Source organism: Mytilus trossulus, chromosome 10 (genome assembly GCF_036588685.1).
Source record: "Mytilus trossulus isolate FHL-02 chromosome 10, PNRI_Mtr1.1.1.hap1, whole genome shotgun sequence".
Taxonomy (NCBI): domain Eukaryota; kingdom Metazoa; phylum Mollusca; class Bivalvia; order Mytilida; family Mytilidae; genus Mytilus; species Mytilus trossulus.
This window is the reverse complement of record NC_086382.1, coordinates 69,548,657-69,620,745: the sequence shown is the minus strand read 5'-3', so window position 1 is coordinate 69,620,745 and position 72,089 is coordinate 69,548,657. Positions and strand designations below refer to the sequence as shown.

General features: G+C 33.0%; 5 protein-coding genes across 11 annotated transcripts; 2 read left to right on the top strand and 3 right to left on the bottom strand.

Annotated features, from left to right (window-relative positions):
• The first annotated feature begins 881 nt into the window (after window positions 1–881).
• Window positions 882–6,643, top strand: LOC134688118 (multiple epidermal growth factor-like domains protein 10). The gene is made up of 4 exons (XM_063548590.1): window positions 882–891; window positions 2,487–2,718; window positions 3,416–4,110; window positions 6,095–6,643. Exons 1-4 carry the CDS (start codon window positions 882–884, stop codon window positions 6,571–6,573), a joined length of 1,416 nt encoding a protein of 471 aa, XP_063404660.1. The 3' UTR covers window positions 6,574–6,643.
• Window positions 6,644–16,310: 9,667 nt separating this feature from the next.
• Window positions 16,311–23,406, top strand: LOC134688435 (cell death abnormality protein 1-like). The gene is made up of 5 exons (XM_063549147.1): window positions 16,311–16,408; window positions 18,179–19,801; window positions 20,305–20,991; window positions 21,430–21,547; window positions 23,078–23,406. The coding sequence occupies exons 1-5, from the start codon at window positions 16,321–16,323 to the stop codon at window positions 23,121–23,123; spliced, it is 2,562 nt and encodes an 853-aa protein (XP_063405217.1). The 5' UTR covers window positions 16,311–16,320; the 3' UTR covers window positions 23,124–23,406.
• Window positions 23,407–30,138: 6,732 nt separating this feature from the next.
• Window positions 30,139–41,662, bottom strand: LOC134688434 (potassium channel subfamily K member 10-like). Of its 3 annotated transcripts, none has more exons than XM_063549146.1 (7): window positions 41,276–41,662; window positions 37,248–37,412; window positions 36,308–36,475; window positions 35,058–35,396; window positions 33,900–34,045; window positions 31,085–31,178; window positions 30,139–30,667 (listed from the first exon to the last, which is right to left on the bottom strand). In XM_063549146.1, the coding sequence occupies exons 2-6, from the start codon at window positions 37,387–37,389 to the stop codon at window positions 31,101–31,103; spliced, it is 873 nt and encodes a 290-aa protein (XP_063405216.1). In that variant the 5' UTR covers window positions 37,390–37,412; window positions 41,276–41,662; the 3' UTR covers window positions 30,139–30,667; window positions 31,085–31,100. The 3 variants fall into 3 exon arrangements, with proteins under 3 accessions (XP_063405216.1, XP_063405214.1, XP_063405215.1); XM_063549144.1 differs by having other exon boundaries at window positions 31,128–31,178; window positions 41,276–41,661; XM_063549145.1 differs by lacking the exon at window positions 41,276–41,662 and having other exon boundaries at window positions 31,128–31,178; window positions 37,248–37,499.
• Window positions 41,663–42,228: 566 nt separating this feature from the next.
• On the bottom strand, window positions 42,229–51,508 carry LOC134688433 (potassium channel subfamily K member 2-like). 4 transcript variants are annotated; one of them, XM_063549140.1, is made up of 7 exons: window positions 51,143–51,508; window positions 49,504–49,656; window positions 48,291–48,458; window positions 44,832–45,170; window positions 44,242–44,387; window positions 43,366–43,416; window positions 42,229–42,769 (listed from the first exon to the last, which is right to left on the bottom strand). In XM_063549140.1, the coding sequence occupies exons 2-7, from the start codon at window positions 49,643–49,645 to the stop codon at window positions 42,731–42,733; spliced, it is 885 nt and encodes a 294-aa protein (XP_063405210.1). In that variant the 5' UTR covers window positions 49,646–49,656; window positions 51,143–51,508; the 3' UTR covers window positions 42,229–42,730. The 4 variants fall into 4 exon arrangements, with proteins under 4 accessions (XP_063405210.1, XP_063405213.1, XP_063405212.1 ...); XM_063549143.1 differs by lacking the exon at window positions 44,832–45,170; XM_063549142.1 differs by lacking the exon at window positions 49,504–49,656.
• Window positions 51,509–56,641: 5,133 nt separating this feature from the next.
• Window positions 56,642–65,411, bottom strand: LOC134688431 (uncharacterized). 2 transcript variants are annotated; one of them, XM_063549137.1, is made up of 4 exons: window positions 65,356–65,411; window positions 61,986–62,155; window positions 58,634–58,909; window positions 56,642–57,050 (listed from the first exon to the last, which is right to left on the bottom strand). In XM_063549137.1, exons 2-4 carry the CDS (start codon window positions 62,122–62,124, stop codon window positions 56,824–56,826), a joined length of 642 nt encoding a protein of 213 aa, XP_063405207.1. In that variant the 5' UTR covers window positions 62,125–62,155; window positions 65,356–65,411; the 3' UTR covers window positions 56,642–56,823. The 2 variants fall into 2 exon arrangements, with proteins under 2 accessions (XP_063405207.1, XP_063405208.1); XM_063549138.1 differs by lacking the exon at window positions 65,356–65,411 and adding an exon at window positions 63,924–64,023.
• Window positions 65,412–72,089: the final 6,678 nt, after the last annotated feature.

Below are 72,089 nucleotides of genomic sequence, written 5' to 3'. Positions count from 1 at the left end.
ATGACAATACTAATACTAAAATAAGGCTTGCGCATAGTTATATTAGTACTTTAATTCAGTCACGAACCCGCGATATCACGGGTGTGTTCTAGTTTGATAATAAATTTTATTAGCTACACATTTTGTATTATGAGAAGTTGATTGGATTTGAGCCACCAATTCAAATCTTGATTAAGTATGATGATACATAAAAGTTGTAGTTACGTTTCTCTGTTGTATAAGAGAACCTTTCTTCGTTGAAAATCTTGAATGCTAAAGATTGGCATTAACTGATATTGCGCTGACTTGAATTGGCATCATGTTTTTTATATATGCATGCTCTTGCAATTATCTCAATGAAAATTTCAAATTTAAGTTGCAACTGATAATTTAAGATAAAATATAACATATTTACATTTCTTAAAGGGGCACTCGTTACAAGATATATCAATAATCTTAAAGATATTTTTTTTGGCACAATCTTTTATGAAACTGAATAGTGAAATAATTATTCGCTTCAAACAGCAATTATGGTTAAATTTTGTCAAAATGAGATAAGAAACATTGATGATGACATTAAGTATATTGTAGACTGACCTAGAAAAAAAAATTGCGCGAGTTCTCTTTCTATTTATATCTATATTTATGTTTATATCGCAATCGATCATCAGAGTTCCTTTGTGTCAAGACTAAAATACACACGAAACGTAGCTACATAGTATTGAGCAGATGCCCTGTAAATTGTTTATTTTAGACTTCTGATCATTTGAATAGATGTTTTTCATTGTTATATATCAAATATGACAATGTTAATCAAAATGGTGAACATGAATTTGAAAGATAGCGCCCCTTTAAATGAAATATACTATAATCATTGTTTTGTGTATTTTCTAGTTTTGACGATGACTTACGGTAAATATCTACAGCACAAACTAAAACCATAAAATAACGCAATTTTCCGGTTTTGAATAAATACTAATCGTTCGGCTCTTTGCACATGTTACTTTTTGTATTTTGCTTCAAGCCGTATTAAAAAACTTATCATTTTCTTTCGTAACTTTCAAAGCGACTTTTTGTTTCTATGATTAAATTAGATAAATTTTTGAAATGATGTGTGGTTAGAAAATTGCTTACTAAAACAAGTAACAACTATATATGAATTATATTGACATATGTTTTTTTTTCAATTACTGTCTTTTGCCAATCTAACACATTTAAAAAAAACGTTTACTCGATTTTATCACATCAATTTGTTGAGTTCTAAGGTTGTCAATGGGAGATAATTGAAGTTTAGAATTACAAAACATAAAACCACCACACCTTTCAAACACCACAGTCGTTTGAAGTTTAGTGGTGAATATATGTGAAAAGTAATTCGTGGTATGAATTTTAGTAATACATTATCATTTATACACCACTTTTTTTTTCATATTGTTTTTTTCATATATATATCACTTAAATTGAAGCGACTAATATTGAAATTTCGACAGAGGATAGTTATTAACGAAATAAGGATACAGTGATAAATATGTTTCTGTTAGGATAATTTTATGCAAACAGTCGGGATGAATTATTCTTATTAATTTTGTGGGACATCAGTAACAGCATACATTGCCAGTTTGTTTTCTGTATCTGTTCTATACAATGCCATCTACGTCGCTACTACAACCCCCTTCCCTTTCATAAATGTGACCTACCGAATTAGACTATTTACCGGATTTGTTATCGCATAAGCAACACGACGGGTGCCACATGTGGAGCAGGATCTGCATACCCTTCTGGAAAACCTGAGATCACCCCTTGTTTTTGGTGGGGTTCGTGTTGGTTATTCTTTAGTTTTCTATGTTGTCATGTGTCTGTTTGTCCTTTTCTGTTTTAGCCTTTGCGTTGTCAGTTTATTTTCGATTTATGAGTTTGACTGTCCCTATGGTATCTTTCGTCCCTCTTTCTACCATTCGCAGGGGCAATGCGTGTATTGCACTTTTTCAGATTCCGTAGAATTCAGATAAATAGAAAGTAAAAAGTAGCTTCAAAAGTAATACTGAAAATTAGTCACGATCCAGTTAAAGGTAAACTTTTTATCGTAGAACATGACTATCCTTATACAATAAATAGTTACTAAAAATCCAAAAATACCCGATACAAAACCGAATTGCATGTAGAGATTAACATGAAAGTCTTCAACAAAAGCATTTACATGTCGAAGTGTAAATCGTCCTTCAACCGACTTAGTGCGAACTTGTACAGATTCTTCAATTTGTTTTAAGAGTCTTTTGTGTTTCTTTTTCTTTATCGTATGTCACACATTTTACTTCCATTCATTGATATATTGATGCCATAATTTACTAATTGTTACAGATTTGTGCAATTTTCTACTTCATGTTATATACTGTAGCCTCAACAATGTATGGTTTCAAAGGAGATGATTTAATCGTATAATTTATGTATTATTATCAGATTTGTTTAATATTTTTCCTAAGATAAAGGGTGAAACTATATTGTTTCAGATTGTATGAATTGTTTCGATGGATGTAATCACGAGACTGGCTATTGTACCGGAAGTTGCACGTACGAGTTTTATGGATTCGATTGTAATTCGACCTGTCCACAAAACTGTGATATGACAGGATGTCACAGAGAAAGTGGCGAATGTAGAAATTGTATAAGTTCATATTATGGTGTTAACTGTACGGAAACCTGCACGGGACGATGTCACTCACGATGCAATCTAAATGGATTGTGTGTATCTTGCTGGCTACCTCATTATGGAGATCATTGTGAAAAGAATTGTCCCTCAAATTGCAAGAAGATTAAAAGATGTGATCGACAAACTGGTGAATGTATACATGGCTGCGAAAACGGGTTCTGGGGACATAATTGCGAAAAGAATTGTAGTGAAAGGTGTAAACCGCTTTTAAGTTGTCAACAACGTATCGGTAGCTGTAGGCAATGTAAACCTGGGTTCGGTGGTTCTTACTGTGAACTGAACTGTATAGCGCACTGTGACATTTGTTCAAGTAACGATACCTGTAAAAAATTGTTCGAAAGGTTGGTTTGGAGACAAATGTGAACATCAATGTCCAGTTAACTGTCGACTTTCGACTTGTTCAACCTTTGATGGGTCGTGTACCTGTTCAAAAGGCTGGTATGGAAAACAATGCAATCATTCATGTATTGAAGACTGTGATTCCTGTATTGATAATACTACGTGTAATGTGTGCTCAGAAGGATATTATGGTCAATATTGTGAGAACTCCTGTCATTCTAACTGTATAAAGTGTGAAAAAAGTGGTGACAAATGTATACAATGCAATTCAGGTTTTTTCGGTAATCAATGTAAATGCGAAGTAAACCAATGCTTGAAACGTGATTCAATGTATAACTGTGTCAAATGCAAAACTTCTGGATGGTACCAGAAACATAATGGGTGTTGTAGGTGCAGTGACAATTGTAAGGGCGGACATTCAAACTGTGATAGTACCACTGGAGTATGTTTAGACGGATGTAAGTCGGGATATTACGGGAAACATTGTGTTGATAAATGCAGCAGCTATTGTACCGGAAATGAATCTGTTTGTGATTCCGCAACAGGTGTATGTCCATATGGATGTGAACCTGATTGGTATTATTCCACATGCAAATATGGATGTTCACTTATAACGCCACACTGTTTGAAGTGTACCCAGTATAAGGATAAACGTAATTTAGAATTTGCCAATTGCAATACATGTGGATACGGGTTTTACAAACCCACACTTGAAGACTTGTGTGCACCTTGTGAAAATTGTTTGAATGACAACTGTAATGGTAGTACAGGAGATTGTCTTGAAGGTTGTACGCCAGGATGGTATAAACATCCTTACGGTTACGATATATGCGATCAAAAATGTGAAACTAGCTGTATTGATGGCTGTGACCCAACCAATGGAACATGTATACATGGATGCAAAGACGGTTTCTATGGTGACATTTGTATTTTTACCTGTTCAAGGAATTGTTTAAACAAAACTTGTGATCAGTTTTCTGGTAGCTGCATTACATGTAAACCTGGAAAGTATGGTTTTTATTGCTATAATTCTTGTGTCAACTGTCTTAGAGGACTATGCGATCGGACAACAGGCATATGTGAAGGTATATATATTAACAAATATATTATAGTCCAGATATAAATAATTGAACTTATTCGGCATTTTAATTTTTTTCAAAGCATTTTGATATATTGATGATACACTTTTTGGTAATTCTAACAAATGATTAAAACAGTATTACAACTGGATGATTATTGGCATAGTTTCCCATTGTTTTAGAAAAAAACGAGTGCACATGAATTCGTCAAAAAACTACCCATTTTGATTTTTTTATTATTAGATAGCAATTTTAACTTTTTATAATTTATGCTAAAAGATGTCATAAATGTATTTAGAATCAAATCCAAAATAATTACAATAGAACGATCTTATATAACGGAAATCACAAAAGCGTTGTTCTTGTGAATCACATTAAATCTTAAAAAAAATTAATCAATCGTTTATTAAAAAAAAACATAAAGGTTCTCACATTAGAGGGCATATTATCACTTCTGTATTGGAAACAATTAGCCATCTTCATTAAAAAATAAACAGATGTGGTATTATTCCCATTGCAACAATTAACTAACTACCCACCAGTGTTCAAATGAAGTTGATGTAAGCAATTATAGGCAACCGTTAAAAAAAATGCATTCGGCCCCGACAAAAAAAAATGAAACATTGAAAGAGGAAAACCAACTCTTTTATAAAAGCACAATTTACGAAAAACGAATAAGGTAGAACAGACAGGATTAGATTTGAACAAAAAGAAAAACTGACCTACAAACTCTTCAGTTAAGACTTTGAACCAGCAGATAAATAATCTGTCTTGGTTAAGCATGCTTGTGAGGGCATCCCTCTAAACTTGGACAAAACTGTAACAGAAACAGGTACGAAATGTAAAATATAGTATCATTTGACCAAACTAGCACGATTAATAAGAAGTACAAAAAGCTAGTTCTCAAAGTTATTGTAATCTATTGTATTGCAATTACAACTTGTGAATGATTGCTAATTAAACATTTCAAAACCGTTCAGCAAATAGAGCCAAATTTATACCTATCGTTCACTTTTCTTTTTTAAGGCCAAATCTTAATAAAATTCGTCAGGAATTTAGAATCTAGCTTTTTATTTTACAAAAAACTTACATCAATCCTAGAATATGCCTTATTACTTGTTATTCGGTATCTTCATCTTTTATATAAGCTTTGGATATCAAATATTTTGGCCACGAGCATCACTGAAGAGACCTGTATTGTCGAAATGCGCATCTGGTGCAAGAAAATTGGTACCGTTAATTTTATTACTACCACTGGGTCGATGCCTCTGCTGGTGGACTATTAGTCCCCGAGGGTATCACCAGCCCAGTAGCCAGTACTTCGGTACTGGCATAAAAATACGGATTTTTTTGTGTTATTAAAATTTGCTGTTACAAAATAATAAATTATAATAAATTAAGGAATGTATCTCCCTCATGCAAAGCTCTGATTCCTTTCACGGATTTGGGTATACTTTTTGAACCTTTTGGATTATAGCTCTTCATTTTTTATATAAGCTTTGGATTTCAAATATTTTGGCCACGGGCATCACTGAAGAGACATGTATTGTATAAATGCGCATCTGGTGCAAGAAAATTGGTACCGTTAATTTTATTATTATAGATTTGGCCTACTTCATGACTTATTTATCTGTAAAAAGTAAAAACACAAAAATACTGAACTTAGAGGACAATCTTATCGAAAGTCCATAACCACATTGCAAAATTAAATAACAAAACACATAAAAACGAATGGACAAGACCTGTCACATTCCTGACTTGGTACAGGCATTTTCAAATGTAGAAATGGTGGATTAAACCTTGTTTTAAGGCCATTAAATTAATATATATAAAACACAGACTGGAATACTAAATTTTGATTGCACTTTTAATTGTATTTAATCGTATATTTTTCAATATCAGGATACTATCAATGTGTTCAACGTTTTACATGCGACAATGATAATACTTATTTATTTTTCAATCACTTTATGTATACATTTCTTTTTAGATGGTTGCAATGATGGTTATTTTGGTGAAAAATGTTCTCAGTCTTGTAGTCAATGTTTGGGTGAAAATTGTAATAGTCAAGGTGTGTGTATGTCTGGTTGTGCGCCTGGAAAATACGGAAGTTACTGCAATGAATCCTGTGTTGATAGTTGTTTGATATGTCATCCCGTGACTGGCCAATGCCTTCATGTATCACCTGCATGTAATATCACACAATGCAACATGAATTTCATGAACTCTATTTGTCCGCCTTCAAGATTTGGGTTTAATTGCCATCAAACGTGTAGTACAACATGTACAAATAGTTCTTCGAGTGGATATATATGTGAAAAGTGTACCGGCTCTTGTATAGACACATGCGCATCTGGTCAATTTGGACAATTTTGTAATGAATCGTGTGGTAAATGTGCTTCAGAGGATAACACGTTGACGTCTTGTAATCCAAATGACGGACACTGTTTTAAGTGTATTAAAGGTTAATATGGGAAACAATGTAATCAGAAGTGCAGTGAATCGTGCTTAAAAGAAGAATGTAAAGGTAATGGTATGTGTTCACAGGGATGTAAACCGGAATGGAAAGGTGCATTCTGCGAAGGTAATTATGATGTCCAGCTCTATTTAGGCTTTTATTGTATTGTACATGGTTGAGAAAAAAGGGACTGACGCAGACATGGTAGGCGGAGAAAAAACAATAAAAGGTTCAGGGAGCCTATTACATATATGGTATCTGTGATTGCGGGTCAGTGTTGCTGTCTATTTGTTCCCTGTAGTCAGCACTGCGGTGTTGACATGCATATCAATTATATGGTTGTTTTATAAATTAACTGTTTGATAAAGTAAAAATTATTCGAAATACTAATTATTTTCTTATCCTAGGCATAGACTACCTTAGACGTATTTGGCACACCCTTTTTGGAATTTTGTGTCCTCAATGCTCCTCAACTGCATACTTGTTTTGCTTTTCTAACTATTTTTATCTGAGCGTCACTGATTTGTCTTATTTAGATGAAACGCATGTCTAACGTATCAAAATATAAGCCTGGTACATTTTATAACTAATAATACTGTCTTTCATCAAAAGTTTTAAAGATACAAGAAGAAACACTGCAAAATTCATACCAGGCAAAAGAGTTGTTTAAATGCCTCAAGGAGTCCTCAAAACGTCCTTTTTTTGACAAAAAATGTCAACTTACGTTTTAAGTCATGTTAGCTTGTCATTTGTTAGCCAGCTATACGGCCACTTCAAAGCGAAAAAATCATACTGTATAGTTGGCAATAAAAGTCTCAAAATAACTTCTATGAAAAAAGGTCAATTGAGAAAACTAGTATTTTATAAAAAAAAAAAAAAAAAAAAAAAAAAAAAAAAAAAAAAAAAAACGTTGTATTGCTCATTATGTTTTTGATTGTATTTCCCCCCCTATGTTTATAGTTTTCAAGTGTAAACAGGATGGACAATATTGCTTGATTTAAAAATGGAGGGTAATAATTTTTATTAAATGTCATTTAAATTTTGTTTTATATAATAGTAAGTTTTTGACATTCTGAACATTTAAGGCTAGTCAAATTTTTCTGTATCTTCTATGGTTTTAAAGATATATAACAATTACCTACAACTAAGCCATATGTTCCGTTTTAAATCGCGGTGGTGATATTTGGTGAAACAAACATCATTCTAAGAAAAGGATTAATTATCTGAAATTTTTGATATATTCAGTAGTTTCGAAGGAGACGAACAATTGAAACTTTAAAGCCGGCGGACGCCAAGCGATAGTGAAGCAGAGATAGCCTTCTGCTATATGGACCACATAGGAGAATCACTTCAAACAAATCTTTATTGACGATATCAGGATGAATGATATGTATAATTGAAGTACTTTACAGAGCTTCTCCGACACATATTTTGAGCTGAATTATATATTGATTTGTCAAAAGCAATTCAAATTATTCCAAAAACATAGAAACTGCAGCTGGTATTTTATTGAAGCGTATTTACTTATTTTTTCATAATAATATTCCTTTTTCTTTTGGCTATTTTAGTTAAAGAACATGCTGAGAAAACAGGACTTTCTATTGGTTTGGTGGCAGGAATCGCTATTGGGTGTGCAGCTGCTGTGATGGTGATAGTCAGTTTGGTATATTTCATACATAGGCGCAGGTATAGTTTGAAATGATAGAAATACTTTACCACAATTCATAAATTTGATCTCTTAAAATCGTTTTGAAAAAAAATATGTATTCATATGAAAAAAATGGGTTTATTTTCATTTTGACGAATAACTTATTGCAGAAACATTGTAATTGTGATATGTTAATTTCATGAATTATTATTGATAGAATTTATTAAAAAAATATGAAAAATTTATGAGACTACCATTTACCAACTACACGCAAGTTTGTGATGTGTTATACTATTCTAAGGATAAAACCATATAACAGAGTAAAAGAAAATCAAGTCTTAACAGGAATCAGACTAGGTAGTCCCCTGTAATTATTTCTTGTTTTGAATGATTTAAAAGTCGCGTTGACTGCAAGCGGAGCAAAACTACTAAGTGTGTCCAAAGGGTAAACGTATCTTTGTATGCATATATATCACCTCTCGTTCAACATAAGACTCTATCAAACATATATAATAATCACGAATAGAACACAGATACGTGTAAGGCCACTTCTGATGTCTAACAATTTAAAGATCACGACAACGAGTAATCATTACCATTGTCAACCAATACATGGAAGGTGTCGACAATCTCTGGAAGGTAAAACATACGTTTGTAAATGAATTCGGTTTGATATGTACAAGTATGAACGTTAGGTATCAATTGATACAAATAAATCTTTGAAAAAAACTTTATTACTGATTTTAAATTGCACATTTGTTGGTGATCACCAATAAGGGTGAACTTAAATTATCTATGGACGAAACGAGTGAACTTTATATATTTGTATATTTATTTTCAGGAGTAATGAGGACAATACCAACAAAATGAAGAATATACAATATGGAACAGTAAAATAAATACACTTAAGAATAGAATGCATTAAGTTCATACAATTAATTACCTATTTGTAAATATATAAATGTTTCCTGAATAAATTTGTGTGTTGTGTCCTATTGATTATTTACACTTGGCTGAAAACCACAAATGTCCTCATCCGTTCAATACGATGTTTGGGAAAGCTTAAAAATCAATGCGCCACAATTATACAATGTGTATAAATTAATAATGAAAAAACACCTGAGGACATAGTCTACTATGTGAAGAACAATGTGGAACTTATGAAATGTGATTTTCAGTATAACCCAGAGAAACAGACGAAATACAAATTGTGTATGAGAAGCACGTTTTCTTGTCTCCCTTTATTTGACTCTATATAATAATATCAAACTTAAGATGTAAAAAATTTAGTGTTTAAAAATATTTTCTTCAATATATTTGTTGAAACATATTAACTAATCGTGAATTCAGTTATATTAACAGTTTCCATAACACATGTTCATAGGATGCAGAACATGGAAAGACTTGAGAACATTAAACTAATGATGTGCAGTATCTCCCGCTAAATGTTTATTACATTTTAAATTATGAGTCGAATCTGATAATTAGCAGTGTAACTGATTTAAGCTATTCAGAGGTGAACTAAATAACACAATATTTTTTATAAGTGAAATAGATGTAAATTTACATGGATACTGAATTCAGTAGTGTTTAGCCGAATTTGGCACAAGTGTTTGGAATTTCGGGTCCTCAATGCTCTTTATCTTTACTAGAACACACCCGGCCGTGAAATCGCGGGTCCGTGACTGAATTAAAGTATATAACTATGCGTAAGTCTTATTGTAGTTTTGTTATTGTCATCAGATATAGGCATGCCGATGATAAGATGAACAGTTTTCTCTGCTTTCAGAATCTGTCTGCTTGAAAAATCTTATTGCTTGAACCCGTCGACCTGGAACTTATCAATTATTGGTAATATTAATTCTTTGGAAATCAAAAAGTCCTTGAATGGAGTATTTTTTAATCAACAGCATTGTCCTATATAAGTTATAAATAAAGCTGAACTCTTTGATTCGCTGTATTACGTCATGCCTGCTAACAAATTAAAAACTACATATACACCATATTTTCAAGTGCAGATTTTTAGTTTTCGTATGGTCATCTTAGAAAGTCTTACCGATTAAAATACCACAATACGGAACAAATTGACAATGATTGAATTTAGAAGTGTCAACCCTGTGATTATGACCCGTCTAATACATGTAGCATCCTAAATACAACTTTTGGTGGTGTGCCTGTCAGATGCAGAACGTACAGATAAGGTAATAGGTAACATGTGAATTAACTGGACCCCTGCTGTTGTTTCAATCTTATCTACACAAACGTTTGTGTCGAAGTATCAATCAGCGGGTGACCAGTTAAACATGTGAACATATATTATGATATTGGTATCGGTATCGGGTTCGACCCGGAACTTGTAAATTATTGCAATATTAATTATGTGGAAAACAAAAGGGTCGGGAGTGGTGTAATTTTTAATCAACACCATTGTTCTATATACTATATTAGCTATATATAAAGTTGAATTCTTGGATTTTGTCTTTTTTACCTGATGACGGCTGACAAATTGAACCTCGTTATTTTAGTATTATAGATACTTGTTTAACTTTATAACTATTTTATTATGAGTATCACTGATGACTCGTATGTAGACGAAACGCGCGTCTGGCGTATCAAATAATAATTCTGGTATCTTTGATAACAATTTACACCACTGGGTCGATGACACTACTGGTGGACGTTTCGTCCCCGCGGGTATCACCAGCCAAGTAGTCAGCATTTAGGTGTTGACATGGATATCAACAATATGGTCATTTAAATAATTTTTTTGTTGACAAAACTTTAAATTTCTCAAAAAAAATAAAGATTTTTTTATCTCAGGAATAGTTTACATAAGCCTTATTTGGCACAACTGTTTGGAATTTCGAGTCCTCAGTGCTCTTCATATTTATACTTGTTTGGCTTCATAACTATTTTGATATGAGCGTCACTGGGAAATCTTATGTAAACGAAACGCGCGTCTGGCGTATTCATTATAATCCTGGTACTTTGATAATTATTAACAAAAAATAAAACAATTCTCCGTTATGTGTCTTAGAAAGCATGACAGTACCGTTGAAAAGCTACTGGAAAACATTTTCAGATTTTTAAAATATCCTCACCTTCATCAATATAGGTGCACATCTTTGATTGACAATTTCACAAACAACGTGAGTTTGAAAAGTTAAGGAAAATGTGTGGAAAAGGTTATGTACGAATAAGGATTTTTCACTGGGATCTTCCGTATGTTTGTTTACTGATTTAAAATAACTTTTTGTGGGTGATAAAGAAAAAAAAAGTATAACCTAAAATCAAACTAAAATTAACTTAGGTAAAACTGTACATAATTTCAATATTTTCAAAATATATTTTACTTTAAAAGCAGTTTAAAAGTGTAACTAATAAAAATGAATTTTGATATTCAAACTTTATTTATTTGATCGTTATGCAAGAGCAATCTGTGTTATGCTACTTTATAGGGCAGATGTATCGTAGTTTATAATTTTAAGTTGTAAAGTGCAGTCGTTTACGTTATCACTACTATTAATACATTTTATGGTGTCTTTCCTGCGTTCACGGCCGACACTCGGCTAACCGAGAGATAGGTCGGTTAATTTATATTGAGTATGCGGCTATATCGGCGGTGGGTTTGTTAATCGGGTTGGCTAAAGTCTGTTAATCAGGTGTTATCGTGAAAATCAGTGCAAGGTCAGCATGTTTCATTGTATAACTTTTTAATTATATTTATATCATAAAAACTATTCATGTCTGACAAAATGATTTGGAATACTGAATCCAGTGGTGTAATTATTTTTTTTCTAGCTTCAATAAACGATCTATAAAATGAAAAGGCGAGTTACTCATCAGTAAATTTATACACATTTTACACACACAAAATGTACACAAAAATGACAAGTTGTTTGATTTTCTTGCATGCAATCTTTTAAACATCGAAAAAAGACTGACATTATGTTTGTTTACCATATTAACATCAATATGTGAAAAATCTACACGAAAAACTGTATTTTGGTGACATAAATTAATTTTTGATAAAAATATGGTCTGTTAATGGGTCGGATGTAAAAAACTCGGTCTGTTAATTGGTCTGTTAAGAGTTATGAATGACATTACAAGTATAATTTAATTGCTAAATGGGGTGTTATCTGAATAAAGAAATAGGCCCAAGATTAATGGCTAGAATAAATGGAAACAACACATTAATAATGAAACATAAGTTTAGACAATGGAATCTGAAAATTGATAGAAATGATTTTAAAAAGTGTAAAATCAAAGTAATATTAATTTCATCAAAGAATGGTCGCATATATCATGTGGATTCTGTTTCATTGATATGAATGGCACCAATTTGTCATTTACATAGTTAACAAGTACATAAATCAGAGATAAACTCTGTAATGTTTTGATTTTTTTTATCAAATGAACTGACATATGTTTATAATGCAAACAAATATAGACAAACCTTTCAACATCAACCTTTCTCTACACCACCTTGAAGGTCACTCAATAGAAAAACAAGCACGTTTGCGGACTGCAAGTCGGCCAAATGACTTACGATATCATAGGAATACATCATTACTCGAAAAATAAAATTAATATTATGCATTGATTGTGATTTACAGGAATATAAAATTGTCTTGTTGTTACACATCAAATCAGCACCAAACACTAATATAAAAAAAACTTACTAATGTCTATTTCTTATGTAGAACCACGGTTTAGAACTTGGAACAGACATTTCCTTAGGCGGCAGAAAATGAGAATGATGACTCGGTACAAAGAAAAGATACATACCGAAAATAAACTCCTCATAGATACCAGGATTGAAGTTTGATATTTGCGCCTTATATTTACGCCAAACACGCGTTTCGGCTACGAAAAACTCACCAGTTACGCTCGAAAAAAATGTTTAAAAGGCCAAAAACAAAGTTGAAAAGCATTGAGGAAATACGACTAATACCGGCGTCACACATCAGCGTATAGCTCCGGCGTGTTAAAAATCATTTACGCTGCCAATATGATTTAAGCGTGTATTGGGCGTACTAGAAGCGTACCTAAGGCTAAGCGTTTATCAGGTGTTCAAGAAACGTATGTTGGCGTATGTTGTATGTTTTTTATGCTGCATAAAAATTTCCTCGGGTTGTAGCGTTCATATAGCGTATTTATTTTCCTGCAGTGGCTAGAGGTATAGGGGGAGGGTTGATATCTCATAAACATGTTTATCTCCTCCGCAATTTTGCGCCTGTCCCAAGTCAGGAGCCTCTGGCCTTTGTTAGTGTTATATGATTTTTAATTTTAGTTTCTTGTGTATAATCCGGAGTTTATTTTGATGTCCATTATCACTGTACTAGTATGCCTATTTTTCAAGGGGCCAGCTGAAGGACGCCTACGGGTGCGGGAGTTTCTCTCTACATTGAAGACCCATTGGTGGCCTTTGTCTGTTGCCTGTTCTATGGTCGGGTTGTTGTCGCTTTGACACATTCCCCATTTCCTTTTCTTAATTTTACCTTTGTATTTCGACGTACTTCAAACTTATGCAACGCGCTTTGAACGATTGCTTAGCGTTCCTATATATATATAAAAAAAAAAGAAGATGTGGTATTATTGCCAATTAGGCAACTACATAAATGTATCCACAAAAGACCAACATGACACAAACATTAGCAATCATAGGTCACCGTACGGCCTTCAACAATGAGCAAAGCCCATACCGCATATAGTCAGCAATAAAAGGCCCCGATAAGACATTGTAAAACAATTCAAACGAGAAAAATAACGGCCTTATTTATGTAAAAACTAACGTATCCCGACTGTGTCAGTTTTCTCTCTACGTTTGGTGCACGCTGGTCTATCCACCAATGTGTGACGCCGGCATAAGGTTATCTATTCTTGATAAACGCATGGAATTTAACCAGCTGAATTGCAACAAATGACAGATTCATAGATGTTACAGACTTTGAACAGACAAAAAAATAAGGCTGATTGATAACGGTGTAAACAACAAATTTTATACGAATTCGAGCGGCCAATCAGTCCATATAACGCTAATTTGAATTGACACACCCTTTTAATGAAATGCAGAGAAAAAAATTAAAAAGAAAAGTGTTCTTTCTATAAGGATACTGTTGCACCGTATTGTAATTTTTTCGTCATAAGTATACATCTCATTTTTTTTTCGATGTGAAAATATAAACTCAAGGTAGAAAGACTATTGTCGTGGCTAAATAACTCTTAACTGACACGATTTAAATTGTCCAACCCATTAACAGACTGTATAAAATGTGGTATACCTCAACTTATATAACAATTATGAAATATTTATTAATGACAATTGAGTTTTTAGAACCAAAGTACTACTTTGTGTTCTTTAAATCATATATAAAAATGGTTTTTGGCCGTTTATCTAAAATACTGCTATGCATACAAGCATAAAAACCACATACTTGCGCGACGCCTTTTCGTTTTACTTAAAATTGCGCAGGCTATACATTTTTTTTAATGGTGGAAAATGTTCTATGATAGATATCATTTTGTCAGACACTTTTTTTTTTTTGATGTGATTCTCATAATGTGCCAAAAAATCTGTATATTTAACAGAGTTTAACATTAAATTGTGAGTTTTACTTTTAACAGACGTATAACCAACCCGATTAACAGACCCACCGCCGATATAGCCGCATACTCAATATATATTAACAGACCTATCTCTCGGTTAGCCGTGTGTCGGCCGTGGCGTTATTACATACAAATTTCAAAACAAAATATGTTTTTCAGATGAAGAAATATATTGAGTAGTTTTGCTCCCGTAAATTTGAAATTTGAATTGTGTGTGGCTCTACGATGTAATTTGTGTTACGAAATATGTTTGAATGTTTTCGGTATGATCATTAGAAACACTCCTTGTAAACATTCATCTTCTATTCAATACCATTTGCTGTTTATAACTTCTATCTTCTAACGATTAACAAAAATGGCAATTTGCGGTAATTTGGTTTTTTTTCTTGATCTTAAAGTTGCTCTAAATATCCTCAATCAACAAATTAGACCTGTTGATATTACGGAAGCCATAACTGTATCAATTCGTGTATTTTAGTCGCGCATTCTATCTTGTAAGTTCGTCTTTTTTTTAAAAAGGGGAACCGTAGAATATATTTGTCGATCCTTGTTATCCCTTTGAGTGTAAAGCTCGTTCTTATCAATTCGTCTCTTATAAAAGACAATCAGGTAGAAAATTGAACCCTTAACGTTTTCTTACATTTCCCAAATCGATTGATCGTAGCTTACATAGATTTCGAATGGAAATTGATCATACATAATCAGGTGTGATGTATTCAATTTCACATTAAATGCAAATTGTAAAAAGTAAAACAACAAACAAGTCAAACTCCGAGGAAATTCAAAACGAAAAGTTTCTTATCGAATGGCAAAATGATTTGGATAAATTTTGAGTGACACTCTTATATGAGTTGTTTTATGGAAAGAGGCAAATGTTTTGTCTTTTCAACATGATACCCGTGCTATCTCTCGAGTAATTATCAGAATATGGCTGCTTAATATTAAAATCATTTCCGAATTTAAAAAAAGATGAAAAATTATAACAAGAAGCATCAGGTTGTTAGAATATTAAATTTGTTTAACTGATATTCGTCTGCTAAGAATTCCTCAAAACATAACGATTATACAAGTCACCAGACAATTATTGATAAATGGAAGATCATTTTGTTTCTGTTGTCTGTGCCTTTTCAGTGACCAGATAAAAACGCATCATTACCATTCAAATACGTAACGAATATCAGAAACAACGAATGAATGATTAATTGACAAGGACAAGATTTAAACTGTCTAAGTCTCTGTATGTACTTGGATTAAGTGCGCTCGCCCGCACATTCTTTTTTTTAGTTTGTAATATCTTATTTTGAGGTGAGATAAGATGTCTTTGACCTTCCCTACCTAATTCACACAAAAATATTATCATATGTATTGATCAATTACAAATATGGGGGAATCCACTTGCTACTTTTCAAATAATTTTATTGTTATTATTATTGTGAAATGTTTAAGTAGATTATAAAATCACGTGCAGTTATTATATTTTCACTCAACTGTAGCCACGATGACAGTAACATGTTTACAAGTAATTTTAATTGGATTAACTGTGGTGTTTGTATCTATAACTAACATACACTGTGAAAATACTCAAGGTATGAACATAATTAATTAATATGATTATAAAAATAAATGCAGGATTTACACGATAGCGTACATAAGTTTTAAATATTTATTTTTATCTCATTGTGTGTATACTATATTCTATATCAGGTAACGTAAAGTAATGAAAGGCTAAGGTGAAGTAAGCGTATCACAAAGGTTGACTCACCTATTTATTTCTTTATTACCTGATATGGTTTATATACAGTGATTGTTTAGGGACGTTAAAATGTGTAGAGGAAAGATTGAACAATTTAAAATCATGGAAAAAGGTCTTGATTTTCGTTCATTACTTTTTTACATAAATCAGGCCTTTAGTTTTCCCGTTTAAAACGTTTTCATTTGTCAGTCCGAGGCCGTTTATTACTGACTGGACCGATATTTGTTAATTTCTGTACCATTGGTTTCGTTTTAAGAACTGTCACTTTGGTAATCATACCACATTCTCTAATTGTATATGATAAACACCGTTATTATGGACCTTTGTATAAAAGCATACACAACTTGTTCATTATAGAAAGGAAAAATAATGCTCCTTCAAATATCTCAAAACAGAAGTATTCAAATTTTAGATTCAAAATGCACTTTATTTATTTGATCTATTCTTACATGTTATATATATAGAACATTTTTCAATAAAAACCCAACTTTGTCTCTTGTCGTCATCCTTGCAGATAGTAATACTGTAACAGTAAATGCAAATATAAATAGTTATTTTATCATTTATGCATAACGTTATTTTTATAATGATTAATATGGTACTCAGCTTACTTTACTTTAAAGTGTGGAAATTAATTGTAGATGGTCATAAGGTGGCTTTATAATTGATCTTTGGTTGGTGGCTAGTTGACGTACTGGTTATAATACCACATCTCATTATTTCGAAATATATACACGATTGGTGAGTTCAAAGGTTTCTACTCGAGAATTTTGGAATAACAAATATCAGATTCTCCACATTTTTCAAAAATTAAAATTGAATTATCGAGAGTTGATTTTGTGGACAATGGGAAAACGAGGTACAATATATTTCTGTTATTTAACTTTTAGGCAAACAGCCGACATACATGCTCCGAATGGATTGTGCTAGACAGGAAAAGAAACAGTGAAAATCATTTTGTATTACATCAGTTATTTGATTATCCACAGGATCAATATATGTAAATCTTGTATTGCAATTCAAAACATTCACTTTTTCACAGGTTCCATGGTATCTTCATTAATTGATCTCTTCATAGTTCTGTCAAAAACGGTATGAAAAGTTCAACACGACTGGGTTAACTGTTCTTTCAAAGAACTTACAATCATTGATATTGTGAAAGCAACACATACACAAGACAAAAACCCAAGATACATTTGGCAGTCTTCGTACACCGAGGTGTAAGTCGCCGCAATCCCCAACCTAGATTTAACGCATAAGTACCGCTTTTATAATTTGGTTTTTTGTCTATGTGTTGCTTTCCTAAAATTGTAGGCCACACATCTTAATTCGTCGGTATAAATTATGTAGGTTTCTTGAAAATGCTGTAGATTCGGTCAGTTTCCTATTCCAATATATATATAATCTCATTATGAAACTACAATTAACAAGGTGCACACCAGACGTCTCGTCAGTAACCTATCTAATTAATCATGTCATAGACCTGATTTTAAATCAAATGGTGTAACCTATAACCTCATTATAAATATCATGAAAAAATAAACTCATCATCTATACCACTTATCATTTCCAATATATTGAGTAAAATATGTTTTTGTTTCAGATTGTATAAATTGTTCAGATAGATGTAATAATGATACTGGCTATTGTAACGGAAGTTGCACGAATGGGTTTCATGGATCCGATTGTAACTCAACGTGTCCACAAAACTGCTACTATAGATGTGATAGAATCACTGGTGAATGTACAGATTGTAAGACTCATTTTTATGGTGTAAACTGTACAGAAAACTGTTCGGAAAGATGTCACGATAAGTATTGTAATCAAAGTGGAATTTGTTTATCTTGCAAGAACCCTTACTATGGAGATAATTGTGAAAAGAATTGTCCCTCAAATTGCAACGCGATCGGTAGCTGTGATCGACAAAATGGTGAATGTAAATATGGATGCATTGATGGGTTTTGGGGAAGTACTTGTGAAAACAATTGTAGTGACAGGTGTAAACCGTCTTGTCATCAAGATTATGGCACGTGTTGGGGATGTAAACCTGGGTTCGGTGGTTCCAACTGTCAATTTAACTGCATAGCGCACTGTGACTTTTGTTCAAGGAACGATACATGTTATGAATGTTCGAAAGGCTGGTTTGGAGACAAATGTGACCTTCGATGCCCTGTTAACTGTCGAAATTTGATTTGTTCAATATTTGATGGTTCGTGTACCTGTTCAAAAGGCTGGTATGGAAAAGACTGTAATGATACATGTATTGACAACTGTGATTCCTGCATTGATAATACGACTTGTAATGTATGCTCAGAAGGTTATTATGGTCGATATTGCGAAAGTACTTGTCCATCTAATTGTACAACATGTGAAAGAAGTGGAGACAAATGTACAGGATGCAATTCAGGCTTCTTTGGTGACCAATGTACATGTGACGTTGACCAATGTTTAAAGAAAGAATCATTATCGCATTGTGTCGAATGTAAACATCCTGGTTGGTTTCCGAAAATAGGAGGATGTTGTAGATGCAGTGATAATTGTAAGGGCGGACATTTAAACTGTGACAATATCACTGGTGAATGTTTAGATGGGTGTCAGTTAGGATATTACGGGAATCAATGTGTTGATAAATGCAGCAGTAATTGTATCGGAAATGACACTGTCTGTAATTCCACAACCGGTGTATGTCCGTCTGGATGTGAACCTGATTGGTATTATTCGACATGCAAATACGGATGTTCCCTCCGAACGCCACACTGCTCCAAATGTACCCTTTTTAAGGATAATGTTAATAATTTTGAATCTGCCGGATGCGTTGAGTGTGATGGCGGGTTTTACAAACCCATACTTAAAGAGTTTTGCACACCTTGTAATAACTGTTTATTTGATAAATGTAATGGCAGTACAGGACGTTGTCTTGAAGGTTGTACGCCAGGATGGTATCAAAATCCTTACAGTTTAGGGACATGTGATAGAAAATGTGACATTAACTGCATTGATGGTCTCTGTGACCCAACTAATGGCACATGCGTACATGGATGCACAGATGGTTGGTCAGGTGACATATGTAGGTTGACTTGTTCCAGTTATTGTTTAAACAAAACTTGTGATCAGTTGTCTGGTGATTGCATTAAATGTAACCCTGGATATTATGGTAGCAACTGCTATTTTGGTTGCGGTAACTGTCTTGGAGGAACATGTAATCAAACAACTGGTATTTGTGAAGGTATATATATTATAGTCATTATAGTCATGGTTGATTAAAACAAATGTAAAGTTAGTAGCAACAATTTAATCAAAATATAATCTGTGTAAATCCGCTTTTTTCGAAGACACAATGATGACAAATAAATTAGCTTTAAGTCATCATTATATTTTTTGTATGACCATTTGACAGTATATGTATTCACTTGATTTTAAAAAAAAGAATATGCTTGTGTAAATACGATATTCACACATGCGAGTTTAATTGAGTACAAAACGTCAAGTTCTAACACTGAAATGTTTGTTTTTGTTTTGTTTTTGTTTTATTAATTATGTATCAATTGTTTTTTTTAATTCATTGTAATCGAAACAAATTATTTTATCACCTAACGTCTGAAATGATTTTTTAAATAAACTTTGTCTTTAAAAATTACCATTTATTGGACATTAATATAAAAGAATAATTCTACTTTTGACATGTCGTATCATACTTACAATCATTTACTGTTTCTTATGTCCCTTTAGATGGTTGCAATGATGGCCATTTTGGTTCACGGTGCTCTCGATCGTGTAGAAATTGCGTGGATAGCAAATGTGATAGAAAAGGCGTGTGCACGGCCGGATGTATGGATGAACACTTTGGGCGATACTGTAATGAATCATGCAGCCAATGTATGGGTGGAAAGTGCGATCAACAAGGTGTTTGTATGGCAGGTTGTACGCCTGGAAAATATGGAAGAAACTGCGATGTATCTTGTCCGGAGAATTGTTTGATATGCCATCCAGTTACTGGCCGATGCCTTCATATATCACCTCCATGCAATAACACTCACTGCACAATGAATTTTACGAATTCCATTTGTCCGCCGTCAAAATTTGGGTTTAATTGCAATCACACATGTAGTACAAAATGTATAAATAGTTCATCGAATGGATATATATGTGAAAAATATAGTGGTTCTTGCATCGGAACGTGCGCTTCCGGTCAATTTGGACAATTTTGTAATGAAACATGTGGAAAATGTGCTTCAGCGGATAACACATTGACGCCGTGTAATCCATTAGACGGACACTGTATGAACTGTTTAAATGGTTATTATGGAAAACAATGTATTCAAAAATGCAGTGATTCTTGCTTAAAAGGAAAATGTAAAGGTAACGGTGTGTGTTCACAGGGATGTAAACCGGAGTGGAAAGGTACATTCTGCGAAGGTAAATATAGTGCTTTGTATTCAAACATATCGTTTTTATGTACATGTAAGCAAACAATAGTATATACGGTTCATATAAAAGTGACAGAGGTAAACATTGTAAGAGAAAATAATCCAAAAACTCAAAGGAGTCTGATAACAGACGCCCAGTGATAGAAAGAGCTCAAAATACACTTCCACTGTATATGTGTAAAACAGGATATTCGTTGCAAAAGTAATTTAAAACTTACTATATCTACGCGATTGCTTTACGACACTGGATCATCTTACAGATACTATCACTGCCTGTACACTTTACACATACTTTTTATTTGGCGGTACACTTACAAAATCATGTGAATTAAAAAAAATTACAAATTCCAATGCTGAAGTTGGTAGAAACATTACAGTATCTACTTTTTTTATGAAAATATTTTATCTTTTCTTTTGATCACTATAGTAAAACAACCTGCTAAGCAGACTGGATTATCCAGTGGTTCAGTGACAGGAATATCTATTGGATGTGTAGTTGCTGTAATATTTATAGTCGTGTTGGCATATTTTATATATAGACGAAGGTACAGTATGAAACTATGAACATACAATTAGGAATTCAAAAATTGCATTATATTAACAATAATTAAACATGTTTTGAATAGGTATATTTCAAATACAAAAAGTAAACAAAAAAGTTTGAATTTTTTTTATATTTTTATATTCATACTATTCTCATACTTTTTGGAATTGTTTTTGACTGACATATTTCATTTCTTATATCTATTTTGACTCTTGAATTGAAATATCTATTTTGACTCTTGAATTGAAAATAACAGATATGTAGTAATTTACAGAATAGTATATGCTTAAGGGGGCTAATATAGGATTTCACTATTTTTTTCTGTAAATGAAATAAAAATATGGGGTCACTGTTCATTTAAGCTCGCAATCTGCCTTTAAAAGAAGCATGCATTTTTGTTTAGGTAATTTATTTCTGGTAAACTAATAGGAGAAAAAAGGTAATATCGAGATAAAAGAAAGAAATTAATTACAGACATCGCTTAAATTTTACAATAGTTTAGTCTAAGTACAGCTTTTTTGAAAAAAATAATGAAAAATAGGTCACGCACTATCATTTTCTATGTTCAGTGGACTTCAGTGAAATTGGGGTCATAACTCTTATTTGGCATTAAAATAAGAAAGACCATATCATAAGGAACATGTGTATTAAGTTTCGAGATGATTGGACTTCAATTTCAACAAATCTTTAACCTGAAACGGGATGAACGGACGTACGGACGGACTGACGGACGGACGGTACGACAGGAAGACGGACGAACGAACAGACAGACAAACGGACGTACAGACCAGAAAACATAGTGCCCCTCTACTATCGTAGGTGGGGCATAAAAAAAGGGAAAAAGCAGAATTGAAAACGAAATGAAGATGATTGAGGAGCCACAATTTCAAGAACTACTATATATTTATTTTTATAAATCAGACATTTAATATATATACATGATCTCTAAATTTCAGTGTGAAAATATTCATATGCAACATAAGTATATTATACCGGTATTTTGTAATAACAAAAACATAAAAAAAAAGTTGTGAAAAAAAGAATTATTTGAATTTTCAATAACTGCCATCTATTCATCAGCCATTAAACACAGACCTCAGAGTTACTATACAACTGCAAGCAATGTTGTTGTGATTTTTTTTGTTTCTATAAGGGTTAAAACCGATTGTATATTTTGATGAAAAGAAATAATATTAATCAGAGTGAGACTATGTAGTTAAACTGGGCAAGCATATATTGTAATGTATAATATTAACCGCCAGACGTTTCTGAAGTCACATAAGCAATCGCTTGAATTATAAGCATAGCGATATTAGAGACGTTCAGATGGTAAGCATGCATTTGTTAATAAATTCCGTTGAATTTTACAAAAGCGTGTGTGTAAGGTGTTATTGAAATAAATGGATGTAATTTTTATTATATTTTTTTAATTTTACACTGAACAATTGTTGGCAGTCATCAACAATGATGTACTTGAATTATCAATGGAAGACAAACTGTTAAAATACATCTATGAAATATTTCGTTTCAGGAGTAATAAGGACAATGCTTTCAGTATGAAGAATATACAGTACTAAACCGTTTGAAGACTACACCAAGCAGTACAATCAAAATAATAGAACTATAGTTATATTAGTTATATATTGTTGTCTATGTGTTTATAGTTTATTGTGACTTATTCTGCTTAACTACATAATGTAAAATTAATTGAAACTCGCTTAGGTTAAGTTTACTGCAACGCAGGTTTGCTATTGTTCTTCTTTTTGCAAGCAAGTAAATTGATCCAGATATACGTGTTTAAGGACGTAAAACAATAAATGATGGCGCACTTTTCGTCATTGAAATACGATTTCAACCACATGAATTGCTAAAATACATTTATACTGCAATTAGCTATTTTACTATACAGATAAAGCTATACGTATAAACATTAGCTTTATACGTCAATGACCTCAACTAACCTATAAGCCCCGCCTACTTACCGGAACTAGTGTGTTTCATCAACAACGTCACATCACAACCATGACAACGTGTAGTAACAATGGTCAAACTTTTATGAATTTAAACTTGTTATGTCTTCAAATTGGTGATTTATATACCATGTTTATCAAATGTTATCAATTAAGTTAATTTTCCCTTTCTAATTCCTTAAAATGTCAATGTCTGACCGCCTGGACCATGCTCAAAGGGAAATACCCCAAAATAGTACCCCAAGAGGGAAATTCCATACACTTTTTTAAACAATACTTGTTACATATTTTTTTTAATTTTATTTTAAGTTTTTATCGATTTCAGTATAAAAACAATATACGTATAGTGTCTTGAAATATAAAATTTATTTGTATTCGGCACGAAACGGGAAAATGCTCGGTAGAACCTTGCATTTCCCCCCTTTCTATGCCTCATACAAATAAAATTTCATATTTCAAGACACTATACGTATATTGTATAAATATTTGCCAACGTAGTCTTCAACATTGACAGTTCCTTGATCAATTTGACGATCTCAACATAAACACAGAGTGTGTTTCGGTAGCGGTATGAGAACAGTTATTAAAGGTAACATACTTATAATTTGATACGGAAGACGCGCGTTTTGTCTATAGTGGAGCGGCGAATGTTGAAAAAGTCGCTTAGTTAACGATTTTAAATTACCTAAATACCTCATAGAATTTTAAGGTCCTAAAATGTTTATCGATTATTCAGCTTTAGAAAAATATTTGTCGTCAATATCAAATGTGGTACAAATGACGTTAAAAATAGCCTTTACTGACGTTACCCAACTTGCATCGAATACCCCACTGCCGATTCGGTAGTCTAATTTCACAACAAACCCGTTCTAAAAAATAATTTTTGAATGAAATTGGTAAATAAAGTTATTTGTGAACTTCATACAATGTAAGGGCATTTCCAAATAGTCCTAAATTTAATGCTTAAGTCATCTAAAAATGGTTGAAAATAACACTGTAAAAATCATCGTTTGTCATCTAGCATTATTTGCACGTGCAGTATAGGTATATTTTAAAGGCACAACAATGAAGCCGCCGTATAATACTTCAATCGACCCGATTTACTTTTTGAAGTTAATTCCTAAAAATGTGAATATTTGACTAAATATCTGCTTTTTATCCAGATTTCAAGTCCGAATATTTGTCACAGATTTACCGACATTGTTGTGGTTTCTAGTTATAGTCACACATTCAGCAATTTAGCGAAGGTCATTTGTAGTCATTTTTAAGCATATTTCTTGTTCATTTTATAATTTCCAAAGCCTTGTGATTAATTTATGTTGTTTGGTATTGTTGTATACTCGATTTTGTTGAATTGAACTGGGAAAGTGAATTTCATTTTAGGGTTCGTTTGGTTTTCAGGTGTTTTTGATTTGTTTTTTTATTCAATTACATGAACAATTAAACAATCTCGTTAAAACGAGTCCCGCTAGATGCAAAAATGACCTTATTCTTGACAAAAAGTCTCTTGTTTAATCAACACTTTTGACAAGGTATCAGTCTTTTTTACCTGATAAAATAAAGATAAAATAAGTAAGACATACTGTAGTTCCTCTAAACATAAGGCTAAACTTGAGAGGTACTACGGGGATGACATTGCCTTTTTTGCTCAACAAGGACAATATAAATCTAGCATTGTATTTGCTAGCGATATTTTCAATGGAGACGCTGTTAAGACATCGAATAACACCAAAGCATAATTAAAAATGGTTGAGATAAAAGCCGACTTAAGTAGCTCCACCAAAACTAACGACAAATCGGTATGCATGTACTTTATGAAGCAGCCTCAATTTTATGACAAAAAATGGATTTTTTTTTTATATATCTAGGGATTATTATCGTGCAAATAACCAAGTACAAATGCATATGGTTGGAAATGTCAGAAGCAATGTTGTTAACCTATTTGATAAGTTTTGTTACTTGTCTCTTGACAAAGTCTTTTGAAACATTTTCTTCAGTATCGATGAATATTTCGCATGACATTCGGAGAAAATGTGCTACTTTCGCAGAGTGCCTGGTGTCAAATTGTAATAACATAATTACTCCATTTATAGTCTTATTATGCCGGTCGTTTATGCTCTGGGTTGGTGTGCCTTAACTTCAAGTTTTTTTTTTTGGAATCGGTTAAAAGTCGATATTCAACCTCTTTAGGACAAAACCAAGCCGTTTCGGTAATCATGTAGCCTTAGGTCACCTTACGGCCTACACCAATGAGCAAAGCCCAAATGGCCATACCGCAGTCAGCTATAAAAGGCCCTGATAAGACAGTGTAAAACAATTCAACCGAAAAGCTTTCGGCATGTGAATTCGTATTAAAGCATCACGTACTACGTACAATGTGGCAAAGCAAAGTTTGGTTGTCGGCAAATCTAGTCAACCGAGGTAATGGCTCCCCATGTGCCTTTGTTGCGCAAGATGACACGTTAGAGCCAGTTTTCTTTGAGGGACAAATGGCATCGGACTTTCTACAAGATCTAATTAGTTCATGTCAGGGGGAAAACATGCTAGGCAGCACGTGTTTGCAAGGAGCAGGGTCTTCCTTGCACAGATTTATGTTTTTGTCAAAATGTAGGTAGTTGTAATGAAATACCATGAAAATAGTTCTTGTAATATTTGGTAACTTTATTTTAATTTGCTATAATGTTTTCGACGTTTCATTTGGTATGAAAATAAACTCATCATAGATACCATAACGGTCATGATTCAATTTTAGGAATATGTTCTACAACACGCTTGCACTAATTGAGTAATATATCAAACTCCATTAACTATATTAAATAAAAAGGTATCTTGTATTGAGATAGTTTGAATTCATTTTAAGAAAACTCAGTGACACGTCGAATCCTTGAAAACTGAAACGAATTTTTTTCATGGCTGCATATTTGGTTTGATTTATTAGCTATGCATTTCAGATACTCTTTGAAAACTTTTCAACTATTAAAGTATTCAAGAAATGCTATTTGTCGATGTCAATTATCAAAGTTAATATGTTCCTGTTTTCCATTAGGCATTAAATAAAATTGAGAATGGAAATGGGGAATGTGTCAAAGAGACAACAACCCGACCAAAATAAAAAACAACAGCAGAAGGTCACCAACAGGTCTTCAATGTAGCGAGAAATTCCCGCACCCGGAGGCGTCCTTCAGCTGGCCCCTAAACAAATATATACTAGTTCAGTGATAATGAACGCCATACTAATTTCCAAATTGTACACAAGAAACTTATATAAAAATAATACAAGACTAACAAAGGCCAGAGGCTCCTGACTTGGGACAGGCGCAAAAATGCGGCGGGGTTAAACATGTTTGTGAGATCTCAACCCTCCCCCTATACCTCTAACCAATGTAGAAAAATAAACGCATAACAATACGCACATTAAAATTCAGTTCAAGAGAAGTCCGAGTCTGATGTCAGAAGATGTAACCAAAGAAAATAAACAAAAAGACAATAATACATAAATAACAACAGACTACTAGCAGTTAACTGACATGCCAGCTCTAGACTTCAATTAAACTGACTGAAAGATTATGATTTCATCATATGAACCTCAGGCACAATTCTTCCCGTTAGGGGTTTAGTATTATACCATCATAACATATATTAAAATTTGTATGTACCATGGACTACCTTTAAAAAAGTTAAATAAAACGTTGTTCTGACGTCATGTGCAAATATGAAAAAGATTTAGTATGAACTAACGTTTTTCTACATAATACTACTCGTATAATCTATTGAATAGATTATTAATTTTGACAATATATATGGTATTGTTTCTCTAGATGAAAGTAGGATTTTTTTAAGTGATGACCTTTGACCTTGATTTTCGATATTATTGTACCAGATTTGATATTGACGACACATATTTTCAAAAAGTACTGGATTTCAGCTTTCCAATGAGCTATTAAAATCCCATGAGGTATTTAGGTAATTTAAATTTCTAAAATTGTCCTCTCCGCCGCTCCGCTACTACACTTGACTCATCAGTGATACTAAGATCAAATGAGGTAAAAAGCTAAACAAGTTTAAAATTGAAATGCATTGAGTACCCAAAATTCCATAGCAAAATACTGCTAAGGTAATTTATGCCTGGAACAAAAAAATCCTTAATATTTCGAAAAAATCATATTTTTAAACAAATAATAGTCATTATATGATTTTTCAAAACCAAGTAAATAACCAACTCAAAGCATATTAAGATATGTGCATTTTAATGTTAAATGAACAAGATAACATTATCTAGAAACTAGAACACACGGGACACGTATGGTATTTGATCTATAAAAAAAACATTTTATAGATCATTGAGAATAGAAAGGGGATAGTGTCAAAGAGACAACAACCCGACGAAAGGGTCTCCTATATCATATATAAACTTATGGTTGTTTATAACAAAAATTGCAAAGATAGGTACTTGGGATATGAATGTAATTCAACACGCCCTGACAACTAGAATGCAAGATATAGTACAAATACTAGAGAATATATAGATTACAAAAAAAATGTTTCAATGCTAGTCATTTTGAAAATAATTGTTTCACTAACTGCCGTTCATATACTGATCAACTACCCGATGTATATTTATTTAGCTGTTGTGATGAGTTTTGTGGGGTCTATTGTGAAAAAAATATAGTGAAAGACGCGAATCTGCAAAGTCAATAAATTGTTTTAGTAGGAGATGACTACCACGGCGGTAGATCAGTTCTACTTACCAGTGATAGTTTAGTGTTATGAATGTTCGGAATGTTGGTTTGGAGATAACTAAAGGCAGTATACCGCTGTTCAATAGTCATAAAGAATTTTACGACAGAACAATACCGACACTAAATTGCTTGAAAAAAAACCACCAATATACATTGAAACGGACTATTTAATAAATACTGTCATATTCCTGACTTGGTACAGGATATTTTAAGAAAACAAATGGTAGGTTAAACCTGGTTTGATGGTTAGCCAAACCTCTCTCTGATATTGCAATGTTATAAATACCGTTAAAATGGTAACACTACGTGACATAAATGCAGTACACATGAACGCAAAAACACTCAGACCAGAAGTACATAAACTAATAATATAATGGTGTAATAAAACATGTGAACAACAGAAAAACAACGGACGACAAGTGTGAACTTAAATGCCATTTTAATAAAATCTATTTTAAAAATTAGTATTGGTATTGGAGAAATCCATCTGCATACAAGCTAATCCAGTTATTGGCTGTCATATCATGAGAGAATTTAGTTATTTGGGTACATTTATAAAATCAGCAGAAAAACTTAAATTGCATTTATAAATAATATGTGTTGTCTCATGTCATGTTTAAATTTTTTCACACGTAATTCGAATTTTGTAATATATAGCATTGCATATACACTTGTATATCTATATTTTGTAAAACAATTCATTATATGAGCATATACGAAATATTATCATTATTTCTATGTAACCTGTTTTTGGTTTTGGAATAGGTTTTTTATTCTTTATAAGTAGAAAATCTATTTGTAGAAAAATTGACGGTTCGGGTTCCTTTTCAAAAGGATAGTTTAGTACGAGTTGGACTGTCCCTCTTGAATCTTTCGACCCTCTTTTAGTAAAAATACTTGCAATGACAGATGTATTGAATCTGTGATTTCTGCATTGATAATATATATAGTAATGTATGACCAAACTAATGTTATGATCGATATTGTATGTGTTATTTCCCTTCGTATTGTAATAAGTGCTCTATAGAGGATCTATAGCCTGTAAATAAGTTTCGTTGCTGATCAATGGTCATATAACGCAAACTTACGTCAGTACCTATTTGGTTCACTTTGGGTCCAGATGATATTTTAGTTTATCAGTTCTGGATATGTTCTGGGATTTACAGGTACCCAGCCACGTCCACTTATATTTTGTCCATCTGATGATTTATGCTTTTTTCAACTGATTTTTATAGTTCATTCTTATGTTGTGCTGGTATACCACTGTCTTAAGTTAGAGTAGGGTTGGGTCCCGCTAACATGTTTAACTCCGCCACATTATGTGTGTATGTCCCTGTCTCAAATCCGGATTCTGTTATTCTGTTGTTGTCGATGAGTTACATATTTGTTTTTCGTTAATTCTTTTGTAAATAAATAAGGCCGTTAGTTATCTCGTTTGAACTGTTTGTACATTGTCCTTTTGATGGCCTTTTAGAGCTGACTATACGGTATGGGCTTTGCTCATTGTTGAATGCCGTAGGGGGACCGTTAGAGAATTGTCTCATTGGCAATCAAATCACATCTTCTTTTTTTATATGAATGTGTTACAAAGTTACTGTCATTAACGTGTACCCAATATCTTTGTAGTTTTGTTTGATATTCTGTACATAAAGGGAAAAGGTTTTGATCTTAAATATGTTAATTGTCAGCTTGTACTTTTTTCTTGATTTGTTCTTTATCGACATATCAAACGTGACAAAAGTATTCCTTAATAATTCCTTTATATCATAAAATTATACATGCCTGTACCAAGTCAGGAATATGATAGTTGTTGTCAATTCGTTTGAAGTGTTTGTTATTTGAATTTGCCATGTGGTTAGGGACTTTCCGATTGAACTTTCCTCGGATTTCAGTATTTTGGTGATTTTACTTTATACATATGTTGGCCTTTATATTTCTGAACTGCTATTTTCAGAGTTGAACAACGACCTCATATGCACACACATCATTGAATACAACTTTAATGATTTGAAGATGCATTGCCCAAATTATATATTGTTATCGGTTGTAAAGAATTTCTCTGTGGGAATTTGCACAGTTGGCGATGCGTGTGTAACAACAGGCTCTCAATCCGAGGACCCTCCCGGTGTCCCTCCTTTTGGACTTCATGTGATTCTTTCAGGTCTCTCCTTTCACTGTGGTATACATCTTCTTATTGTCATTATGGCAATATAAGTTAATTCAAATTATAATTATCGTTTCTTCAGACAGTCTCCTTAAAGAGGTTTTCAATGATTCACATTTGTTGAGAGTATCTATATCATTACGTATGTTTACACCAACCGAAAGTCTCATGGACATTCTAAATGTACGTTTTGATCCATTTCATACAATTCATATGAAAATCTACGCCACTTTTGCAAGATCACCAGTCTGAAAATATAGAGTATCAAAATTCTTTACCGACCACACATAATTATCAGCTGTGTAGTTCAATCATTATATTCATTATAAAAATTTGTACAAAATTAAAATTTAATTCAAATCATTACCAAAGCAGTAGCATTCTTGCTTAAAACGGGTGCCTGTTTGTATGTGCAAGGCGTTTAAATGCACAGACATGTTTGTTTTTCATTTGTTAAAATTCCGATTGGAATTTTGCGTTTGAGAGGCATACTTTGAATGCATGGTCTGTCGTCGGTGCGTCGTCGGTGAGTTCCGTCTTAGTTTCTGTTTAAGAGAGGAAACATTTTGATCCTTAAAACATGTGAGTGGTTAGCTTTGACTAATGTATCTTTTGTCACGATTGGTTCATCATGGAAAGTATTTTTTTGTATTGAGGCTCTTTACATTTGTATTAACATCTTCATTGTTTTGTATTGAGGCTCTTTACCTTTGTATTAACATCTTCATATGTATCATCGACGTTACTTCCAACTTTCACCTAAAAGGGAACATGTGTCAGTTTAAACAGACAATTGTAAAATGTTAATCATAAACATGAACATTGACAGTCATATGAAATTATGTGAAAGAGTATATTTATTGTTATTGAAGTTATTGGACCATTGCATGGATACATACTTAACTCTTAACTAAGTCCTATTTGCCTGTTTGTATTTATTACAAATATTTAACGTATTACCGACGAAAACAAATGTTATCTAGTGATTGTTGATCTCAAGCTTATTAACGTTAAAGTTTGTTGCAGAGGTTTACTGGATTCTGAAATTGATAAACAACAGCACACGTGAAGAACGTGGCAAATAACAAAATGTGTTCCTTTCTGTTAATTTAAGATTGCCTTTTTAAATACCAGTGCACGTTTGTTTACATTCTGTCATCATCAGATTCCTCTCGCACTTGCGCTGTGTGGTGGCTGAAGTTCTAACGAGAGGATTAAGGAAAGGAGTAGGTCCGGTTGGACCAAAAAAATAGCAGTTTTTCAAAATTGTTAAAATGTAAACTTTTAGTTATTTATTGGAAGGTAGAATGCTTCTGCTCCATAAATATGGGCTGGTTTTTACAATACAATCCACAGTTATCGGGTATTAGCATCATTAAGTCATGCTAAATTACTGAAATCGTCATAATTTTAGCATTTTAGTTAAATTTAAGACGGGTTCCGTCTTAAATGAAAGTGGCCGCATTTGTGTTCATTCATAATATTGAAATGTAAGTTGTATTTGATGATGATAATACATCACATATATAAAGGTTGAGGATGAAGACGGATGCGGTCACTTTCATTTTTGACAAAAACCATCTGAAAAGTGACATTTTTTGGCATATTTGATAGATTTTTCATATTAAAGCTTGAATCAGCGCGTTTTTAATGACTAAGTCAGTTAAAACCTTTCACATATACTAACTAAATCAACTGAAATAGACACTTAAGGTAGCACAATACAAAGATTTTATGACTCCAACTCCCAAGTTTTAAAATCCTGTAACTTTCTTAATAATGCTTGAAAATTTATAAAAATGGTAATTTTAAATAGCTAACAGATTACTCTTTCCAATTCATGCAATGTTTGTATTATGAATGTTATCTAGTGATTGTTGATCTCAAGCTTATTAACGTTAAAGTTTGTTGCAGAGGTTTACTGGATTCTGAAATTGATAAACAACAGCACACGTGAAGAACGTGGCAAATAACAAAATGTGTTCCTTTCTGTTAATTTAAGATTGCCTTTTTAAATACCAGTGCACGTTTGTTTACATTCTGTCATCATCAGATTCCTCTCGCACTTGCGCTGTGTGGTGTTTGTATTATGCAAAAATTATGTAACCGATTATAATGTTAACTGTGTCTAAAATATTTTTCACCAAATTTCCAATTTCAAATGAAGTTAGCTTCTGCATAGGTATCCCTAGAGGGTTGATTTTATTATATGTTGTTCCTATGGCCATTATCTACAAAAGGGTGTCTCAGATTTCAGACCGAATGTATAGAACAAATTTACACCTAATTAAACATTATCTTCTTTTATGTGGTTAGAATGTTTACACTAATTAGAGATTTATGAGAGAATGGAATACCATAGAGACAATCTGAGACACCCTTGTGAAGCCCATGACGTGTTGATTAAGATTTCGTTAAAATTTTCTGTATAGTTAAAGAGATAATAGAGCTAAATTCATTCAAGTGAACTTACCCAGATTTTGCCACTTATTACATAATAATTGATTACATAATGATTGCATAATAAAAATATTGCATTCATTTAAAAGATTAATCTTTTATCTATCTATATATATACCTCTTTTATTATTTTCTATGCATTCATAAGAAAGTTATAGCATTTCAAAGGTTAGTGATTGGAAGTAAAAAAATCTTTGTATTGTGCTACCTTAAGTGTTTAAAAAGTGTATAAATCTTTCGTCAGATGAACCTGAAAGGAGTAGGTCCGGTAAGGGCCGATTTTGGCCTCAAATTTCAGGTTCATCTGACGAAAGATTTTGACCACTTTTTAAACACTTAAGTGTCTATTGTATTTGAATCAATTAGTGTATGTGAAAGATTTTAACTGATTTAGTCATAAAAAACGCACCGATTCAAGCTGAAATATGAAAAATCTACCAAATATGCCAAAAAATGTCACTTTTCAGATGGTTTTTGTCAAAAATGAAAGTGGCCGCATCCGTGTTCATCCTCAACCTTTATATATGTTATGTATTATCGTAAAATACAACTTATATTTCAATATTAAGGATGGACACGAATGCGGCCATTTCGTTTTACCCGAAAACCGTCTAAAATGCTAGAATTGTGAAGTTTTCAGTAATTTAGCATGACTTAATGGTGCTAATACCCGATATATGTGCATTGTATTGTCAAAAACAGCCAATATTTATGTAGCAGAAGCATTTTACTGTCCAATAAATAACTAAAAGTTTACATTTTAACAATTTTGTAAAACTGCTATATTTTGGGGCCAAAAAGGGGTCTTACTGGACCTTCTCCTTTGAGGCCGGACCTACTCCTTTATCGGCGATAGTTCAATAGCAGTACATTAATGAAGATTTTGATAATACATAGAATTGTCTCGTGCACTTGTTTTAAAGTAAAACTTAGTCTTACGAGTATATAAACATATTCAATATTTATTTTCATTCAAAGTTTTATATGACTTTAGGCAAAGGCAAAGTAGAATAACTATACCTGCTTCTTTTCTTTTTTCTCAGTGAAAGCCTTAGCTGTTTCTGTACATTCACCGATGAGAGCTCCAAGCCATGCAAGACCGGTAAATATCCAAATAATAACTAAAAGTTTGTAAACAATTTTTGTACCACCTTCAGTTGTATTCCCTAGAAAAAAGTATTCATTATTAGTAGTCATCTTACGAGAAGTATATATACGCCTGTTTGATCCAATCAAACTCTACATGAACACATATGTGTACTTTAATCGTCAATGACTTAAAATTGATTGACTTGTGATCTTTTAATTGGGAGCTTGACGTTTTCGGACACAATTTGTCAATCAGACATAAATGTCACACAATAGTGTTTGGAATATAAACCTATGTATTAAGAGGCTGTCCAAGTAAATTTCAGGCAAATCCTATGATATGGGTGGCACAATATAATTTTTTTCCCACTGAATTTTTGGTTCCAATGCAACGTTTATATCATACAAAGGATTTATATGTCAAAGATATTTTTGAAACAACAGTGGTTGGCTCAGAAAATGATTTTAAAGTTCACTAACAACGCAACAAATTTTGTACAAAATGAAGAGTTATCTCCCCTTTTCAATGAATTTTCAGTGCTTTCTATGTATTTTTTTCTCTTTATTTGTTGCAGTTAATAAAAAAAACAAAATTTAACTTTGAGAAAGAATGAATTTGTGATATGAAATAGATGAACAAATTTTGAAAACAAAATATGTCATGTACCATCCACTGCCTGGTTTTTCCATGGACACCCTCTTAAATGGTCACTTAAGACTAACAAAATATCAAAACAACACTTCACGCAATAGTTCAAAAAGAAAAAATGCAAACATTTTTTTTTCAAACATTGATTAAAATATAAAAAAGAAGATGTTGTATGATTCCCAATGAGACAACTCTCAAAACGTTTATTAATTGCCCATAAGTATTTGTAAATAAGCATAAATAACTAATAAATTTAAAAAAAAAATATATCTATATCTTCTTTTAAAATAAAATATACCTACCATTGTTTGGCTTTTACTACATTTATTTGGCAAACTAAATTTTACAATCAATAATGTTTTTGTTTTACTAATTGCACGGTTGAAACCTTCAAACAAATCGATATTTAAAAAAGTAACAAAAACAAAATGAATATTTACCAACAACAAAATCTCCGAAACCAATCGTTGTGAAGGTAATCAAAGTATAATAAATGGCTTCTCCGTATGCCCAGTCTTCTATTGCGGATAGTATAGCTGATGGTATCAAAATTAACAGACATATTGTTGTAAAATATAACAAAAAATATTTGAAACCTTTTTCCGTTTTGGTATATTTATTCAGGCATGGTATTGTCTTATTTGTAAAATAACTATTGAGGTTCTTTATTTTTTCTGCAAGGCCTGCAATCATCAACCCAGTAGCTGGAATTCCGATCAAAGCAAAAATTACAATGAAAGCTTGTCCACCTTTTGTTGCAGGAGTTTGATTTCCATACCCTTGAAATAAAAGACATGTTATTTAAGTATTACAGTTACTGCATAAAAAAACATGAAGAAATTTTTATTTGCATATTTTACATTTGTGTCATGTTAGAGCATTTTTAAGTTGACTTTACTGTATATCTTTTGTTATCCTATGAGAACCGAGTTGTGGCGTGCTGTACAAGACAACGCCTTTACACTACAATTACTAAGTCTGTTTTCAAAAATCGTGCCATCCTACTTTAAGAAAACTTCAAAACATAGTTTTATAAAAAGTTTTAGTGATATGAAAGTATTCAGGCTTCATTTTACGAGATTATTAAGTTATATTAATTTATTATTATATTATTAACAATCTATAACAATTTATAACTCGAGTGTCTTCCTCCATTTTGAATTTTGAATTAGATCTGAAAGGAGAAATGTTGAGAGTAGTATGTAATTCATGTGTAGGGCTCCTAATCTAAACTTAGAAAAGTATGTGTTTTACCATATTCACGGCTGCATCTTCAAAAGAACACAATATGTTGGGTTTTTTCAACTTTGCCAAATAGAGACAGATAACTCAAATAGTAGAGGAGATAACTCAAATTGAGTAATTTTACAATAGAAAGTGTTGTGCATTTACCTATCTTAATCAATTAATTAAGTATAAGAGCTATCTACTGACATCCTATCTTAAAATTACTTTTGAGTTTGAATGCTCTGGCTTAAGATAATTATCACATATTTGAGTTTTTGTGTAACATATAAAACAATCTGTTATATAGAACTCTATGATTTTTTTTACTAAGTTTCCAATTCACTGATTACGCCAAATATGCTAGAAGGGCGTCTTTCAATAAATTAAAGTATATATGGTACACGAAACGTATAACTATTTCTAGTTATTTGTTAAAATGACAGAAGGAGAAACATGTACATACCAATTGTAGTTATCGCTGTAACCACAAAGAAAATTGAATTCCCGAAATCCCACTGGGTGGCAGCACTAGTGTTTCCGTTAACTGACATAACACCACTATCATATGCATCTTTCACTTCCGTTAATAAAGTTGACAATTCACTGCTCGTCATGCAAGAGGAGTGATCAGCTGTGAATAACAATATATTGTTTTATTCATGTTGATAGCTAATTCCAAAAGACATTAATGTAAAGTTTTATTTCTGTCGTGATGAATATATGACATATTCTTATTGTTCAACGAAAGATATTATTAAATACAGATTCTGTGTTCATGGTTCACCACGAATTCTCAAACATGTGTATGTAATAATTTCGGACTATATCAAAATGAACAAACGTTTTAAATTCTTGGAACCTTATTAATTGCCCGTTAAAAATACGAGCTGGCTTATTTCGCCTTTTTAATATCTCAAGGTGCTCTTATCGTATACCACGAGTTATTGAATTACTAGTTAAAATAATAGAAATACTGAACTCTAAGGAAAATTAAAAATGCACCGAATATTATCCCTAAATAAAAGTGTAATAAACCTATGCTTTCGATTGTTCAACATGCATTTTGTGGTATCAAAGATATCTCAAATATAAATATTTTGTTTTGACATGGGGAGCTCTTAAATAAAAGAAGCGAAGTTCACCACAGGGGATATTCAAACTCATTAGTCGAAAACAAAATGACAATGCTATTAAAAAAACAAGAAAACAACAAAAAAAACAAATCCCAGCATTACACAAAACACAACATAGAAAAAACACCACAAAATTGTGGAATGATCTGATGTGCTCTGAAAGGATAAACAAATTATCTCCACATGTAGCTCCTATTATGTTGGTCATGTAAGTACAATTAAAACAATATTTATAACATTTAATTCATTATTTAATGCATTTCATCTTACTTAAAAATGTTGACAATGTAGTTGTTATATCTGTTGAAGCTGTCTCCTCATTTGTCTGTTCTAGCGCCATCATTATAGCTCCACCAATCAGAGAATACACAAACAAAATAAGTATCAGGATTAACAAGGTTTTTATTTCCATCTTTCCAAGTTGTTGTTAGAGATCTACAAGTACAGAACTAAACTGGTCCCGATATTACTACACTAGTTATAAGGTACACAAATTATAAGGAGTCACAGGCAATCATACCACATCTTATACTTATTTCAAATTATGATATATAAAATAGATATAAATAAACAAACCGATACACATACTCCGTTATACTGTTTGTACTTCGTGTTAGTTGTTGAAATAATTAACTTTGATTAAGTGGTATAAATTATAATCTGATTTATTAGATTAATGTCCAACAAACTGGGGATATGCGAGAAGTAAAGTTATTTGAATATTGTGATTGTCTATTCAAAGATGGGACGAGACGTTTTACTGAAAACATGAGAAATTCGTTTTGGCCAAAAGGCGCCCTTTCGAGCAATAAACAAGTTATTTGTACAAATGCTATGTGTGGCAACTAGTTTTCAAAATATCTGTTTAACAAGTGCCGTTATTAGTCTTTGTTTACATAAAATGCATAATAAATTTAGCAAATAACAAAGTTTAACACACCATTTTATCTTAAAATGTCCTGCATCAAATCAGGCATATGACAGTAGTTAACAAATAGTATGTCTCTATGTAAGACGTTTGCCTTTGTATATGTTCAGTCTTTCCGTTGTTCCGTGGATTTTTTCCTCTTACAGTTGGTGTGTTTCCCTCAGTCTAGGTATGTAACTAGGATTTGGTTCAGTTCAATCGATTCATTGAACAGCGGTATTGAATTGTTGCGACTGTCATACAAGTGAGAGGTTTAGCGCTATAAAAACAGTTCAATCCACCATTTGTTACATTTGAAAATGCCTGTACCAAGTCAGGAGTATGACAGTTGTCCATTCGTTTGATGTGTTTCGTCATTTGTTTTTGCCATTTTATAAGGCACTTTCCTTTTTGAATTTTCCTTGGAGTTCAGTATTTTTGTGTACTTTAGTACTTTATACTACTATTGCCCTTATAGTATTATATTTTTACTCTTTATTCACAGCCAATTTTACAATTGTATTATACAGCTTATATGTATGCTTACAAACTATTTTAACAAAACCCAATTCAAAACCATTACAAACTTCATCTCGGATATTGCAGGTCACAAAATTGTCATTGCAGTTCGTATTGGCAAAAAATAAAAAGAAGAAAATATCCTTTCTAAAACTATCTTTTGCCAACAAAGGTCGCTATGACAGAAACGTTTGGTTATAATATCTTTAATCAGATATCGGTTCACTAGAAAATATCTCACTTCTTTTATGATCAGTATGTATATCTCTTGTACTTATATCAAACCAATTGCAACAAAAAATTTCGATTACAAACACGTGTAGCAGGATGTCAATATATAAAATGGCTGACAAAGTGATTATTTGTATCCTTAACATTGTCAATAACACTTCCCTGCGGTATGTGCTATTAACAGACTCAAAATATTGTTAGACTTATCAATTAGAAACACAACTGAAAATACAGATACTGTATTGGAAACCTAAATAAACCTAAGTGTCCTAACAAAACAACGTCATATTGTTGAATCTTCTAAGTGATCTATGAAGCATAAGTCTAAATTATTAACAGCAACTTGATCATCAATAAAAATCCAGGCTTCCAAGTTATTTTTAAACTTGGTGTTCTAAATAAAGGCAACAGTAGTATACCGCTGTTCAAAACTCATAAATCCATGGACAAAAACCAAATCGGGGCAACAAACCAAAACCGAGGGAAACGCATTAAATATAAGAGGAGAACAACGACACAACACCGAAACGCAACAGCACACAGAAACGGATCTAAGAGTCAATATTGGCACAGATAGACGGCTTTACACTAAAATCTATGACAAACGGGACGATTTCAATTTACCAAATGTCCCCTTTCTTAGCAGTAACATACCCTCTCCCCCTAGTTAGGTGTTTACATATGACAGTTGATAATGTGTGTCTGTGCATGTTCACACTATACAAACTTCATATACAGGATTGTGCTTCTTACGCAGAAACTGCTCCATCAAAGTTATGAGGAGGAAAAATTAAAATGAAACTCCGTAAACTAAATGTTATGGACACCATCACGAATTGATTGATCCATATGCGTCTGTTTCGAAACTAACTAAGGACGAGTTTTCCACGTCTTATGGTTTACACTGCACGTCGTCTGGTCTTTAAGTACCGAACGTGACATATCCCTGAACATGACTGTTTTCTGAGTGTGAATTCACAATGCTCTTAGACGTGTCTCGTTAATTGTTTATCCAACGTTCATGTATACGTTGTATTTGTACCTCTGATCGGATACTGTTTTGTGTCTAATCTTTTGTAGTTGTGATTCTATTTTTTTCTATTCGTATGTAAAAGTAAAGATAATTAATCACCCAGTTCATGTGTATGATTTTAGTTTAAAGCCACTATGTGAACAGGATGGGTGCCACATGTCGAGCAGGATCTGCTTACCCTTCTGGAGCACCTGAGATCACCACACGTTTTGGTGGGGTGTGTGTTGCTTAATCTTTAGTTTTCTATGTTGTGTCTTCTGTAGTATTATTTGTCTGTTTGTCTTTTTATTTTTAGCCATGGCGTTGTCAGTTTATTTTCAATCTCTGAGTTTGACTATAACTTTGGTACCCTTCGTCCCTTTTTTACACAGGTTTTACTATGTCTTTTTTTTATCTTGGATTTATTAGTGAGTTATTCTTCTCGTGTAATGTTGCCATTTTAGTGGTATTTTTAGCATCACCATAACGTGCAGGTTTGGCTAGACATAAAACTAGGTTCAACCCAACACAATGTCTTCTCAAAATGTCGTGTACCAAGTCAGGAATATGGCAGTTGTTATCTAATAATTTGTTTCTATGTTTGTTGTATAGTTTTTTCTTTCACTTCAGTGTTCTGTTGTTTCGTTGTTTTCCTCTCATAGTTGACGTGTTTCCTTCGGTTTTAGTTTGTATACCTGGTTTGTTTTCTCTCAAGCGATTTATGACTTTTAAACAGAGGCATACTACTGATGCCTTTTTTTATTAAACGCATCTATTCTATCTTGAAAAAAGGATAACAATGATTCAAATAAAGCAGTTTGATTCTGCCTCATATATCAATTACCAACATTGTCAAAACAAGTAAACTTCAATAAAATGTGATCCTTGTTTCATACTGCTGCATTTAGTAATGATCAAATAGTTTATTTCAAATATCCAGATTCATGATTATATTTTCCTGTTTCGATTTTGCAACTGTGTGCACTCCGTCTAAATTTACTTTATGTTTCCGTATTTTGGTGAAGGTAATTGTGTTACTAACTGAAAGCAATACTTAATTAAACGTCCTCTATTTTCAGAAAAATAGCTTCTTTTATGTTTGAACTTTGATTGTTGTCATTGTCATATTAAGTCGCCCATAAACGTATGCATTTTGTATGTATCTTATTATTATTCGATATCACAAAAGTTTTTACAAAATTTTCTTTAGCCATTCAAAATTAAAATCCCATGAAGCATGTTTTGCAGTCAGAAATTATTTCCTATTCCGGCATTTACAGCAGAATTGCACTATAACACTATCAATTTAGTTTACTGAACTCAACACGATAGACATTTGATCAAAGCAAAACAACAGATATTCTAAATTATATTGCATAACTACAATGTATAACTCGATTGCTGTCGCGATCATTGCATTCACCAGATCAACGAATACTCATCTTGTTAACAGATATGTAATTGTTAATATTAAATACACAACTTTTGAAATACATGAAAGTCAAAAACAGAAATTAATTTTCAGAGTTCGTTTACCACAAATGTATTTTGTCACTCTGTTCTTTTAGAAGGCTATTTTGTACAGTTTATAAAAATAGAGAAAACTAAATTTAACTATGCATGTTTTACCTTGAAAATATGGTTCCCGACTTCGTGTATAGATTAAAATGTACCAAACAGTGTTCGAATATCGTGTGATAACGTTATAACATCCTTAAGATAAAAAATAAACTTATATATAATTCTTCCTGTATTTGAACGTAAATTGGAAATCCTATCGTTTCACAACTTAGAAATGTGTGAAATTATACTTTACATTTATTTCCGAAAGGTCATAAAGATTAAAAAAAAAAGCATTTAGTAAATATTGTTTTCTTGTTTGTAACTCATCCATCCACCATTTCACGACAGTTGGAAATATTTCATGATTTGGTGTCATTTCATATTGTTATAACAAAAATTCAACAAATATGTTTATTTACATGTACATGATGTATGTACTACAATATGTATTAAAATAAGTCAAGGAAGTGAAAAAGACCATTCATGAGCCAGTTTATTTTTGAATATTGCAGTGATTATGAGATATTATTATCAAAATAATGAGTCATGAATGTGAGTCACAAAAAGAATAATTTTTTTTCAAAATGATTCTTTGAAAACAAAAAAAAAGACTTATTCTTAAATAATTAAAAATCCTGCTTTTGGTAAAAAAAAGATTTAGAAAAAACTCCAGCTGCCTGCATATGGAGTATAGATCTTCCAGTTGATATGATATTCCAGAGCGTACATTTCCTATTATGGTTACCTTAACGGGTTTTTAAGGGGAACTATGATCTCTATAATCCTCATTATCCAAGAAACCCGATACCGCGTCCCTTACCTGTCCCTTTATATGAAGGACGTTGCATTTATTATTCCATGAGTAAAAGTTGCCTTTTTTTTATGGAACTTGTCACATAATGTTATGCAATCATTTACTAACATGCCTACCTTAATCATAATCATGTTAACAAAAAGTAGAAAGACCTTTACAAACAATATTTTATATTTATTTGAAATAACGTGAGAAAAGCCATCGGTGTGCTTTATAATAAAATTAACACTTTTGACATGATCCAATATTTTAATGTCTCAACTCGACTCTCGACTCTCAATTGTCCATTGAAATCATATATCAAACATGTTTAAAGATCACTGTTAACATATTAAACTTACGATATAGTTTGGTGCATATCGACCAAAGTACCTCTTCTTAAAAAGCTCTTAAAGGTTTACTTTTGTTAGTAAGCGTGAATTCTTCAGTGTTTAGCTTTTACCTTGATAAAAAAACTTCTTTAATGTCGCTATAAGTACACATGTAAACTACGGTTGCCCCGAATTGACATTTTTATTAATGTATATTATAACAAAGTACACGTCACAAGATTCACATTCGTTGGAGTATAAATCTATATCAATATATAGTTTGAGACCAGACGAAAGACTCATTTTCATTGAAAAAGAAGGTTGGGTCCATTTCATATAAGATATACGTGTCAAGTCAGCATAAGACTCACGAATCATAGTTTGTATATGAAAAGTTTACGCCACTTTTGTAAGATCACCATTCACAACGTCAGTCTGAAAAGACAAAAATGAAAAAACGAAAATGAAAATGATAATGATGTTGAAAACCTTTATATATGTGAATTAAAATATTCAATATAAAAAAAGATACTGCATTTTCAATTATTTTGATCGCTGACATTTCCGATTAGAATTGTCCACCAAACAGGAATTCTGTTGAAGGCCGTACGGTGACCTATAGTTGTTAATGTTTGTGTCATTTTGGTCTTTTGTGGATAGTTGTCTCATTGGCAATCATACCACATCTTCTTTTTTATTTTGATGTGTTTTATTATTTGATTTTGCCATTTGAGTAGGGACTTGTTTTGAATTTTCCTCGGAGTTTAGTATTTTTGTGATTTTACTTTTATATATTTATTTAATATGTCATTGATCAGACACAAATGTAGTCTTTTATTTTCATATTATACTAAAAATAGTAAGGCTCTAGTCTCGACCTGACAATCCAGTGATGTAGTTTAAAATTCCTTCTAAAATTGGGAAAATGTAGATTCCAAATATGTCAACGGTAAGATCTCTTTGACAAAGGTATATTTTTTATAAGGATGGTTCCATTATGAGCAGTTAATGTATTCCTAGTGGTTACATACCTTTATGTTAACATCTGTATCTGTATCCCGGATGTTACTTCCATCCTTCACCTTAAATAAAATAGATCTCCATTGCAACGGATAATTGTAAAATATGTATCGTGTGCACAAATAATATGTTACATTTAAAGAAAGGGGGAAATAAAACATACATTTTTTTTCATAACTCAGTCATATTCGTTGCACTAACACAACTGCAAAGAACGTCATTCCCTTTTGTCAATAAGAACATTCGTGATATTATTTCATATTCAGTACCAGTTAAAGCATCTTCGCTAGCCAAGAGAGCGGGAGTGGATCGTAACCATTGGCTAACGAAGATGCAGTTAAAGGGACATATGTTACTTTATATATACGTAGTAACAATCCACGCCAGCTGGTTTTGAAGACCAATTTACTTCTCAGAAGATTAACTTTGAATTGTTATTTCAAACGTGTTAACCCTTACCTAGGATTCTAGCTAAATATATATCTGCTGATCATTGATCCACTACCAACGTAAATGTAAACGAAACTGTATTACAGAGATGTTACAGCAGAATCGTCCTCTACACGATCATATTCTTACAAGCTTTTAAATCATCTTAAATGGTGTCAAATACTACTAAATGATGCTCCTCTACCAAAAATATGATTATCTTCTTTTTTTAAAACAGTGTTATAATTTCAGTATGAAACTCTATTAACCAACTTGCAAATTTCTCCCCAAATAAGACTTATCACCGACGTTTTACTTATCATGACCAACATGGCGACTGCCACTTTCGGAGCAGGATATTCTACCTTTCCAGATCATCTTGGATCACCGTTATTTTTATTGCTCAGTCGTCAGTTTTTTGTATAGTTATAATATAAATACTGCTGATACTATTTTACCTTTTCCTTTTCCTTTTTCTCCGTGAAAGCCTTTAATGTGTCTGTACATTCTCCAATGAGTGTCACAAGGCATGCAAGGCCAATAAATAGCCATATAATAACTAAAAGTTTGTAAACAATTCTTGTGCCACCTTCATTTTCAGTACCTGGAAAAGAAAACATTCGCATTACGAAATGCTTTAGTATATGTCTATTTAATATATCTAAAATTTACATGTGGGGTAATTAAAAATGGCATATTTTGGCATTAATATGGATTCACTTATATGGTCTTTGAATCGGAAATAAACACATTTATTCAAAAAACAGTTGTTGCAAATAATTCAACAAATATTTTAAACAGTGATTAGGTTTGTTTTCGCTTTTCTTCTGTTTTTATCAGTACGCATTTTAAACAATATTTTGAGATTTCTTTATATTGATATTCTTAATGTGAACTAAACCTCTCAATATATAGTCCAGACTTCATATTTTTGTTTTATCAAAATAACACTTATATTCCAACTGTGTGTGTTTTACATTTACGCCATGTTGAAAATTGTAAACGAGTAGAAAGTTTACAAAACAAATAATATAAAATAGACATTTACCAACAACGAAATCTCCGAATCCAATCGTTGTGAAGGTTATCAAACTATAATAAATGGCTTCTCCGTATGTCCAGCCCTCGATTGTGAAAAATATAGCAGACGGGATCAATATCAGTAAACAAATAATGGTCAAATATATCAACAAATGTTTTAACACATTTTCCGTTTTGGTGTATTTTTCCAAACATGGTATTGTCTTAGTTTTTAAATAACTATAGAATTTCTTTATTTTTTCTGCAAGTCCTGCAATCATCAACCCTGTAACTGGAATTCCAATCAATGCAAAAATAACAATGAAGGCTTGTCCACCTTTTGTTGCTGGTGTTTGATTACCATATCCTTCAAAATTGAAGTTCGAAAGACATGTTTGTTTAACAACAATGAAAGTGATATTATTTTGGAATTTACTTTTTTAACATTTTATTGTTTTACATTAATAATGTAAATGCAGAACAGCGCTTAGGACGCATGAAATTTATAATGTGTTAATTTCATTTTAGTTGATGTTGACCTTTTATATAGCTGACTAACGGTATGGATTCTGCTCATTGCTGACGTCCAGACGGTGACCTATAGTTCTATACTCCTTATGTCCAGGACATGGGACATATGGTTGATATTTGTGGCGTAAGCAATCATTCCACGTCTCCTTATGGTATATTAGTTTTCGCATCCCAGTCTTTTGGTCTCTGGAAGATAGTTGTCTCATTGGATGCATGCCACATCTTCTCTTCTTATATTGCTGTGTCGTTATTTCCATAATATAACATGATGACAGATGGGGTATAATTTTTTAATTGTGAACTGATGATCCTTTCAAACAAGTTTATCATAAGTAGACTATTGTTATATACCTCTATTTGGTATTTCTGGGTATTTCTTGGAAATGTAGGACATAATTTATACTGTTTATTGTATTTTACGGGACTGTATACCTTTTTTGATGCTTGTCGGCGGCGAACAGTTAGTGTCGTCTGTCATACATGTGTTTGTTAAATGGCAGTAAAATAAAATTTGGATAACGAAAAGCGTGACTTCAATCCCTTAGTCCCCCCCCCCCCCAGACAACAAAAAGGATTGAGGCCCACGACACTATTGATAATGTTTTCCTTATTATATGTCTCCTCAGTAGACGACAACTTTTCATCGTGTTACCATTGTGAAATATCGGGATTATAGGATGAAAGCCCTTTGTGGACTTTCTTATAACACACAAACCAATTCACTTATACCAATCTATGGTGGCCGGTTAAGGCCATTTCGCGTTTTCGCCCATCATATTATATAGGGCGAAAACGCGAAAACGCGAAATCGCGAAGTCGAAAACGCGAAAACGCGAAGTCGAAAACGCGAAAACGCGAAAACGCGAAGTCGAAAACGCGAAAACGCGAAGTCGAAAACGCGAAAACGCGAAATATTTTTTCTTTCCGATTTCGCGTTTTCGACTTCGCGTTTTCGCGTTTTCGACTTCGCGTTTTCGCGTTTTCGCGTTTTCGCGTTTTCGCGTTTTCGACTTCGCGATTTCGTGATTTCGCGTTTTCGCCTTTTCGCGTTTTCGCGCGTTTTCGCCTTTTCGCCTTAAATTATAGGAATATTGATCCAATATCCACCCGTTTATAGTATGGATCACATTTCCGACCTTACATTGATTACGTGCTACGTGTACAATGTTTCGAGTTCTTTCGGAATTATATTCCAGGTAACTCTCTTCAGAGGTCGTCCGTTTTATTTTTATTTTATATAGCTATATACCAACATATAAATAAAATTCTAAACATCTTTCCACACAAAAACAAAATATTATTTCATAAACGTATGAAGGATGATGGATATATTTTATTTCAAGGTCCTACGGAAGAAGTTAAACTTCTTTTCGAAATAGCAAACACAAACCACAACCTACTGCAATTTACTTATGAAATTGACAGACAAAGTTTGAAATTTCTAGACTTAGAAACGTATAAAGGACAGAGATTTCAAAAAGAAAATATCTTAGATATTAGATGTTTCACAAAACCAACTGAAAAATTCCAATATCTACACCAAAATTCAAACCACGCTAAAAGTTGTTTTAAATCCTTTATTAAAGGTGAAGGAATACGAATTCTTAGAAATACCTCTGATCCTGACAATTTTAATGAAAGAATAAACTTATTTACAGAAAAATTAATACAAAGAGGTTACAAAATCGCTTTTGTAAATAAAATATTAAGAAATATTTCCCATACAGAAAGATTAAACAAATTAACAAACAAAGAAACAAGAATAAACAAAAACACAGATAACTATAATATATCTTTCATAACACAATACCACGCTAATGCGGAAAATTTACAAACCATTATAAGAAAACATTGGCATTTAATTCAAGACAACCCACAGTTCAAAAATCTCTTTGATAAAAAACCCACAATAGCATTCAAAAGAAACAGGAACATTGGGGAAATCGTTAAGAAACACTTGAAATAAATCAATGTCTCCCAATAGAAATTAATTAGACAGTTATACTAAAACCAAAGGAAGGTGCGTTGACAATGAAAAATGCATATTGAAACGTATCTTAAACAATAACCAAAACCAGTTATCCATACGTTGATAAAACGAACAATAATAAATAAAAGGTACAATAATAAATAAAATGTACAAAATAATAAACAAACAAACATTTAAAAATAAAAATAAAAATAAAAATAAAAAATAAAAAATAAAAATAATAATAATAATAAAAATAAAAAATAAAAATAAAACGGACGACCTCTGAAGAGAGTTACCTGGAATATAATTCCGAAAGAACTCGAAACATTGTACACGTAGCACGTAATCAATGTAAGGTCGGAAATGTGATCCATACTATAAACGGGTGGATATTGGATCAATATACCTATAATTTAAGGCGAAAAGGCGAAAACGCGAAATCGCGAAAACGCGAAAAGGCGAAATCGCGAAATCGCGAAAACGCGAAAAGGCGAAATCGCGAAAAGGCGAAAACGCGAAATCGCGAAAACGCGAAATCGCGAAGTCGAAAACGCGAAAACGCGAAAACGCGAAGTCGAAAACGCGAAAACGCGAAGTCGAAAACGCGAAATCGGAAAGAAAAAATATTTCGCGTTTTCGCGTTTTCGACTTCGCGTTTTCGCGTTTTCGACTTCGCGTTTTCGCGTTTTCGACTTCGCGTTTTCGCGTTTTCGACTTCGCGATTTCGCGTTTTCGCGTTTTCGCCCTATATAATATGATGGGCGAAAACGCGAAAACGCGAAAACGCGAAATGGCCTTAACCGGCCACCATACCAATCTCTTATGTTGTCCCGGTTTCCGCCTGCTGATTACACTATAAGTGTGCATATAACGTCTTTAAGCAAGGAAATAAGATTATTTGTAGTACACAAAATGTCATTTGATAATAACAAGCTATGATACATACCTGGGAACAGTATATCTAATATATGTTCCTGTACATACCAATTGTAGTTATCGCTGTCAGGACGAAGAAATGTGAATTCCCGAAATCCCACTGTGAGGCAGCAGTAGTACTTCCGTTTACAGACAACACGCCACTATCATAGGCAGCTCTCACTTCCGTTAATAAAGCTGTTAATTCACTGTTTGACATGCAAGACGAGTGGTCGGCTGTGAAAAGAAAACACGAATAAGTATAAAAAAGAATATGTGGTATAGTTATCAAAGGTACCAGGATTATGATTGATATATATTATGATTGCCAATGAGACTCTCCACAAGATAACAAAATGACACAGAAATTAACAAATACAGGTCATCGTACGGCCTTCAACAATGAGCAAAGCCCATACAACATAGTCAGCTATAAAAGGCCCCGAAATGACAATGTTAAACAATTCAAACGAGAACACTAACGGCCTAATTTAAGATAAGAGATAAGATAAATAATAGCTTATTAAAGTGTCACATATTGATCTACATTAAGTACAAAAAATGAACGAAAACAAATATGTAACACATAAACAAATGAGAATCACTGAATTACAGGCTCCTGGCTTGGGACAGGCACATACATAGAAAGTGGCGGGGTTAAACATGTTAGCGGGATCCCAACCCTCCCCTAACCTGTGACAGTGGTGTAACAGTACAACATAAGAACGAACTATAAATATCAATTGAAAAAGGCTTAACTCATCAAATGGATAAAAATACAAATACTACAAATACAAGTGGACGTGGCCGGGTACTTGTTCATCCCAACAACAAAACGACACTAAGTACAGATCTGAGAGTACTCGCAGTTACTAACAGCTAGTTCAAAGCCACTTACAACTTATAACCCCTCTTAAGTTTAAATAAGTATTCCACATAGGACTTGATATAGAAGGGGGGGGTTGAGATATCACCAAAAAAAATTTAACCCCGCCGCACCTGACCGATGTCAGAAATTTCTAACCTTGGTTAATTTTGTGAGTTTTTTGTATTTTGGTTCATTTCTGTGTTTCGCAGTTTAGTGTGGCGTCTGACATATGCTTAAATTTTAGGCGCTAGCTGAATCCCATCTCTGGGTGCTAAATTTCCCCGCTGCATTTAGATCTATTGGTAGCCTTGACTTTTGCTCTTTGCTTGAATTTGTGTCTCTTTGACACATTCCCCGTTTCCATTCTCTTTTCTATACATTATGTTCATTTACTTGCTGATCTACTTATCTTACTTAAAAATGTTGACAATGTAGTTGTTATATCTGTTGTAGCTGTCTCCTCATTGGACTGTTCTAGTGCCATCATTATAGCTCCACCAATCAGAGAATACACAAACAAAACAAGTATCAGGATTAACAAGGTTTTCCCTTCCATCTTTCCAAGTTCTTATTAGAAAGATATACAAAATAAGACAAAATGGTGTATGAGCTGATAGACAAAAATCTTTCAGCCAATCAGAAGACGTGTTATTATACCATTTTTTAATTGAAAACATTAAATAAAAAGATCTCTGCGCAAAATTTAATAATAGCACTTTTTAAATACCCATTTTTAAAAATAGACGGGTATAAATCCTTAATTGACTAAGTTTAACTTTCAATATAAGGTTGTTATGCAAATCATTTTATGATATACATTGAAATTATGTGTACTTTACATTTTTATCGACCCAGTTAAATGTAATTCTAATGTAGAGATTTGGTCTTGTAGACATATATTTTGTGCCTATAGTACACAGGACTGAAACTGAATAAAAAAATGTGATATCGAAAAGCAGTCAATAAATGAAAAAATATTCAATTTGACATGTTTCTACAATCGTGTATGATGATAGTAGACTGTTTCTGAGAGTCTTACAAATTGTAAAGAACTAGACAATACGGTTTGTGAAAAAAAAACATCAGAATAGATTTCTCGTTTTCTTTATTTAGAATTATTATCTTTATGTCGATGATGACTTGTGTTTACAAATACTTATAAAAAAGAAGATGTGGTATGATTGCCAATGAGACAACTGTCCACAAGAGACCAAAATGACACAGACATTTAAAACAACTATAGGTCACCGTACGGCCTTCAACAATTAGAAAAGCACATACCGCATAGTCAGCTATAAAAGGCCCCGATAAGACAATGTAAAACAATTCAAACGAGAAAACTAACGGCCTTATTTATATAAAAAAAATGAACGAAAAACAAATATGTAACACATAAACAAACGACAACCACTGAATTACAGGCTCCTGACTTGGGACAGGCAGATACATAAATAATGTGGCGGGGTTAAACATGTTAGCGGGATCCCAACCCTCCCCCTAACCTGGGACAGTGGTATAACAGTACAACATAAGAACGAACTATAAAAATCAGTTGAAAAAGGCTTAACTCCTAACTCATCAGATGGATAAACATACAAGTTGACGTGGCCGGGTACTTATACATCCCGACACAAAAAGACACAAAGAACAGATCTGAGATCAAACTTAATTTATTGATAATTGTATTTCTATTTACTTATTAAACTTGCATGTAGCGGCGAATATTTCTAAATATTTATGACGAGACAAAGTTAACATATAATATAAAAAGTGTGTCAAAGCGTTTTAAAAAAAGGCTGCAAAGATTTAATTCGACACCACATAGGTTTTTAGCCTTTGATTAGTAGTTAAATAGCTGTCTATGTGGTATGACTTGATCATTGTTGAAGCCCGTACCGTAACCGTTAGTTGTTAATTTCTATGTCATTTAGGCTCTTGTGAAGAGTTGTATCATTGGCAATCATAACATATCTTCTTTTATATTACCACACTTTTGATTATAAAATTATATATTCTAAGCAGTAAGCAAAAAACGATTGACAATTGCGCATACCTTGAACTTTGACAGAATGGCGATTATTCTAGTCCTCCAACACTGTGAGTTTTGATGTACATTATTCCTTTTCACAGCTTTATTATAAATTCAGCTTATTAGTAGCTATGTAGCTATGTGCTCGTTCCTCAGGCTCGGTCCTTAAGTGCCGTAGTTGTACTTTGTTTGTATAAACGATTATCATAATGTTTAGATTACAATATTATATATTCGTTTGGAATTACACATATTCTTTAAATAGTGAAAACGATTATATCGAGGTATTAGTTTAAATGCATTTGTCGTTCCATCTTTCCGTTACACACGATGTATTTTGAAAATTTCCATGCCCCTGCGTTGTAAAGGGTTTTAACTCAGGTTAGAATGTAGACCCTTAGTTTCGTTTTACATGTAATATAAGTGCTAATATTTAACAGGTATCTAAGGTTGATTGATCCGTAATCTTTAAATACGATTATCATTGTTTGTAGATGTTATTACTAGACATAAATATTCAAAACAAAATTCCTACTTCGTATATACAGAAATTTAAATGATGAAATGATAATCAAATTAATGTACGAAACGTTTTTATTTGTACTACGTGTACATGTGAGTTCGATTGTTAGATTACATGCGAAGGTCCGAATGATACTACAAAAAAAACAGGAACCTGAAATCCAGTGGTTGTTGATGGTTGCTTTCTGTAAAAATGTGAGATATATTGCGTGCATTTATTATTGTAATTTTGAAGAAGTGACAAAAATTATAGAAATTCATTATAGCTGAATTTATAATATTAATGTGTATATTTCTTGTTGTTTTGGCTGATACGTTTTTAAATTGTAAAACGTGTGTCTGATCCATTTGACGTTTTGAACATTACTTATTTGTTAAAACGTAACTTATGGCCTCGATTATTTCTTTCAATGTCATATTATTGTATATTTTAGTTTTTTATGGTTTCTTTAAAGTTTCTATAGTTATACTATAACAAAGTGTGTTCAATTAAGCCATATCCCATATAATACTCCCACTCATACTCTAATATAGTATGCCATCTTAACTATATACATGTTAACTCATAAAACTCTGTTATTTTTATTTAATTCCGTATATGTCACCGTATGGTCTTCGACAATGAAGACTCACATTATTATACTATAAAAGAACCCCGTTATAAGAATTATGAAACAATTTAGTAAAAAAGCTAACGGCATAGCTTATAATAATCCAATCTACGAACAAAAATATGGCAGACATGAGTCAACGACAACCGTTCAGATCCTGCCACTCAGATCCTGACTTAACAGTCTCTTGTAGAATGTGGCGTGTGGTTAAACATATCTGAAATATTGATTGGTTTTGAGACAATATCCTGTAAGACCAAAGGCAAAGTCGTAAATATATATATATATACAATAACATCTTCATGCCTTATATATCATGTACTGTAGTACGCCGCTAGATTAAAACTGACGTGGAAAGGTAACATATGGCCAGCGAAAGCTCTTTTTTTTTTAGAGCCCAGGTGGTCGGGTGGTCTAGCGGGACGGCTGCAGTGCAGGCGATTTGGTGTCACGATATCACAGTAGCATGGGTTCGAATCCCGGCGAAGGAAGAACCAAAAATTTGCGAAAGCAAATTTACAGATCTAACATTGTTGAGTTGATGTTTAGACGAGTTGTATATACATTATGTACACAGCCATGTATCACCATCATTGATGGCGATCCGATGGATACATCTGTTGTAGGGTTGTCACTGACTCAGACGTACTTATGAATATAATTATTTTCTGTGACTGTATCTTACATTAATTTGTAGGATCCTTTACTATAGATAATTTAGCTGATCTGTAACAATAACATCTTCATGCCTTATATATCATGTACTGTAGTACGCCGCTAGATTAAAACTGACGTGGAAAGGTTACACATGGCCAGGTGGTCGTGTGGTCTAGCGGGACGGCTGCAGTGCAGGCGATGGTGTCACGATATCACAGTAGCATGGGTTCGAATCCCGGCGAGGGAAGAACCAAAAATTTGCGAAAGCAAATTTACAGATCTAACATTGTCGGGTTGATGTTTAGACGAGTTGTATATATATATATATATATATATTAAGATCCATTTTGTTACATCTTGTGATCAATTTTATTTGGCAATCGCCAATGGCAGTCAGCAGGGTTAAAGAACATCAGTTGTTCGACCTGGTAGTCAAATGCGTTTTGTTTAAATATACTTTTTCACTCTTTTGGTCTTTTGGAAAATGTTGTTTGTGCTGTTTTTAGACCCTTCTACAACGAAATTTGTTTGACATGCACACGTATAAAAATTGAGGTTTTTATCAAACGCAGTCATAGGTTTGAACGTAGTTTTCAATTTAGACTCGTATATATATATATATATATACTTCTGCGCAAAATACATAGTGTCAATCATCCAGGTAGACCAATTGTGTCCGCCAATGACCACCCTACAGAGAAAATATCAGAATTTATTGACTTTCATCTCAGACCACATGTCGAAAATTTACCATCATATATACAAGACACAACACATTATCTTAAAAAAATGGAATCTTTGAACCCTCTCCCACCTGAAACGATCCTTGTCTCTCTTGATGTTACCTCCCTCTATACTAACATCCCCATGACGATGATATTGAAGTCTGTAGGGAAGTCTGGAACTCTCGTAACACCTTACATCCACCAACTGAATGTCTCATCCAGCTTTTAACTTTGGTATTACAATGCAATAACTTCACATGCAATGGTGAACACTTTCTCCAAGTTAATGGAACAGCAATGGGAACAAAGATGGCCCCGTCTTATGCCAATATTTTTATGGGGAAATTAGAACAGAGGTTTCTCAATTATTCCCTTTATCAACCCCTCTCTTGGTTCCGATTTATTGACGATATTGACATGAAGTGGGATAATACTGAACAAGAACTAAATTTGTTTATTCAACATGCCAACGATGCCCATCCCTCAATAAAATTCACATATGAAATATCTGACTCTGATCACATTTCTTGACTTTACAACGCAAGTGAGGGATGCAAACATATTTACAGATCTGTATTGAAAGCCCACAGACAAACATCAATATCTGTCTCCTTTGAGCTGTCACCCTAAACATTGCACCAAGAGCATTCCCTACAGCCAGGCCATACGAATAAAAAGGATTTACTCCACCAATGAAGTTGCCAAAAAAACGATTACAAGAACTTCGCGGTCACCTCAAACATCGGGGCTACAAAAGAAAAAACATTGATAAAGGTTTTTCTCGTGCTTACAACATCAGCCGAGATGCACTTTTACAATATAAAGTCAAAAAGGTCAACAGGAGGGTGCCTTTTGTGTTGACTTACCATCCAAAATTTGACAACTTATCTCACCTTATCCGTGAAAGTTGGAAAGATATCGAAAAACATCCTAAACTATCCAAGATCTTTCATGATCCACCTGTACTGGCTTTCCGTAGGCCCAAAAGCATTAAAGACTTGCTGGTGAGAGCTGAGTTATCCTCTCAGGCAGACTCTTCGTCAGTGGGCTCTTGTAAGGGTTGTGGAAACAAACGATGACTGACTTGCAAAAAAATATTGATTACCCAGACTTTTAACAGTCACTCCACTGGTACAGAATACACCATATTTTACAATGTTAATTGCAAGACTACAAATGTTGTGTATCTCCTACAGTGTAAATGTGGTAAACAGTATGTTGGCGAGTCAGAACAGCCGTTTCACAAACGAATGAACGCCGTTTCACAAACGAATGAACGGTCATCGTAGCGACTACCAATGCAAGCCAGACCTCCCTCTTTGTCGACATTTGAGATCCCCTGGCCACACCAAGGCAGACCTCAATCGACTGACCATTACAATCATTGACCACAACTCTGCTTGGTCTAGGGAGGATAGACTTACTCGGGAAAGATTTTGGATAAGAAAATTAACAACTTTGGCACCAAATGGGATAAATGAAAAGATGTAGTTCGACACCATGCAGTGCTTCACATCTGGGTTATATTACTTATTATTACAGTCTGTTTCTATTTCGTTACCTTACTCATCTCTTAAATAAATCTGTTGAATATAACAATTTAAATTGCTTTATTTTTTGAGGGATGTATAAGTACCAAGCCACGTTCAACTATTTGACTTTAGTCAAAATTTATTATTATATTTTAACGGCCGTTTGTTTTAAATATCGCAGACTCTAATGTAACTATACTACCGTTGTCAAATCTGAAATATTAACAAATTTAGACCGTTCAGTGCTGTTTATTTGGAATTCTTATTGACGCAATCTTTCTTGTAACATCATAATTGTCGACACCGTTAAAGCTTTAGAATTGTGCTAGTCCATATCGCACATAATAATTTTTATTTAAAGCATATATTTGAACTCTCTGATGTAATTAGTCATATAACCTATGTCGTGTTTAACAATTTTTTAGAATTGTGCAAGCGTCTTACCTGATGTTCGGTTTGACTTTTTTATTGTATAAATTTCAAGATTGTAACAGCTTAATCTAAGTAGACTGATAATTGATTCATTCAACATCACAATCATATATCCGATGAAGGATATCTGTTATCCGAAATATTTATAAATAATTACATTTATAGTTCCTTTTTATGTTATTGGTGTTGTTATGTACACTTTTTAGGCGTTTATATAATTTATTTTATTGTGTACATGTATCGTTACTTGTAACGATCCAGCGCCCTCGTGGGAAAAATCGTTGACTATTATTCAGACGTTGTATATATAAATATACAACTCGTCTAAACATGAACCCAACAATGTTAGATCTGTAAATTTGCTTTTGCAAATATTTTGTTCTTCCCTCGCCGGATTATATATATATATATATATACGTATTTAGACTGGTAGACTGATGCAGCATGAAATGTTTAGCTTCCACAACATGAAACGTCATCCTTGGTTCTGTGTGGGGTTCTGATTCTTTTATTTATGGGGGCCGGGGGGTCTTTTTGCTGATGTGTGACTTTTCGTTTGATAAAGTTTGGATTGATTGGGGTTTTTTTTGGGGGGGGGGGTAGTTTTTTGTTTTGTGGTTTGACATGCGTTGTTTATTTCTTTTCTTCAACTAACGATTGGTTGGTTGCTCTTATAGTATCATCTCCTTTTCTTATGTTTGATACTTATTCCTCATCTGAACTATATGCTATATGATCCTTTGTATAATATAACCTTTACTAATGGTAGCAATATTACTGGTCGATTTTCAAGTGATTCTCTTTTGATGTTTTTTTTTAAAGATTTGATACTTTCTCAATTCCATGTGATTTGTTTTTAATGTTTTTATTTAAAATACTTCAAAAGTTATATTTGGCATGTTTGAGATCCAGGTAACTCTGCTATCCCTTTATCATAAATATATTTAACACGTTGTCGCAATATCAGTAAACAAATCACTATACATTAAGTTATCTATGTGACTTTCAGTCAAAAGCGAAATGGAAACATCTATAAAGAAATCATTTAACTTTTCATTCTTTTTATTAAAAGTACAAATGTATGTAAAATAACAAATGATTAATATGATGTTTTGTTCAATTCAACAAAAAAGGAAAACACACTTTAATAAGACATCACAATTGGGTTGTTTCTTCTCAAAAGGGGTACACAAGGTATGAATAGTGATAAATATAGATCTGTTTATTTACGGGACACACTTCCATTCGACTTTAACTCGTGGTTCCATGCACGTCCCTTCAACAAATGCCATCGTCGGTCCTTCAACAGTACATTCTGTTTTCCCATTACAGGCAGTCTGGATATCAGGTGTACATGGTGAAGGGCTACACACAGGTTTTGTAATCTCAATCTTTGTATCAGTTGGACAGCTTATTTCTGCAGTTTCTCCATAACTGGCAAAAGCTCTGTTATCTAAGAAATAAAGAAATTTCATGTACAATACACACGGTTTTATATCAAGAAAAATTGGTGTTGTTTTTTCTATACCTTGATGTCACGGCTGTGACGGTTGGGTTAAATAATAGTTTTCAAAATACTTATATCATGAATGCATTTATATATGTTTTTAATTCACCATCACAACTAATTTATCGATCATTCAGACATGTCTTAAGACTTTCCAGAAATTTTCTTATTAATTAATAACGTAATCGAATTTCAAATTGTTTTGTAATAAAGATCATAACAATTACGTATTACCGAGTTTGTAATAACATTAACAGCACTACGGGTGCCACATGTGGAGCAGGATCTGCTAAATTTCCGGTGCTCCTGGTATCACCCCAAAGTTTTTGGGAAGTTCGTGCTGTTTTATCTTTGGTTTCTTGTGTTGCGTTTTGTGAACCATTGTTTGTCTTTTTTTTTAAACATGGCGTTTTCAGATTATTTTAGACTTATGAGTGAGAATGTCCCTCTGATAAACCTGGCACCTTTTTAATTTAGCTTTGAACTTCTGTGTAATAAAGTTGATTTTATTTCCTCGAGAGTAGTTCATTGTTTGTATTCTACGAGGATCTACGAGAATATCCTTTTAATTGTAACGCGTTTTCACTTATTTGATTCCGTACTTCTACTACCCTGGTATTATAGCTCAGAGATATTAGACTTGGACATTGCGCTTTGCGCCTATCCGTTCTATATATTTTGATGGAAATTAACGGCATTCTACTTAAATACAAAAAAAATGTATTATTTGTAGAAGAAAGGTTAGACATTATACCAAAGAACTCCATGGCGAATAAAAAAACGAAAAGCGTCAAAAGACCAACAGTATGCAAAACAAAACATCGGTAAGTAAAGACTGTGCAACAAGAACTGCGCATGCATCAGACACCATTGGTAATTATAAATGCCCGGAAGGCATGTAGAAAATGACTTTAACAGTCACAATTCGAACAGAACATTGACTTTAACAGTGCTTATTTGTTTTCAAGGGGGTTCGTCCCCCTGGCTACGGGTATGAGGATTTTATCAATCTTTATAAAATATTGATTAATCGTAACTTGCATGAAGAAATCAGAAGTCTATATTTCAATTAGATTGCGATGTTATTTGTAGCCAGCAGAGAGTCGCAGGTAAATAAGAGCTTGATGTATTGTATAGACACCTGTCTTTTGTTTGACGGAGTGTCTCTTTCTTGGCTGTTATTTCACTTAAGTGGAGTGTCTCTTTTTTGGTTGTTATCTCACTAATGTATAACCAACCTTTCCGTACTTAATCATCTTTATTAAAAGGGAATCAGATCCTAAAGTCCTTAATACAGAACAAGATAGATACAAATTAAATGCAACAAGATATGTGTTTTGTGGACTTACATACATGTAAAAACAAAGAGAAGAACGATGTTTCATGGTGCATACTTTTAGTTTATATGCGAATTTTTCAAGCAAAGTACATGCATTATTTTTATCCATGTCCCAATGGTAACATACCGGCTATCTAGTTCACGATATAAAAGTAAAAGCGTGAAATATCTAGAAAAAATAATTATATACCTTTGCATTTATATCTGACCATCAAGTTTTCGGCCTTATCAGTAGCACATGCAGAGGTTGTGAAAGTGGCATCATTGGCTGTGAATGTACAAGATATTTTGCCATCACACAATGTCTGAACACTGACAGTGGCACCTGTATCTGTACATGTAGACGGACTAGCACGGATATCGCCATCACAAGTTATATCCCCATACGTAGCCTCGGCAACCATAATTGTTTCATCAGCATCACACTGGAGAGTCAACTCTGCTCCTTGGCAGACAGTAAGAGGTGCTGCAACAGATATACATACAATGTCATTTCGGTATAAGTTATCTCTCCATCTCTTAATAGAAATGTCCGTTTATCATTTCCTCATAATGCTATTTCGATATAAGTTTCAACAAGTGAAACTGCGAGCTACTGCTCACTGATGATACCCCCGCCGCAAGTGGATAATATTAATAGTGTTAAAATATGCAAGTGTTCAGTAAACAGGAAATTGTCGAGTGATGAATGTGAAAACGCATCACACGGTATAGCTGACTTATATAAACCCTGAAACCAAATTTCAGAAATCCTTGTATTGTAGTTCCTGAGAAAAATGTGACGAAAATTTTCAACTTGGCTATCATGTGTAAAATCATACAAGTGTTCGGTAAACAGGAAGTTGTCGAGTGATGAATGTGAAAACGCATCACACGGTATAGCTGACTTATATAAACCCAGAAACCAAATTTCAGAAATCCTTGTAGTGTAGTTCCTGAGAAAAAGGTGACGAAAATTTTCAACTTGGCTATCATGTGTAAAATCATACAAGTGTTCGGTAAACAGGAAATTGTCAAGTGATCAATCTGATAACGCATCACACGGTATAGCTGACTTAGATAATCCCTGAAACCAAATTTCAGAAATCCTTGTATTGTAGTTCCTGAGAAAAATGTGACGAAAGTTTCATGGGACGAACTGACTGACGGACGGACTGCTGGACGGACTGACGGACGGACAGACAGAGGTAAAACAGTATACCCCCCTTTTTTTAAAGGGGGAGTATAATTATACATCTCATAGAATCATATTCAAAACAGTGTGGTCCTGGCCATTGATTGACGACCTAAATTATCCCATTGACTGGGACAGATTAGGTGAACGTTTGTCTGTAACGACCATTGCTCACTTCTTACTTATTATAGAATTTAAACTGTGGGGTCACCAAAGGTTCTTAACGCCTTTAATAATAAAATAATTCGAAAAATTATTCAGGAATCACCTTTATGTTTAGATTTATATTATTAATATAAATCAACACATCGTATAATTCCGGATTCGTTTTTCGAATTGCTTTATTTAGGTTTTGAAAACCTTTGGTGACCCCACAGATTCAGTGTCTTTAACAAGTACATAGTGAGCAGTGATTGTTACCGACAAACGTTCACCTAATCTGTCCCAGTCAATGGGATAAATTAGGTCGTCAATCAATGGCCAGGACCACACTGTTTTGAATATGATTCTAATAGAAATGCCAGAATATTATGTCCTGAGTTGTATAAGTATACTGATGCCAAATCATGGTAATTGCTGCAATAATTTCAATCACATTGTGTTGATTTCAAAAACAAAATATCCGTATTTTGTCAATGAAACACTAAGGGACGACATCAAAAGATCGATGTAGGATAAAAAAAAAACTTAAATCAAATAGTTTTGGGTTGGGGTTGGAAAGGGGGAGTCACATTGCTGCAAATTTTGTTATTCCAAAATCGATTTTACATATATCCATATAGGTAAATCATTTTTTCCCAAATTAAGTAAAGAGGGGGGTAGTGAAAACACAATGTGAATCAAGTTCGTTTTATCCTACATTGAACTTTTGATGTCGTCCCTTTGTTGTTCCAATTAATAGAGAAGGCGTGGTTATATATACGAGATACTCATTCAGACATCTTGTCACTTACTTATGTTTTTTTATCAATGAAAAACCTATAATTCTTACAAAAATTAAATTTAAACAGTCTTTAGAGCCGATACTTGGAGACCAGGACGAAAGTATCACTCTTTCTGAAAGCAAGAGATACTCACTAGAAGTAAAACACTTTTTTCAATCAAATAACTCGAACAGGAGTTCCATAGCTTTAATTTTTTGTTAACTATCCTTATAAATTATTTTACTAACATACACCGATATTTTGCTAGTTTTCCACAGAGTATTCATATCAATGTCCTATTGTGTTTGTGATTATTTTTACTGTATTCCGATTGATAGAGCATTCTCCAAGTATTCCTTATTTAGTATGTCATCATTTTGACAGATAGAAATATGAAACGTTGCTAGTTTAAATATTCTTATCGTTTAAAATATAATTGAATGTTTCAATTTATAATTTTATTAGGATGTAAAAGCATTGACTGACGCACAGTATATGTAGGGTGGAAGCGCTTCCATTTCAAAATGTGCGCACCATCAACGCTTCTAAAACCCAATAAAGTTCTAATAAAAGAACCATTCAATACATTTTTGTTCTTCCAACATTAAAAAAAAGTTAAATCAAGCTTTACGTATGTTTTTCAATGCATTATGTTAACATTGTCATGGTTAACACATACAGTCAAATCAGTCATAGCTGTTTTATCCTATACAGAAATAAAATAGTAGAATAGTGGATAGTGGAATGCCTAACGATTGTTGTCAGCCACTTCAAATCAGGGGATATACATGTATTGTAATCAATGTATAATTTAATGCCTCACACAACATCACCTGACTATTGGTGGTCATTGTTAGCTCCTGTAGTGTATACATTTACAAAATAATATAAATTAGAATTATTTCTCTTTATAAATGTTTTCCCCTCCTTACATATTTATTGTGCATTTAACATGTTTTCCCCGTCTTACACATAGTTTTGTGCTTTTAATATGTTTTGCCAAATTTTATTTAAATTATGAATAATGAACAAGCACGTTTAAAGTATGAATATAGTCTGGAATATAGTGTTGGTTATCCCTTTTCTGTATGTATGATTAACGTGAGCTCTGCTTTAAGCCCTTTAAATTAAGAATAAAATATATCTGTATATACAATACTTTTTTATAAAAAAAAGTCCCCTATTTATAACTTTCTATATTATTTTGCTAAAAAAAAAAATCAAAAATGAGAGTGGAAACGTGAATGAAAAAGTATTACTATTTCGACATATACTGTTAGCCAAGGAAATTGCAAAACTGAATTCGAAAAAAAATGTAGATTTCAACACACTTTTAGTTGATAATGAATCACAACCCTAATGACAGATATGAAGATATGTTTCCACCTTTTAAATGTAGTTCATTCATAATAGGAAACTGTTAAAACTATATTGTAATAACTAACCTTCACACATAAATGGTAGTCTGGGTATCTTTCCATGTCCATGTCCCTTTCCTTTCCCCTTTTCTCTTCCCTTTCCACCTCGTCGACTTTCAACTGTCACCAATACAATGGCTAATAACACAATTACAAATACCTTCATTTCGTCAGTTGTTCTTTTGGGTTATTTGAATCTGAAAATCAATAAAGCTTGTTTTAATTTGCTTATGTGTTGTTTGTATTTCAGTAGATATATACTAGTCAACAAAAGAAACGATACACGACTTTGGAATAAAATTTATCAAAAAGTATTAAACATAAAACAAAATAAGATACACACTTTTATAAATCTTTCATTTGAAATGTATGCGCATATGATAATGAAAATCTAATCCTGTCAGAAAGTTCACAAAATTCCGGGTAAACGATCTTAGGGTGCAAATTATTTTTGCGGAAAGTTGAATAAAAAATCGACACACAATTTTCAAAGTTGTAAATGAACTTTCAAATTTGTTTAAAATATTCAATATTGTAATCAAGTCATGTTCATATTGTAACTAATTGGTTGGAATATTGTTTTTTTTAATTCTTGGTAAAAAAGGGCTTTTTGAAATCTCAAAAAATTCAAAAAAAGAAATAAATGTTTTCGTCTGAAATCAATACTTTAGATATGAAAACAACACACTGTAAATTTTGAACCTTTCGGAAGATTGTTATCGTTATTTTTTATTTGACTTTACACATACAGATCTGTATTGTCTATGGTAAATCAATGGATAATGTATACATCTGAACGATTTCTTGTGGGGCCGAACTTTGTTTTTCAAATAAACAAATAAACTTTACGATTTTTAAAAAAGAATTGATGGCAAACGTTGTCTTAATCTTCCAATAAAATTTTGGCATCATTAGTTGGAACTTCTGTTTTTTAAATTGTTTTTTTTTTGGAAATTTTGTAAAAAAAAATAAAAAAATTGCCAAATGACGTCATAAAAAGCAACAATTTTTTTTTTTAAACTGATTTATATTTCCATGGTCATAAAGTATTATTTAATTTACCTTCAATATTTGTCCATTAAACGGAAAACGTCATCTTGAAATTTGAAAAAAAGTCGTGAATCGTTTCTTTTGTTAACTAGTATATATAAAGGGAAAGGGAAAAAAAACGAAAAAAACAAACAAACCGAAAATGTGCGTTTATTCATGGCACAAAATCCTGGCAAGCCTTTTACAAACACATAGCTAAGCAATGACCGTTCTATAGCTGTTCTTCGTCTGAAATTCATACTGAAGTATTCATTGCAATTTAAAAAAAAATGCACACGTTCAAGCCAATCCCGAGCACAGCCATCACAGCTACCTCTACGTTGAAGATGGCCCCTAGCACAACCCGCACACCTCACAGTACAATGAGGTGATCTAAGCACTGATTAGAGATGCATTTGTTTTTTTTAAATTTATCACGTTACTATTTGCATTGAAGAGCCAGAATGCGGTAACATAACCAATTAATCTGTAACGGGAAAACAAAGGTAATGAATGAAGTCGGTTTTTTTTGCCTCGCATATATACTTTTTCGTTGTAAAATACAGAAACAATACAAACATTTAGGCGACATCGGCTCACCACAACACAAAAATCTGGGCGACCTCGACTCACCACATCACAAAAATTTAGACGACCTCGGCTCACCACAACACAATCATTTAGGCAACATTGGCTCGCCTCAACACAATCATTTGGGCGACATCGACTCACCGTAACACAATCATTTAGGCGACATCGGCTGACCGCAACACAAATGTATGCGACCTTTGCTCACCATAACATGTTAGTTTGATTTCTTCACCGGATAAATTCATTAGTATAATAAGTTGTTCCTTGTCCTAAACAACCCACATCTGCTGAAGCACATTCTAACGGATAACAAATGTAGTGTTGTCTTATAAGTATTGGACTTACCTCTCAGTAACTTCTTTTTATTGTATACGTAGTAACACTTTCCGTTTGTTTATATAGAGATTTCATATATCTTGATTAACACCTTTGGCTAAGCTGTTTATGATTTATATCTTGTTTATCATTATTTAAATAAAAACGTTAAAATTATATTTGCATACCAAACAAAAGTAACTAGAAGACCTTTGACCATAAATGTTTTATCGATGGAATATCTTAATTGTGTCCTGCGGTGGTCATGGGAATGTGTAATACTTTTGAACTTTTGTATTATTTGTTTACCAGTTTAAAGTTAAAGGTCGAATTAGTAATCCAAGAATTGCATCCCACGAGTAATGGAATATCATATTCAAAACGCACATTATTTTTTTAAAGTACATATACCACTACATGTAATATGTGAACACGAGTTTAGTATGTGTGACCTTGGAATTCGGGGATTGTTAATCTTACTGCGTTGATGCAACCTCGTGATTATCATCATTTGAATAAAACTGGATTTTCAAAATGATACAAATTATGCAAATCGAAAAAAAAAGTTGTTAGACCTTTGGTCATATATGTTTTATCTATGGAATATTTTAAAGTCTGTGTCCTGCGGTGGTTATGTGAATGCGTAGTTATTGTACTTTTTTCATTTTTATATATTTTGTTTACAACTTTTTATTAATAAATTAGTTTCTCATTTATTTTTTCTGGAGACGTTTGTTCCTTGCTTCTATTTCCTTTGTCATGAGCTCAAATTGGAAAAGATTTTCGTCAAAGGGTTTTGAAGTTATTCATTGACACTGTTTGGCAGCAGAAAGGCAGCCCGGGCGCCCACCCGCCGTCGTGCATCAGTTGATTAATAGTCGATATTTTCCTTTGGACATCAGGTTAAAACCGTCATTTTTTCGAAGTTACTATTAGTAGTGTATTTTATATGCAATGTTTGATATAATTCATACCTGTAATACAGGCTGTATCATTTGCGCAAATTAAATTAAGGATTTTGGGGCAAATGAAATGTTAAACTTTTATGCAAATGAAATATGGTTTTAGGAGTTAGTGATAGATATATTTTGACGCAAATCAAATGCCCTGCAATTGCCATAGATGCGTAGCCCTGATATTATAGGTGCTTAATAAAGTATTTACCATAAAAGATTAGAATATAAAGTAAAAAAATAGAAACTTCCTTAAATTTTAAAATCCTTTTGACAAATTACCAATATCTAAACCTCGCTCGGGCAGAGTTTGAAATAGCTTCTAATGTTTAGACTACGTAGGTATACATCAACTGCTTTCCAAAAAAATTGAGTTTGGGCGTTCCTGGTGAAAGTTAACCCTGAAGGCGCTTCGGTTGCACGAAATTGATAAAGTTTTTTTTTTTCTTTTTATATAAGAATTAGAATACACTTAAAATGAAAGCTAGATAAATTTTATATCTATTTACCTGCAGTTCGTAAGTTCTACAATGAGTTCAGTTTAACCCTACTGTGTTCATATTACTAGTATGTAATTACAAAATTAATAAATTAGTTAAATAGAAAAAAAGACAAAGAGTTAAATGAGCCAAACGTTGCACAGTTTGTTCCAAGTCATGATATAGTTATCGTATATCTAGGATTTTTATCGATATCGTGTCTTCTAGCCATGCCAACATTAGAATTATATATTCAACTTATGCCAACAAACTAATTAAAATAGATATATTAATACAATTAAAACCTGAGTAATAAAAGGTATAATACGGTCAGTATTTTCAACCAATTATGAATCATTTCTTAAAATTAGATTGGACAATCATGAATGATTTCAAAATTTGTTAGTTTTACTTTGAACATATTTTATTGTCCAAAAACATTGACAATAGGGTTAAACCAAATTTGAAATTAACTGTCAGTATTGTCAAAGAGAGGTGAAAGATATCAAAAAGATATTCTAATCTATAAGTCGAAAACAAACACACAATACCAAAGCAAAAAACGGAACAACATAACAGAAAGCACAACATAGAAAACTAAAAGACTGAACAAAACAGGGATGTTTAACTTTGTGCATTTTAGTTAAATAAAAGTTCCATATTTTTTTATCCAGACCATTCAATGACATTTTACGATTCAGAACCTTTTTTTCAGAAGCTGATATCGGAGCGTCTCTTTTATAAAGTGGACGAGTTCCTTTTGCTGCTTATGAGAAAAGATAAAAGTGTAAAAACAATCATACTAAACTCCAATGTTAGGTAAATTCAAAAGGTGGAGCTTTCATTAAACTAACAAAATCAAACGCACGCTCGACTATATCAAATTACGGAACGGCTGAATAAAAACTGTCGTATCTTGGTACATGTTTGGATGTTGGTGCTTCCTGTAACTGCCTGTGAATTCTGACAGTCTTCGATACATTCGAGGTATTTAGAGAAAAAAAACAGCCAGAATAAATATCTATCCACGATTAGTAATTAATTTTAAATGCCATATTCGTTTAAAATGGTACCCTCAACCCTTGTATGAGGAGATTAGGACTACCATGCATTACACAATATTCGATGTTTGCTGATCGGTGACATAATATTATTTGATAAAGTTTATAAAGTATCTATGAATGAAGGATCCAGTGCAGATGTAATTTAGAAAACAACCATTGATTTTCAACGTCTGTACGATCTCAGTGTTGGATGCTGTTGATTTTAGAAGTTTTAACACCTTGACTGGCTATACAGCCCTTGCAATGAACAGGATGCCATCTTAATATAGAATATAAGCTCTTATATTTAATCAATGCAATCAGATGTATGTACGTACACCTTTCGTAAAAGAAAAAAAACAATATTTTCAATGCTCTTAAAATATTCCGGTTTTCTTCTGCCCTCGAGATTTAGGGGACGACCATTTGATATTCTGGGGGGGGGGGGGGGGGGGGGGGGCAGGAGGATTTTGAAAATAAATAACTCAGCCTTGATAATCACAAAAATAAATGGTTTGTTCTGTGGTAGTTTGAAAATAAATAACCTGACTTGCAATGTATTGAAAATAAATAACTTAGCAGGTCTATAGCTTCTTGGGCCTTCAGCGGTATCAAAACCCTTCAAAATTTTTTTGCCTCGCTCCGCTCGGCAAAATATCTTAACAAAACTTTTGAAAAGGGCTAGTTAAACCAAACTAAATTAACTTTAATACTATGTATTTATGTTGTATGCAATACATGTATATTGCTTGGGAATATAAATGATTCATTTCGTGAAGAAAATTATAAAATACTTAATCTAATTATACCAATTGTCTTTTATAATATACTTATTACTATGTATTTGTGTTTCGTTAGTCCTGTCTCGCTATGTATTATCTTAGTATATTTGTATATATATTGTCCTCTTGTACACAAGTCATGCAAGTATGTGTCTGAGGTTAGGAAATAAATCTTGAATCTTAAAATTTCTGCAGGGGATACTGATCTTTTCTGATTAAATGGTACATAATGACTTGACTATACATGTATTATTCATAATTAACAAATATTTTAAAAAATGTATGTTTTCGACTATCATAAATATAGTTGTGAAAATGAATAATCAGTCCCTTGCTTTAATGAAAATGAAAAATCTTGCTTCAATAGTGCAGAAAATGAATAATCTGTCCTCTCAGTTTACAAAAATAAATAACCGATCAAAAATAAATCCTCCTGCCCCCCCCCCCCCCCCCCCCCCAGAATATCAAATGGTCGTCCCCTTACAGAAGAGACATAGATAGTTCAGCGTGAATGTGTTGTAGTGAATAGTAAAATTATTATTGATTTCAATACAATACTATAATTTTATTTCCATCAATTTGTTGGTTACTTCTCCGCATTTGTTTAGAGTTGAACTTGAGGTATAATGCACTTTATCCGCTAGAGGATACTCATAAAACTTTTACTGCATGGCTTTTGATTTTATCTTTTAAGTTTCACACATGTGATGCTTTATTGCGTTTTTTGTGAAGCACTAAGGGCAAAAGACCATTTTCTTTATCGTTGATAATTACTCATACATTAAAATCTTGTCCTTTTAATTTTATTGACTGTTTTATAAGAAACGGATTAGAAGCGGATTTAACTGGATATAGCTGGGACAATCTGTATATTGACATTTAGTATACTATTCCCAGGTTATAGTAAAAAATATATAAACAGTTTCGATAGATTTTTTGGTGAACAAAGGGATATTACAACTTACGTTATTTTGATCCATGTATGGTCAAGATGAAATCCTCATTAAAATTTGAAATTGTTCTTCATAGTCAACACCACTTTCTTTATGCTTGACATGTAAAATGACTCTTTATATATATGATGTTGAGGTATTCGAAACAATGCCCCCTTTCTTAAATAAAAGCAAGTAGTATACCGCTGTTCAAAAGTCATAAATCGGGGCTGTAAACTTAAACCGAGAGTAACACATCATCAAAATGTACATGCAGTATGGGCTTTGCTCATTGTTGAAGGCCGTACGGTGACCTATAGTTGTAAATGTCTGTGTCTCATTGGCAATCATACCACATCTTCTTTTTTATATAGATAGCCTTAGCCGTATTTGGCACAACATATAGAATTTGTTAGTTCCAATTCTTTATAACTTTATGATGATTTGATTGTCCTTTATTTATTTTGTTTAAATTAGGAGCTCCATGGATGCGGCATACAACTTATAAGCATGTTATATTTGATGATTTGTCACAATCATAATGCTACTGCTGTTGGATATTTTTTGGTAGATAATACGAAACGCTAAGATTTTTTCAGGCAAAAGTAGTCTGTGGAAACTTTATCAAAAATTTTGTTTTTCAATGCTCTTCCAATTTGGTGTTTGGTTTAGTCTTCCAACTGTTTTTATCCGAGCGCCATCGGTGATTCGAATGTAGACAAAACATGTGTGACACAGACACTCCACAAAGGTCAATCAAATCATCATGACCTTAACAAATGAAAATAAACACGGTATACATTTCTTGCATCCGAAGCACTTTTGTAGTCGAATATTTGAAAGCCATGAATGTATAAGTACCGAAACTAGCAGGAGATAAAAAATGGTAAGAAAATTGCAAAAATCGCATTACCTTCAAAAGGAGCATAATCGGGATCGTTGATAGGTTAGAATATCTTGCTTTTCATGCATCACGCGCCATGCGAATTCACACTCAATCAGAAATTCACAACCGGGAATTATACACAAACGATTCTACTACATCTCGGCTCATGGTTGCACTGACAAAATGGATGGTATAGGTAATATATCTAGTCCTTCCTGTAGGTCGGTGAATGGTATGAATATTTAACTCTACTCCACAACGCAGACTGTAGTCATCGTCTTCCTCATTATAAATCACCAACTCTCCATGTTGTCTCTATTAATGCCATGTCTACAAAAGTTGTTAGCCATTCATCACATTCGCACGAAGCTTTCAAGTTCATTACTCATTCATTCATCACTGTTACCTACCTTCATTTAAACCAATACAAACTTACAGCTATAATTTCGGATATTGCAAGTCACAGACTTTTCAAACCAGATCGCATTGGAAAAGATGGAAAAGAGAAAACATCCTTTCTTAAACTATCTTTTGCCAAAAAAGGTCTCGATGCCGTCAACTTGGCCCGGCATATCCTTCATCATAATATAGTAATATTTCTGAACAATGCAGTTCAAGAAGACATTACAGATTTCTTGAACTGGTATTCAAGATATGAGACCGCGATACATGTCGCTAGTTTATTGATACATCTACACATCGTATCTGTCCATCAATTCAAGATGGTTAAACAAATATATAGAACCGATTTCAGTCGATCTTCCTCGTAACTCTGTTGGGGCAGCTTTTGAGACGGGAGCACAGCACTTGTAATGTATTCCGTATAATGTAAAAATGCATGACCGTACACACTGGGATATATGTAAACAACAGACGATGGCGCGGAGGGTATATAACCGCATAGAGATGGAAAGTTAACAATTTTAAAGTTGACATCCTCAAGTTTGTCATAGATTATAATAGTTTGTAATGTTCATCCGTATCCGATGAAAATATATGAAGCAGACCTGCTACTACCGGTAGTATCCTTAATCTCAAGTTCACTGGGGGCATATGAGATATGAGCATTCGTGAATATACTACTATCTGAAAGTAAACTTCAAAACTTTGCAAGATGTTTTGTTCTGTTTGTGTTTTAGAACAATGTGTATGAATTCTGCTTCATATGAATTTAAAAACAAATTTGACAGTGGTGGTAAACAATAAGCATCCATTGAAATATTGGTTGTTTGCTCCACCAAACCCAACAAACACGTTGTCGATCTAAACACACTCCATTTTAGTTATCATCTTCGGTATCGTACGACTTTTTAATAATCCACATATAGCATCTGATTGGCACGACTGGTTGTTTTTACCACATCGCAAATCCTAACAGAGAACGAGCATCATATGTGAGAGACGTATTCCAAACGGGGGCGCTGTTCCAATGTAAACACACAGAAATGAGATATTAACAATTAAAAACCCATTTGTTATTCCTTTGTCGTATTTATAAAGTCAAGTACTTAGTCAATCCTCATTGTATGAGAGGTTGAAGATGTGATTAAGTTATGACCAGACTCAACTGTATCCATGTAAGTTATGACCAGACTCAACTGTATCCATGTAAGTTATGACCAGACTCAACTGTATCCATGATATCCTGTTTTCTTTTTGAAGTATAGATCAATACAGTAAGCAAAAGTTGAACTAACCATCATCATATTAATTAAACATGAATTCCAAAAGAAATCCCTAAAGAAAGCGACAGTCTCCCTACAATCCTTTCGAGAAAACCCTTCGTAAAGTCAGTCCCAAAGGAAAAAGTGCACGTTTATATAGGATAAAAAGTATAGCTGTCCCACACATGAATGCCGACTGTCCGTGAATAATAAAAAACAAGTCCTCAATTGCAAACGCCTGAACCAACATTGGCCAAAGCGATTCCTTTCAAAATATGATAAATCCCTTCATAAAACAAGATAGTCGTATCTTCGTTCGATATTCTCCTTTGTGAAACACCACATGCTTCCGATGATTAGAAAAGCTGCAAACGTGTTACTTTGTTACAATTCGTGTGATGAGGATAAAGTATAGCCTGCATTTTAATACTGAAAATTCGAGTCTATATTCTAAACCGACAAGGAATAGTCGAGTCTATACCCCATTAAATTTATGTTACCAGGCTTTCCTTATATGACATAAACATGTCACAAAATCAGTTGAATATTAGGTTAACCATGCAAAACTAGTAATAAAACACTTTCTGCAAACTGAGAACATTATGTTTATCAGGTATTTGTGTATATATATGCTATTTAACTTATAGTATAATACAAAGTCAAAGAAGTGATCGTTTATGAATAAAAAAAAGTAGCTATAACCATGATAGCATGGATAAGGAACTTTCAGTCCAAGTATCTTGTTGATGTTGTCGACCACAAAGTATAAGTTGCTTTATTTTAAAAGTTCCGAGTGGAAAACACAATTTTCTGTAATATTATTTCCACTGAAACAAGTATTGTACATGTAATAGTTCCGTACAGAATATAGGGTTTAGAATATTTGTTAAAAAAGAAACATATTCTTAGAGCCATGATTTTTTTATTAGTTGTTAATGGCTTTGAACTAGCTGTCAGATAACTGCGAGTACTCTCAGATCTGTTCATTGTGTCTTTTTGTGTCGGGATGTATAAGTACCCGGCCACGTCCACTTTTATTTTTTGTCTATCTAGTTAAGCCTTTTTCAACTGATTTTATAGTTCGTTTTTATGTTGTACTGTTATACAACTGTCCCAGGTTAGGGGGAGGGTTGGGACCCCGCTAACATGTTTAACCCCGCCACATTATTTATGTATGTGCCTGTCCCAAGTCAGGAGCCTGTAATTCAGTTGTTGTCGTTTGTTTATTTGTTACATATATATTTGTTTTTCGTTCATTTTTTTTACATAAATAAGGCCGTTAGTTTTCTCGCTTAAATTGTTTTACATTGTCTTATCGGGGCCTTTTTTGACTGACTATATGCGGTATGGGCTTTGCTCATTGTTGAAGGCCGTACAGTGACCTATAATTGTTAATGTTTGTGTCATTTTGGTCTTTTGTGGATAGTTGTTTCATTGGCAATCATACCGCATCTTCT

What these genes read in the sequence shown, in the direction of transcription:
- LOC134688118 (XM_063548590.1), top strand. An exon ending in CGATGCAATCTAAATGGATT is followed by an intron (nt 2,719 to 3,415) that starts GTGTGTATCTTG and finishes TGGGTGTTGTAG; the next exon opens with GTGCAGTGACAATTGTAAGG. An exon ending in GACAACAGGCATATGTGAAG is followed by an intron (nt 4,111 to 6,094) that starts GTATATATATTA and finishes ATTTCTTTTTAG; the next exon opens with ATGGTTGCAATGATGGTTAT.
- LOC134688435 (XM_063549147.1), top strand. Translation starts at nt 16,321, where the DNA reads ATGACAGTAACATGTTTACAAGTAATTTTAATTGGATTAACTGTGGTG. An exon ending in ACACTGTGAAAATACTCAAG is followed by an intron (nt 16,409 to 18,178) that starts GTATGAACATAA and finishes TTTTTGTTTCAG; the next exon opens with ATTGTATAAATTGTTCAGAT. An exon ending in GAAAGGTACATTCTGCGAAG is followed by an intron (nt 20,992 to 21,429) that starts GTAAATATAGTG and finishes TGATCACTATAG; the next exon opens with TAAAACAACCTGCTAAGCAG.
- LOC134688434 (XM_063549146.1), bottom strand. Translation starts at nt 37,389, where the DNA reads ATGGAAATAAAAACCTTGTTAATCCTGATACTTATTTTGTTTGTGTAT. An exon ending in TACAGCGATAACTACAATTG is followed by an intron (nt 35,397 to 36,307) that starts GTATGTACATGT and finishes TTTTATTTCAAG; the next exon opens with GGTATGGAAATCAAACTCCT. An exon ending in TTTCGGAGATTTTGTTGTTG is followed by an intron (nt 34,046 to 35,057) that starts GTAAATATTCAT and finishes ACTTTTTTCTAG; the next exon opens with GGAATACAACTGAAGGTGGT.
- LOC134688433 (XM_063549140.1), bottom strand. Translation starts at nt 49,645, where the DNA reads ATGGAAGGGAAAACCTTGTTAATCCTGATACTTGTTTTGTTTGTGTAT. An exon ending in ATTCGGAGATTTCGTTGTTG is followed by an intron (nt 44,388 to 44,831) that starts GTAAATGTCTAT and finishes TTTCTTTTCCAG; the next exon opens with GTACTGAAAATGAAGGTGGC. An exon ending in ATACAGATGTTAACATAAAG is followed by an intron (nt 42,770 to 43,365) that starts GTATGTAACCAC and finishes TTGTCTTTTCAG; the next exon opens with ACTGACGTTGTGAATGGTGA.
- LOC134688431 (XM_063549137.1), bottom strand. Translation starts at nt 62,124, where the DNA reads ATGAAGGTATTTGTAATTGTGTTATTAGCCATTGTATTGGTGACAGTT. An exon ending in ACTACCATTTATGTGTGAAG is followed by an intron (nt 58,910 to 61,985) that starts GTTAGTTATTAC and finishes TATCTGTTGCAG; the next exon opens with CACCTCTTACTGTCTGCCAA. An exon ending in GGTCAGATATAAATGCAAAG is followed by an intron (nt 57,051 to 58,633) that starts GTATATAATTAT and finishes TTTATTTCTTAG; the next exon opens with ATAACAGAGCTTTTGCCAGT.